The sequence below is a fragment of the Anthonomus grandis genome, chromosome 9, assembly GCF_022605725.1.
Source record: "Anthonomus grandis grandis chromosome 9, icAntGran1.3, whole genome shotgun sequence".
Taxonomy (NCBI): domain Eukaryota; kingdom Metazoa; phylum Arthropoda; class Insecta; order Coleoptera; family Curculionidae; genus Anthonomus; species Anthonomus grandis.
Window position 1 is genome coordinate 9,603,151 of NC_065554.1, and position 72,089 is coordinate 9,675,239.

The window sequence follows — 72,089 nt, forward strand, 5'->3', positions numbered from 1 at the left end:
CACCATGTATACAGCAAGAGATTGAGAGTACCATGAAACAAAAATGTTTACGATTTACTGTACTGACCCATCTAATAATGATTAAGTTTACTCACCGGGGAACCTCGGTCCCCTTGATTCAGTCATGCCAACAACCATCAATATAGTTACTTTATGTTTGCTTATAATTTACATATATATCTTCTTTCTTCGACGACTAGCTAGTGTCCCCTAAAATAGTTAAGGCTACCCCAGACGCTCCACTGCCGCTAAGCAGTAAGCATCTCAACACTCGGAAACTAAGATAACATATACCGAGATCTTCCATGTGTCAGAGAATCCAAATGTGTCAATCGAGAAGACAAGTGAGGGCCCTCTATAACTCACAAGACCAACTCGAAGGAACTGCGCGCTCAGAGGGCATCCCTATCGTTTGCTACACAATCGACCACCTGGTAATACCTCGCTAAACAGCGACAAACTCTGGTATACCATAAAACTCGAGCCATGGACTTATACAACAACAATATAAAATATTACTCACATGTCGACATGATTAACCTGTGCACAAAACAATCACAACCATTCTAATATCCACCTTGTGGACAAACACCACCACACCTGGTCAACTATGACCACTCTATATATATGGCTGTTTATAAGCCGAAGTGCTAGCACTCACTGACTCTTTTACTTCTTTGGGTCTCTCTCAATCTCTGCTTATATTATTATTTATGTTTAGGGTATAGATTTTCAAGGATGTACGATAATTCTCAGGCGGTTGAGACACTTATAGATGAATACAGGGTGTTTATAAAATATACGTTTATTAAATATAATAAATTACTTTAGGATATTTTACACTATGTAAAATATGTCAAATATCTAGTGTAGCTAAACAAAAAACTGAACTGAAATAAGCATCTCAAGATCCAAAGCAGAAAGCTGAAATATCTTTATGCCGTGTGAAGCAAAAATTGGTATAGGTTGGAGAGCTTGAACCCCACAAGATTTGGTAGTTATATGAAGGTCGTCAAGCATTAGTTTGGTTAAAAATAAACGAGAACAAGACTTCAGTAAAAATTCTGAAATATATAGAAGCCCTGATGATCATTTTTAAACTCTCTTCAGATTCTACTTAGCTTCGGAAAAAGCACCTATAGCTGCAATCAGGATAATGGTTGTCGTTAGTAGCATTCTTAATGTCAAGGGATGTGTCGCCAAGATTTATAAGAGGAGAGGTAACGGGATTGAGCATACAATAATTCTATTGACGTCCAATAAAGTTACTACAGGATAACGGGAAAAATAGAAGAGTCTTGGTTCTTGGACAGGGATATAAGTTATATCGATGAATCCAAAATGTACAAAGTTATGGAATTTGAAGACTTAAATAAAATGAGGGTAACACCCATAACCTGAACAAATAGAACACAGTCTTTCAGGCGGAAAAGGCTGCCTTGGATTAGTTCGGAGGATAAATATGGCCCTGCCATTGAAAACTCGATTACCATTAGCGGAACCCTAGTTTAGGAAGCTAAATATACTCTAATACACCAGCATCATTATCATGATCATCATTACTTAGATAAAAAGGTATAATAGAATAAGGGTTATAAGTGTAACGACAAAACCTATCAACTTGCTAAGCAAGAAGCATAATCAAACGTAGAATTAAATGTACAACCAGAAAGGGCGTTAGAATACTGTAGCAAGGAAATTGCAGCGTTTTAATTCAAAGATAGGAAACCATTATGCAAACTAATAAACGGTTCAAGGAGCTACTAAATAGACACATTCAAAATTGAGCTAAGGAGATTATGAACAGACGTCAAGCTTGCTTTGTTCTAGGTCTTCTTACTGGACGTAGTGAATTGAGATGTTACATAAAACGCAGGGTCATAGTAACCTCTGTAGGTGTCACGAGACTCTAAGAGAAAATACCAAATTTTCTCTATAATTATTCAGCTTTAATGGTTGAGGAATACTAGATCTCGAGCATTTCAAGGAGATAGACAGATTTCTGTAAAGCTTCATGAATACCATCTAAAGTCAAAACAGGGGAGATAGATTTAAAGTTAAAACTAAGTTTCCTTGAGCTAAGTAATCAATAATAAAAACTAATTATTAATTCAAGTAGATTAACGCTTATATGTTATTGATTGTATAACTGAGCCGTTTCATTCTAATTGCGAAGGATCGATATCTATAATATAAAACTAGAGAGTGCGACTAGATTGAAATTCGAACGCGTTCAAACAAAAGCTGCAATACGTCAATTGGTATTTTCAGTTGCGCATCTTTTACAATATTTTTTTTTAATACAGGATGTGCCATGAAACAGTAGCCAATAATAACTTTTTTATTTTAAATATACAAGTTAGGTTATAGTTCATTTTTAGGAGAGTACTTTATAACATTGATCATATTTTTTTTTATATAAAACGTTAAATTATTATATTTTTAAAAGGCACATTCAGTAATATATATTTTAATTATTTTTATTGAATAGAACATATCTACATTGATAATCAAATGTAGCTTTTACTTTCAAAAAATAAATTATATTATTGTTAATCGGAAATTGTAACGTAACTAAGTATAGTGAAAGTTCTAAAAACACCGGCAAATATTGTATTATTGTTTTTTCTAGAATAAGAGCTAATTGGCTGATTTACACAAAAGAAAAATACGGGTCAAGTTTATATCTCAGTTCTTGTCAAATATCCTTGATTTAAAAACAATTCACTTATTGTAATAGGTGAGGCAAACAAAAAAATTAATATACTTTAAATAATTAAATAAATAATAGATTTTTTTAAATTAAATTCTAAGATATATACGGGCCTGTATACCCAAACAAAGAAAAATTATAAAACGATTCTTAGTTTATTAATCAGCAATGCAAATTTCTGAGCTGAAAGAATTGAAAATACCTACTAAATAACTTAAAAAGGAGTAAACATCTTTTATACATTTTATTAGTAAAAAAATCATTGATAAACGAGGAATGCATAACTGATCAGAAACATATAGATTATTTCACTAATATTTTCTTTAAAATAAAACAGACATAAAACGGTTAAGTAAAACCATAATGTAGCGAGTCCGCCACTGCCCGGAATATTATATACACAACATACTTTTTTTAAGCTAATAATTCTTCAATCTTTAATTGCCTTAAAAAATTTGACATACTAATACAGGTTGGAGAATTGCAAATTACGCATTGTTCGAAATAATGGCGACATGGCTTCCTCTCGTCGATGAGCGGCCGCCTCTGATCCTCTGAGAGATATTTGCGGCTTTTATTTATTAGAGAATAAAATAACAATAACCGTCTTTCATTCAAAGAACAACAACAAATAGACAAATGTTACAAATAAAAAAATAAAAAAAAGGGCGCAGTCTTGCCTAAGGCTACTCAAACTTAACCCTAATAAATTAATGTCAGTAATCACACATAATAATAATAAGAAAAGTAATGTAAAGATGACATAAAGAAAAAATTGTTGTTGAATAAATTTCTTATAAATTTTCTGCAACAAACTGGCTTAAAATTGAAACCAGTATGCACTGTGCATATTTTATAAAACACCTATAATAAAATTATTTATAGTTCGCATGTGCATAATATAAATATTAGAATTAAAAAATTGTAACACCTCGTCTACATCGAACGTCTATTTATAAATTATTATTATTATTATTATTATTATTATTATTATTATTATTATTATTATTATTTGGTGCATTTTCATGTATATTCTTGCCCATGCTTATTATTATATCAGGTTTATTTTCCTGTATCAATCAGTATGTATCCGTTGGTTGTATAATATAGTGATGTCGTTGGCTGTGGTCACGTCTGATTGTTGGTAATACTAATAATACTAGTTTTCCTTGCATTTTGTAACATAGTTTTTACTTAAGAGCCAGTCGTTTCAGACATTCGTGTACGATCGGCATTTTTAGGGTTTTTGGGAATTGTTGATGTAATGATTTGTTAGTCCACTTATCTTTTAGCCGCTTATTAGACTTTGTTATTATTTTTTGCTTTTGGGATTTTTCGTAATGTTATTCTTATATATGTATATAATATTGATTACTTCATAGCTTAAGAACAAAAATGAACAATGTCAGGATCGAAATAGTATATTTTTAAAGTTTGTATAATCTGGCTATGGGGTACAATATCAAATGCCTTCCTCAATCCAAGCTTATGACATGTTTTTCGCCATAATTTTACAATCGTCTGCTATCAGTTTATTTAGAAGCAGCAGTTCTTTATATCCAAGCAATCCCATGGCGTATCCTTGTTGTTCTTCTGAGTAGACACGACTGGTATCTAAATACTCATATATTAGTTTTGATATTATGGATGATAATTTTATATGTTACGGATAAGTAGGTGATAGGCTTACTTATAATACTTACTTATAATGCTTACTTGGAATTTGTGTCTCCTTATTTTTAGATATTACGTAGGTGATCCCTTCTGTCAGCTATTTAAGAGCTGTCTCAGGAATCTTGATGAATTTCTTAGTTTCATTTGTCAGTATATAGAGTAGCTGTTTAGTTTTATTATTATTATTATTATTATTAACATTCCGTGTTATCGCTCTCTGTTTTTTACCTTTATTAACAAATAATACACTTATACTAAAATTACATGAGCAGTTTTATGTTTTTGATCAGGCTCTTTGGTATTGCTCCTGTTGGTGAAACAATAATTAGAATTGTTTGAACTTCTCCCATTTCCCATTGTATTCTTATCTGGTGTTCTAGATCCCTATACTTAACAATCTTTTCATTATGTTTCGCTCTTAGGTTATTTTTATTAGGAATAGCTACATCAATAAGGGTTGTCTTCCTAGAAATTTTATCCATTAGTATTAGGTCAAGCCTATTGTTACTTACTCATTGTTCTATAAGTGTAGTGCGATCCCAATACAATTTGTGTTGCTCATTTTCAAGAAGTGGTTCTAGTTTATAGTTATAATATTGTACCTTGGCTGCTGATAAGAGGTTTAGTTTTTCTGCGAACTCTTGATGCAGTATTTTTGCAACTAAATCATGCCGTTCTTTATATTCCATTGGTGGAAAAGTTTGACATCCACCGGTGACATGCTGAATGGACTCCGTTATCTCACAACCATACCTACATCTGTCACTTTAAACCGTCGGGTGACCAACAACAAACTTTAAATAATTTCTTGTTGGTATTACTTGATCTTGGATAGCCAAGAAACCCTTCAGTTTTAAGGAAAAGCTGTCCCGAAGTCAACCAGCAGTTCGACGAGGCTATGTCGACATACTCTTGTTGAACCTCATGAACATGCCTTTTATATAGTGGTTTTCCCATCCAAGCTTTCATTTTTTGTTGCTCGGTGTCATCTGGTTGTAGTTTACCCTTAATAATGTACACAGTTCGACACTTATCTAGTTCATTCCAAAGATCATTCCTATATCATTAGAAAATGTTCCCACTATTTTAAGAACAGGAATCATATTAGTTCCACTGCAGTTACCGTTAGACACCTGGAGATTTATTGATGTTCGCTAAGATGCCATAGTGAATTCTGAAAAGAAAATTATGTGGTTATTTATTTTGTACAATTTAAGTACATTGATAAGCCATTTATGTGGAACTAAATCAAAAGCCTTTCGATAGTCAATGTATGCTGCGAAAAGGTTTATCTTGTTGTTAAATGCGAGTCGATAATTATCTGTTCTTTACACCCCATGGCACCCCTGGTACATACTGTCTGTTGAGCCCCTATGATGCTATTCTGGTCACAATGTGACTGGAAATACGTTGTGTAATGCAAGATGTAATTAGTTTATAGAATGTGGGTAAACATGTTGTTAGCCGATATTTAGTCGGATCTTAAGTGTTTTGGCAGTCCTTGGACAAGAGGTAAGTGGTACCTTCTGTTGAAAAATTGGGCATATTCTGAAAATTCATAAGCACGTCATTTAAGGGTTTCACGTCAAGCAGGTCAGTTGTTGATGTGTTGACCACAATTTCTAAATCCCGTAATTTTGGACGTCATCTGCATAACTGGAGCTTTCCAGGTATGTAGTTTTTATGGCGTTAGCCATTTCGTCAACTGAAGATGATAAAAATGGCATTTGACTATATGTTTAACACTTTGCTCGTTCTTCATCCAGCCATTCAGTATCGAGGTTGCATTCACTAGATGTTGCTAATTGAGAAGAAAGAAGAAAGAAAATATGCTATCTTACGTAAGAATAATCTTGTGTACAAGCATCCTACAAGCGAAAAAAACAAAACACAAATACAATTTCAAAAATTGACAAAACAATAAACAAAATTAAACACAAGAAGACAAAACTTTTTGAACATACTTAAATTAAAGATAACTAAATAAAACCATCAATTACTAAATAAAGGTAAACTTGTTGACAAAACTAGAGAAGAAAAAAAAAGGAAAAAAAAGAAAACTTTCCAACATGTCCAAGGTTAAAACCTATCATTAAAAAAGTCATCCAGGTTATAATATGCCTTAGCCAATAAAAGCGACTTTAATTCTCTTTTAAATTTCTTAACATCCGATATATGTCTAACACACAGAGGAACATGATTGTAAATTTTTTTACTTATGTAAATTAATGAGTTTTTGGTAAGGGAAGACGTAGGAATAGGTAGGGGAACATCATTTACACGACGAGTCAAATGGCCAGTGTCAGAGGGTAGTTTGGGAATTTTGTGAATAAGAGCAGCTGTTTCTAAGATAAAGAGTGAAAAAAGAGTTAGGATTTTTTCAGAAATGAAGAGGGGTTTGCAAGAATCTATTAACTTAGCAGAACACAGGTATCTAACTGCTTTTTTTTTGAATAACAAAGATAATGTTAAGTAGCCCCTTATTGGTTAAACCCCAAAAAGGCAAGCCATACCGAATATGAGATTCAATGAGTGAAAAGTACACTGAACGTGCATCCACCCCTCCCAGCTCTTGTTTTACCATTCTTACTGCGAAGCATCCAGAAGATAATTTCCCAGCTAAATGTAAAATATGATCTTCAAACCGAAGGCGACCATCAATGGTAATTCCTAGGAACTTGCAGCACTCTTTATTCTGCAAGAGGGAATTTTCGTTAAACATCAGACCCTGAACGTCGCATTTAAACCCCATAATAGACGTCTTTCTTACATTAAACACGAGCCTGTTGGAAGCACACCGCCCTGATAAAATCTGAAGGTCTTCAAGGATACAAGTCTTAATATAGTCAGAATTTTTATGGCTCCATAGTATGGTGGTATCATCAGCAAACTGAACCACCTTGCCCTGCAGTTTCAATGAACTCAAGTCATCCACATACAGTAAAAATAACAGTGGTCCCAACACTGAACCCTGGAGAACGCCGCATTTTAGGGATCTAGAAGCAGACAAACGCCCAGACACTGAAACCTTCTGAGTACGATTTGATAGATAGGACTCAAGCCATCGCAACGCTACGCCTCTAAAACCATATTTATCGAGCTTAGATAACAGTATTCCATGATCCACACAGTCAAATGCTTTGGATAGATCACAAAACACTGCCACCGATGACTCTCCAGAATTCAAGGACACATAGACGCTCTCCAAAAAGCTAAAAACAGCATCATGAGTCCCTTTACCGGCTTGAAATCCAAACTGATTTGCAGACAAAATGCCATTATGATGTAAAAAGGACAAAATTCTGCTTTTTGCAAGTTTTTCAACTATCTTAGAGAGGGTAGACAAAATAGAAATGGGACGGAAATTACAAGGCTGATCCAAATCTCCACCCTTATGAAGAGGGATAACCACTGCCTCTTTTAAACATGAAGGAAAAATGCCATTATGTAAAGAATTGTTTATGGCAGAAACTAAAGCATTTAAGGCTGAATCAGGCAAAAAGAGTAACAACCTCGAAGATATCCCATCAGCTCCAGATGATTTATGGTTTTTTAGGCGTTTGATTTCATTTTTTACTTCGGTAAGTTCGACAGGATGAAAGAAAAATGAATGCTCAACCGACACTTGTTGAAGATAGTGTAAGGGATCAATGTTACTACGAATGCCCTTGAGCAAGATATTAGGTATATCACAATAATAGTCGTTTAAAATGTCAGGTCTTAACTCCGGTTCTGATACTTTTCTATGGCAATGTCTAAAATCATTAATAATCGACCAACACTCTCTTTGCCTATTTGATGACATATTTAAGCGATCCCTATAATAATTAGATTTTGCTGGTTTAATTGTCTTTCTGTACAGACTATGGTATTTCTGATGATATACAAGGATATTTTTATTTGTGGTATATTTGCACAATTTAGTCAAAAAACGGAGGTTTTTAGCAGAAATTCTAAGGCCTCTTGTAACCCATGGTTTTCGTTTCTTAGTTTTAAGCCTCATTTTAGGAAAGCACTGATTGATCTTATCACACAGAACTTGAAAAAATAAAGTAAGTGGGTCAGAAGCCGTTTCAAGTGCATTCCAATTTACCGAAGCTGTAGCGGCAGAAAAAGCATTGAAATTTCTCCTGCTGAAAATTCTTCCCATATAATGAGATGAAGATGATACAGTATTATATGGCATTTTAGCAAGAATAGCTTCATGGTCGGAAATACCAGATGGGAGTACTGTGCATAAAACGTCATCAAAATTTGTACAGAAATAGTCAATTGTAGTTGCAGATGAAGAAGTTATTCGTGTGGGAGAAAGAACGTGCATTTTCAAGTCTTAAGAATTTAAAATACTTAAAAGAGAAGTACGTGGCAAGGTTTCATCAGTGTAGTTGATATTAAAGTCACCAGCCAATATAACCTTAGAGTGTAGGGACAACTGGGATAAAATAGAATCAAGTTTGTCCAGAAACATAGCAACCTGTAGGTGGCCTATAAACACAAAGAATATATAAATTAAAACGCTTACAAAAAGAAAGAGAGAATTCAAAAACATTCTCTAACAGAAGATTATCATACTTATCAATATTAAAAAAAATCGTTTCAATTGTTTGCCTAGCCAAGATCATGGTTCCTCCATGTATAGATTGTTGACGACAAAAATTTGATATAGGAAGATAATCAGATATTAAAAAACATTCACTAGGCCTCAACCAGTGCTCAGTCAGAAGTACAATATCAGGAAAATTACATGTGTCCAGCAAAAGATGAAGCTCATCCATCTTGTTTCTTAGGCATTGTATATTAAGAATAAAGATACTTAAGTTTTTCGAAGAGCTAATTTCAATTTTACTAGTAGAATATGAACATGAATGAGATTCAACTTTCGTGGACATGTCTATAAAAAAGAAGAATCCAATTCACGATCAGTAACTGGTTCAGACTCATTCATTTGATGATTCAAAGACAATTTATTCGATGAAATATTAATTTTAAAATATTTGAAAATATGTGCATGTAATAATGATGCCAAGTCTGAACCAAAGTTACTGGCGTGATTAGACTCCAAAATCCCACACAGATTAATATTATTCTCATGAAAAGTACGATAAAGGGTCTTATTACTATTATAGATAACATTATGGTTTAAATAAGTATAAGGGCTTGTCATCACTAAAGTGTTTGTATCAACATGATTTTGAATTAAATTTTTTAAAACATCAGATGAAGAACAAATTCCATTTAACATTACTATTAAAAAATCTTATTTCGTAAAATCCTTAACTAAATTTGATGCTGTCCTAATCACGAGGAGTTCCTTAAAACTCCTCGATGTTTTCTTTAGTGCGTTATATTATAACAGTGTTTGTTAGAGCAGTATCGTTGAGCTTTCGATAAAATTGCGTTGAAAAAGTAAATTATCTTGTTTCCTTTTAGTGCTGGATTTATACCTTCTTAAGCGACTTGAAAAAATAGAAAACTTCTGTTTAAGGGTGTCTAAACATTGTGCCGGAGTACAGTTTTCTGGGTCCTGGTGTGTGTTGCTGGATCTGATGCATTATTTCCTTTAATATTTCTTGTACTTTTCTGGTTCTAATAGTTTCGATGTATTCCTTAAACCGGCCAATGTTTTTCCTAATATCTTCAATTTTTTTTAATAGTCTCGTTCCGAGTAGTCAGTCTTTCATTACGTGTAATACTTTGCTGGTTATTTATTATTTTTAATCCCAAAGTTTGAATAACAGCGGTAGCCTCACAGTAGATTAGTAGATGAAGCTATTGAAGCGTCGTAGCTGTAACTCAATCACGTTCATATTTAGATATTTTTTGCAGAATTCAACATGTAGCTGTTGTCTGTAGCCAATCATCTGTATCTTCGGACCTGTTATCTTAAAGAAAATGCGCATTATAGATTCATTCATGGTCACTGTCTATTTTAAGCGCTGAGTTTGCTGCGCAACAGCTTCAACAGGTTGGGTCCTGGTTGTTATTTGATGACCTTGTGCAACTTGGAGTTGTGGTATAGCTGTGGTTTCTTGTATGACAGGATTCCGCCTCCTCAGCACCCTGCCACCGATGGTTCGCATGCTATCATGTCCAGCGCAGGCTCCAGACATGCCCTGGTGATCGTCAGGCAGCAACCTTTCTCCGAGACTTCGGTTATTCTCCATTTTCATGGGTGTGTGTCACCATTTAACCCTGGCGCCTCAGGTTGTCTCTTTAGTCGCCTTTTATGACAGGGGGACTGGGGAACTATTCTTTGACCCCTGTACCTCACGGGGATTATTAATATTATCATTACTAAAAACCAACAAAAAAACAAATCATCAGCAACAAATTAAACTGTGATGCTTAGCCAATTAAACCAAAAAGGTATACAGATAAGATCAACAAATTTTTAAAAACTTATATAAAACAAGTATAAATAAAGATTTTATGCTAATATTTTTTAAATATTTCCTGTTGCTAGTAAGTAAACGATTCCTAATATTTATTTTCAATATCAAAAGGCTTATTATTTTAATACCGTTACTGACACCGACATATCTATAAAGTGAACTTTTTATTTAATCAAGATAATCATGACTCATAAAAATTTCGCGGAATTAGTATGTGATAAAACATTTGCAGTAAATCTAAATATTTGAGAAGGTCAAGTTCATGCAGTATTTAGTATTAAAAGTATAAAATAGTGTGTATATATATTCAATTTAAGAAAGTTTATGTAAAAAGATACGGGTACTAAGGAGGTTATCATTTCTCATGTGGGAGGCCGAAAAAAAAACAAACGTGCGGTCCGGTCCGGTTTTTAGCCTTGAGAACGATGTATACGATTACTTTTGCATAGAAATTTTAGTTTAAACATGTGTTATGAGACAGATGACTTAATTGAAAACTGATACCACAAATTATCTAGTAATTTTTTTTAAAAAAATATTTTTTAATAGATAATGTTATCAGTTTTGGATGCATTTAAACAAACACTTTAATTTACCATATTGACTAGTTCGTGTCGTAATTCGAAAGAAATCAAAGAAGAAACAGATCAAAATTACGGGTTTTTACAAATCACTCTGTAAGTATACCCAGTTAGCAAAGGTTCGTCATATTTGTGAAAGCTGGCTGAGCGATTCTGAGGTATATAACTATATCATATAAGTATATAACTGATACCAATTTTAAACTTTTTATCCCCTGATCATGGACACCGCTGTGTCCGAAACGAAACATGTCGAGAATTATACAGACTGATGTTAAATAAATAAGTGAAGGGAGACTGTAGGATTTTACTTTTACCTTACAAATTATTTGTAAAAAATAATTTGTAAACGTAGTAAAAGTGGGGACGTGGCTGTCTAGTTATGACAGATTTTCTAAAGCTCTTTAGTTTTTGCTGACATTGATTTTTCTGATTATTTAGAGTCTTTATTTAGAGTAGTTTACTTATTAAGGTAAATATAGGCAAATAAATTTTTCTTATTGGAACAGTCTACAGGACACCAAGATCAGATTTAGGGCATTATGTTGAATGTTTTGATGACATATTATCATATTCATGTCCACAGTATGAGAATATTATTATCATGGGTGATGTTAATCTTGAATAATTTTTTCTTGATTATTTTACAGCTTATGATTTGACTCAGTTAAAAAATAGGCCTAATCGTATTACTGGTATTGCACAAACACTAATCGACATTATCTTAATAAACCCTCAAATGTTACAAGTACAGCAGTACTTAATGCTGATTTAATTAGAGACCATAAAACTATATTCTGTAGTTGAAATTGCGGCACAGAATAAGGAGATAAAAACTAAGTTATACCGTAATTTTACACATTTCAATAAAAATAATTTTTCTAACTGAATAAAATTTTTTGGAATAATGGGTACTATATCAATAATCTAGACCAAAAAATTCAGTATCTACAAGTATTATTTCCTCAGTATTTAATAAACATGCACCCTTTAAGACTTCAAAAATTTCTAAGCCCTATACCTCGTAGATAACTGCAAATGTGCAGTTTTTATAAAAGAAAAAATAAAGACATTGTGCGCATTTTATAGATAGATGCGTATATGTTATGGTGGGATTGATTAGGCGAGAAAATAAAAATTATCTGCAATTTCATCAGAACATTAGAGATGGTAAACCGTTATAGAGAGCTATTATGCAATAGATAGAGGTGATTCCACGGTACTTAAAATGCTTGACTTTTTCAAAGCATTTGACATCTTGGATCATCATTTGCTTTTAGGAAAGTTGGCTTGTTATGTTGTTTGGTGATAGTGTTTCTCAAATGTTTTTTAGATCCTACTTATCCAACAGACGGCAAATAGTGATCTCGGAAGATTAGACTTTCTCATATACCAAATATACAATATCTGGAGTACCTCAGGGACCGGTCTTATTTCTAATGTATGTTTCTGATTTGTTTAAAGTTGTAAAATACTGCCAGATCCAGGGGTTGCAAGTGATACGTAAATTTTCCATTCTTTTAAGGCTGAATCTGTGTTAGAGGCATCTATTAAAATAAATGACGATCTTTCTAGAATTTCCTTCTTTTCCTTCTAAAATAATTTAAAACTCAACCCTTCAAATTGTTGCGTTATGTGCTTTACTTCTAAGAACAAAAAAGATTTGCATTGATGGTTTAAAGCTTTTTGTGGGAAGTAATCAGCCAAGTTTGGCTGAATCTGCAAAGAATCTTGAAATATCGTTAAAAAGTCATACTATGCTGAAATCTAATTTATTTTAAATAAGGAAAAACTGTATGAGTCTTTAATATTACTTATTGTGCTATTATGTTACTGCAATATTGTTTATTTTCTACGTTTAGTGGAAATTACAGCGTACCCTTTGCAAAAGCTGCACAATCAATACTGCAGATTTACTTATAGCCTGAAAAAGTATGATAGAGTCCCTGTAAGGATATGTAAATTTGTATAGCTGCACGTAAAAAATCTATTCTCTTTGCAATTGGCGGTTTTTATGCATAGACTGGTAGCTACGTCTTCTCCTCTCTACCTCCGCGAAAAACTTACCTTTTGGAAGAATTTACATGATGCAAAGGTAAGATTTATAAACAAGTTGTTAGTTTCTAAAATAGTCGTCGCGGCGAACAGAGAGAGTTATGAAAGTGCATGAATAAAGGTCGGGACACACATATCTATTTTTTATTTCTCTACGAACAATTACAACATACAAATATATAACCTAGTCGTAATAACACCACACCACGCGCGAGCAGTCACATCGCACGAAGCCCGCACCGTGTGGAAGTAGTTTTGTTTTAATTTTAACGGGCATGGTGCGAACTCCGCAGACATAATATAACCAAAAAATTAATATAAAAAGACTTAGTGAAGAAGTTAGGGACTATCCTGCATTATATAATATAAAAAATGAAAAGTACAGAAATACGGAATTTAAGGGTAGGGTGTAGAAGAAGATTTCTGAGGAGTTTGGAGTAAAATTTAAAAAATAAAATTTGCACACTCTGTAGCTAAAAAGGAATCGTAGTGGTACGCTCTAATGGACAATTATGAAATCAATTTCGAAGTACCCTTTAAAAAAGAAAGGCAATCTCTGAGCAAGCCGCTATGTCTAATCGAAAATATAAGTATGACGATATTTTGGAGTTTTTGATACCCCAAATTATAGAACGGAAGAGTCTTTTTCATGGGGAGAACAGTGAAGTGGAGATCGATATCGAAGATGTTGAGACTCAGGATGATATCCGATAAAGATTACAGATTACACGGCACTACAAAATGTGTAGGATAATTTTTAAGATTATTAGAAGTATTATAAGTACCTAATGTTTAATAGAATTAGTGTTTTCAAAATAAAGACGTTACATACTTTTTTTTTGCTTATTCTTGATAATTCCTATGTTTAAGGTACTTATGCTATAATATGTATAAATAATAATACATATTATACCATAAAGTACCTTAAACATACAGCCAGCCGTTCTTTTAGTGGTATTGATAGCCTCCAAAATGTGTCCTTCCTTAATTTTTTCTGCACTTTCGTCAGCAGTATATGGAATGTAGATCTAGACATTATAAAATATGTATAGAATTTGATTTTATCATCCATTAGATGAGGAAACAATGTTCCCTTCTACTTTTCTTGTGTTCCAAGTACTATGGATCCATGTTCTCGTCCGTTTCTGTGCAATTTTTTCTTTATCTTCTTCATTTAACGCTATAGCTACTAGTGCTAAACTCCTAGTGCTAAACTTTCAGAGCATTCCAGAGCACTTGTGGCTATGGAAAGTGAAAACAAACTGACCACTTTGCGCAATAATAAACGATTGAACACCGCCGAGCCGCATTGAGGGCTTGGCGCGACTATGTGTGTCCCGACCTTGATCCGTATTTCGATCCATCAATTCCTGCCCGGGTTAGGCTAGCGGAGTTTGCTTGTATTTTGATCTGACTAATATACTAAAACAATAAAAATACTAAAACAATACATTTTTACAACATATCTTTTATATATATTTTTTATGAAGCCAGAAAGATAAGTTCATAAATAAAATTAAAGAGTAATAGCGGCAGACAAAACGTTATTGTTAACTTAGAATACCTTTATATTTTCGACGTCAGATAAACAGGTAGTTTTGTTTTAAAATAGAAGGCTCTTGGTAAAGAGTTTTTTCTACATGTGATAGGATGATCTAAGAGTAAAGCCTAACTATTGCTTAATTCCTACCAAGACTTACATTTTGGAATATATTATTTCAAATGCTTAATTTATGCTATTTTAAATACAGGTAGCTAATATAGATTATAAAAATAACCAGAGATGAAAAATTGGTAAACGTAAAAAATCCAGACATATAAAACACATTTACAGCTAAATTTATATTACTATATTGCATAAATTAATTATAAGTACCATAAAAATTAATCACTATCAAAATCAAAAGCTCATTGCATCCATAGTCCACATTCGCTGCCCTTTTCCCATTTTCAGCAATAACATTATTTAAAGCTTCGTCAAATAGGTCTAAGTCTAAGATCAGAAAAATAAAATATAGCATTTTTCCTTCCGACTTCATGTTTTATCTGGGCCCATATCAGCTTTATCGGCTTAAGCTCGCAATGGTAAAGAGGAAATCTTAAAATCTAAACAGTGGATTTTGCATCTTCATCAACCACATAATTGTCGTGTTTGTTCAGCTTTTACCATTTCCTGTTCTTACCGAATGTTTTTGCTATCTAACTAACTTTAAATATCGACCTTCTTGGTAGCACTTGTGTGAATTTTTACAAGCTCTCTGCTGTGGCATGAGGCATTATCTAAAATCTTTCTTCAAAAATATCTCCATTCATTTCGTTATTGTAGGTCTCAGTTTTTTTGATTAAAATTCTATTAAGCCTTGCTGAACAGAATCCTTGTCGAAATTGATATGGAGGACTAAGAGGCCTTGTCCTGATGGGGTTGTCAAGCGAGTAGATAATCCTTTAACAAAGACATTTCTTGAAGTAGTTGCGGTGGTATCTTTCCACACTTGTTCAACCATATTGCAAGGAACATCAGCCATACTATATTTCAAAATAATTCTTCCCAAATCAATAACAATTATCTACAAAATTATGAACTGAAATAATAACCCATTCCGCTCGACTAAGGATTTAAGATTCCCAGGCCAAAAGTTACCGCCATATGCGCATAAAGCGGGCATCAGCGTACAATTTTGTACTATATAGCGCAACGACTATATAGTACAAAATTACAGGCATTTTCAATAATTAATAAGATAAAAAAATGACATTTTATTTCTCGGCAAGCCCTTTCAAAAGATGTATACAAGGGGGGTTCAAGAGGTTGAAGATATAGTGATAGCATTTATGTATAAATAAGCCCCCCTAAAATCAACAGTATATGGATCCATGATTTTAAATTTTTACATTCAAGTTTTTTGTTAGAACATACATGTCTCATCAAAAAAAAATGGGTTTACTTTCCTCCCTTACTTTTCAGTATTTTATGCAAATATTGCTTTCCTCAAAGATCCCAAGCGCCTAAAAAACATAAATGACAGACCCAAACACAGCATCATGTTATTGTTAAAATGAGGATTTAAAATATTTTAAAAAAATGATTACCAAAAATCCAAGAGATTCCCTTCTACACACGCAAGTAATATAGCCCCAAATATTTGAATGAAAATTTATCACATACTAAGTGGTAGAACGTACTAAATAGAATTGAATCCTTGTTCTATATATTCTATTCTTGTATACACGCCCAACCAATTAAGATCTTGAGCGCAGAAATAAATGTTTTACCTTGCAATCAGAATTTAACAAGGGAATATTCCATGTCTCCCATATTCTTTACTAATTAGCGAGTTTGGCCAAATTTGAAAAAACGTGGGTCATACTACTTTTCGTCGTTCAATCTTGACTTGATCCTCAAATCAAGTTGAGGTTTTGCATATGAATTTCTCTTTCCTGTTAATGCATAGGTATTTCGGCATTCAAGAAAGGAATTATCTTAATGTAATCACACTTGCAATTCGATATTTGAAGTACTTCATACACGGGTTTATTAGTAAGAAAGAATAAAAACTGTATCCATCGAATATAGCACTTCCCTCGAAATTAACGTAGGTTTGCAAATATTTTATAAGCAAGATAAAAAACCTTATCAATAACTTTATTTATTCAGCAGCTTAATTAATTTTATCAAATGGTACAAACTTATCAAAAACTCTTTTTTTTAAATTAATTTTCCCAAGAATAGCAATCTTAGTTTGTGAAATTACATACTATTTCAAAGAAATTCTTTTATTTTCAGAAGACGGGCTCTAATATATCTGTCTACAATAGAGCTACATAAAAACAATGACCGATTTATGGTATTCAGTAAGTATTAAAAGCAGTAAAGATAAAGTCTTTCCTATTATTATATATTACTTTTTAAATATAAAATGACTACAGTAATTTACAACATGCATCCGAATAACGAAGTTGCTGGCAAAGGTAGTATTGTTCATTTATTTGCCAAGCATTTGGCATCACCACACAGACTACCAGAGGGTGATATTTCTAATTATACTTTCAATTGTCGCCTCGATTTAAATTCGATTGCTCTTGCTTTGCTTGAAAAATGTAAGTCTATCTTGTTTTCCTATTAGGTCGGATGATCAACCTGTCTGTCTGAAATACTTTGTTTGCAGTTTGAGTCGATCTTTGCATCAGCTTGAACATTGGAACGAGCACCTTTTTTTGTTACAGTTTATTTTCGTCAGATACATAAAGAATAAGAAAATAAAATTAATCTAAAATGTTAGCGAAAGCATAGCTCGATTATAGAACTTTAAGAGGCAATTTCTAAGTTACTCTGGTGCTAAAATTAATAAAATAAACAGTTATCATATTAACATATTATACAGTATTAATTCTATTTTTGATATCAATAATTTTCAACCCTTATGATGAAACTCAAATTATTAATCATAACATTAATTTTTTTAATTGTTTTGATTTCACTAATGTCAGAAGTCATATCCTAGCCAATAAGATCCCAGCTCATTCTCCTATATCCCTACTAAAACCATTTCTGGCGCGAAAATCTTTGACCTCTAGGAGTCTTGAAGAACAAGCCTTTGAAGAAGGTTGTTTCTTGGTATTTTTGCCGATTTTACTCCAATGAAAAGTTGAAAACTCACCTTTTGGGTATTTTAGTTTGTGGATACTAAATGCCATACTGCAATAGTGCAGGATTATAAGTGGTGTAGTTAAATCCCAACTTTTTCAAGGTTCTTTGTTTAAGTTTCCAGTTTTGTGTTCCCGAGAAAAAGCCAATTTCATTGGCTTTTTTTTTTATCCCCCGGTATGGTCTTTATCCACTATTATAAGAGGTAGAAATCTCCACTCATCTACCCCAATAACGTCCACAACATCTACATTGACATTCACTGTTAAACCGATCCACCCAGGTCCCCCATCGCAATCATGCAGCCCTTTTGGAGCCAGGTTTGATCAATGTTTGTGACGTATAGTGAACCATGCAGTCAGTAAAACCACCTAACCAGTAAACCAAAGTCCTATCGACATTCATTAGCTTTACTGTAGTATATTAGACTAAATACTAACCTCAAAATTACATTGTTATCACTCTTATTATTAGATTTTACTACCACACCGTTGTTTTGAATAGTTTCATAATAACTAGGTGCATATTAGTTATTTTATTGAAATAGACCGTATAGATCTTGTAAACTGAATAAATAGGCCTATTTCGAAAGTACTCACGCGAACTTTTAGCCCCAAACAACATAATATAAGATTTTAGTCTTCATATAGACACTATATTTAGGAATTGTCTATTCTTCCTTGTGAGATTTTCTTTCAGGTTTATAGGTATAGTGCTTTTAGTAATTTTCTGTTTTCTTGGTGATCGGGATTTTCTTATTTATCTGGGATAAAACAGGTGGCGCTTATATTTTATTTAACTCTTGTTGAATCCACGCCACTCTACCAAAGTGGTTAGTGCTAGTCGGCTTCCCTTTGAGAAGATCCCCTGAGCTGTCTCTATAGTCTATAGTAAGTCTCTCTCCTTCCATTGGTTCCCTTGTACCTATTTTCTAACCCTCACTTCCCATACCTTTACTCTCCCTTTTTCTTTCCTGTTATTACCCATCCGTCCAATCAAATTTCATTTAATCCAGGTAAATAAGATAAAGTTGTAAAGTGTGAATAAAGTGTTGGATGAAATATAATTAAAGCAATATTAAAGTAATACATTTTTATTGATTAATTATAACTAATAATTCTTTGTTTAATTCTTTATTTTTTTTTTATTTTTTTTTTTTTTATTTAACAAACGCCAAATTTTTAGAAGAATTAGCACACAATCTGTTATTTCTAAAATGTTTCGAAAGTTATTTCTGTCAGGGCTTGCTGAGTAATTGTCATAACTAGTTTGAGCTTTGTTCAGGTGATCCTTAAGGCCGGTGGAACATTGGATATGAATTTGTATCTGATGCTGCTAGTACAAATTAAGCGCGCACACTGAATACGTTTTTTTCGGTCAAATAAGGTAGGGGATAAGCAGTGTTTCGGTGATATTGTGTTCTATAAATCAGTTAATAAACTAAATACTATATTGAACCTATACCTTTAAGATAATTTTCTTTTAATTCTGAGACCGCGGAGACGTCCTCGCTATCGAAGAATCGAGTGGGTGCGTGGAATAGGGTTGAAAAGAGATGAATTCGATGACTTTCATCTTATTATGGAAGACTTATCTAATGACCAATTACTGTTTCATAGTTACACACGTATGAAGAAAGAAACTCTTGAATATATTCTGAATATTATCAGACCTTACGTGACTAAAACTGGCGGTATGTTCCGTAATTAGACATTTTTTTTCAATTGTATTTCAAGCCGTCATAGATGCAAACTACAGATTTATTATTATAGATATGAGAGCCTCTAGCAAAGAAAGGAACAGTGGAATATTCTCTGATTCAAATCTCTCCAGACAATTGAAAAATGGTGCTTATCTCATGCGCCCCTATCCCCAAAGAAATGCAGGACCAGAAGAACGCTTAATAAATGCGACAACTTGCCTCGCAGTGTGCCTTTGATATTCTGAGCTGTAAATGGAGATTATTATTAAAATTAAAGTAAAACTCGATCGTACTGACATCATAAGAAAATGTATATATATTTACTTCATAATATTGTCACTTATAAAGAAGGTATTTATGACCTAACTATGGAAACACCACTGCCACAAAATGAAATTAAAAACAGATTTATGACTGCAGGAGAGAATAGAACTACAGAGCCTACAAAAGCTCAAAACATCATGGATGTACCTCAAAATTATTTTTCTCGTAACACTAATTATAATATAAAAAATTAAACTAATATAATCAATTTGATTATTAATAATGTTAATTTATCTGTTAATCATTAATATCCGTGTTAATAACTTTACTTACCTGATATTTCCATTTCATTGGATATTTCTAGCCACGCGTTGCGCTAAATTTCTCGTAAGTGATAACTTGAATCTTTCTGATCCCACAATCGTTTGTAATTGTAAACCAAGTTCATTAGTTTTTCTACATCCATGTCAATACAGTTTATTTCATTAATTTTATAAACGCACGAAAAATCTCAACCAGTTTTGATTATCTTCTGATCTCGGAGCTAGACGTACGGATACGTACGACTAGTTCGGATCCAGTTTATGCGCTATTATAATACTTGAAAAGTTATCATAATATTAAAGATCGTTCGGGCATGTAAGTACGAGTAATTCGCATGAGTAAACTTCGTACGAAAACGCTTTCAGTGTGCGACCGGCCTAAGAGTCACCGGCCTAGTTAATTTAATCTATTTATTTGAAATTTTAGTCTCCTTTGCACCTGATATAACGATTAGCACGGTCTTAAAGCTAGTTAAATGAGTGGTTAGATCTTCGACCAAGATATTTTTCAGTTCTTTAAAAAGGCGCAATTGCCAAATTAGACGAATATGGGAGGTCGTCCAAAATCAGGCATTATAGCGCATTATCGTGTATTAAACAACAACTTCATTTTTTTCATATTCTTGACGAATGCGACAAACCAAACTCAGAAAAACAATGTTCGAGTCCTCAAAGCAGATCAACATTGTCTTCACTTTTCTCTTTTCCAAACTTGATTTTTAATGGACTTTGTTAAAAATATAAATATGTATTATATTGAAAACATCACCACTCACAATGTTATCAAGAAAAATTTTTGCCATACTTAACCTACTTAATAATTTCTTTTGAATGTTAAGTTCTGAGCAATTTTGGTTCTTCAGTTAGCTTGTGTGTACCAGAACAACAAATCTCACAAAAGTACCCTGAACAAAATGGTAATTCCTGCTATTGAATACTGCAATATTGGTCAATACTTTTAGACACAACCAAATACCATATAGTGGCGAGTCGAATTTCTCCATAGCAACGAGTATACTAATTAGGTGTGATTAGACCGCATAGACATAAGGGATAGGGAAGATGTCGTGTGACGTTGCCAATTTACCGGATACAGATATGATCTTCAAAAACACTTTAAATTATATCCGGTAACAAGCAAATATAGTTATTAAATACAAAATAACTTTAAAAATCATGTTATAATCCTTAATTCTTTATTTTTTATGATTGTACAACATTAAATATTAAACTAAAATAAATTTAGAAAAGTTTAGTAGGGAAAGTCTTTTCTTCACAAATGAAATGCCAATTCCAATCTCAGGAGTGATGCATTTCGGCAAGTGTTGTTGCCATCATCAGACTAAAAAGTTACAAAAAGTTACTAATTGTCTTGACACATTCACAAAATATAAACAACAAATATTTTGATGATGGCAAGAACTTGCCGAAATCCATCACTCCTGACATTGAAATTTACATTTTATTTGTAAAGAAAAGACTTCTCCTACTAAACTTTTCTATTTACATTGACTCCACTTCAGAATAGGTTTTTTCCTTAATATTAAAATAAATGGTTGCAATTGAGTTCTCAGCAGCGTTGAAAATATTTATCAAAATTCATTTCGTAGCCGTAGGTTTGATAGCATTACAATAGTTATACAACACCATAGTAAGATGTAGGTAGTGCTACTACTTAGTAGCGGCTATTTTAAAAAAGTTCTTTTTACTTAACAAATCTGAAACCCTTCTCGTACAAATTTACTAAATTATATCTAGATAGTCAACTTCTTTAGCTTGATTTGGATGGTATAGTGTCAAAGTAATTATTGTCTTTAATTTAACACCAAACTGTAACATGGTATTATAAAATATTTAAATTATTATAAACAGAAGTATTCGTAGCCTGTGTTTTTTAATAAGGAATATTGTTCATCTACACGTATTCATCCTTAAAGTCCTATATTCTGCTTTGGTTCCATTTTCCTTTAAACGTATGGTTGCGTTGATATTATACTAAATACATTAAGGCAGTGCAGAAAATATTTTTCCAACCGATCAACTGTTACTAAATTCTAAATAAGTTATTTTAAAACGTCATTATTCAAAGACTTCAACTTTTTAAAGGATTTTAAATAGTTTATATCATTATACCACCTTTTCCAAGAAAATTATTTTAATGAATCAAAATGTTTTGTGTTCACTTTCATTCTGATAATTACCGATTTTATTTCTCTTTTTACCACTCTCCTAAATGATTATTGTTCGGAGTTGTTTGTCTGCCATAAGCTAAAAAGAATCCGTAATGAAAAGAAAAAGCCGTATTAATGTATGAATATTATACTATATGTAAATAAATATTCTCTATACAAATAAAATGCAGGGTGGGCCAATGAAAAGTTTTCATCCAGTATTTTTACGTAATTTATAAAATAAAAAAAGGCTCTTAACGTCAATGTTTGATTCGAGAGAGACCAATAAATTTATAATTTTCAACACTCCAAATTCATCTCCTTCCCGGAGGTGGGCATCAACCCCAAAATCTAAAATAGGAATAGGGGTCGAGTAGCATTTTATTTCAAAGGTCTTTTTATTCCAATTCTATTCTTCAAATTTAAAAGGTCTACTGTTATTTTTCGTAATGTGACAGCTTGTCAAAATTAAATTTAAGTAAGAATAATGAATACGATAAAAATTTACTTAATTATGCTCATAGTCCTATGGTTAGAACCTTTGGTGTGAAGCTCAAATTACGAGACAGTTTTACCACTAACCAAAACTCTTTATTTTAATTTCGATACGTGTTTCGCTAACGATGTAAGCATCTTCGGGAGAAGATTAAAACAAAACTAAAACTACTTACAGTTGTTGTTGTAGTTTTGTCCTATGTATTTTTTATCACAATCGTTGCAATTAATCTCATAGATCCCAGACTTTTCATTGGTCTTTATTTTAACTTTTGGGTTTCCTAAAAGATTTGTAACTTGGCCGAACTTTGATAGACCATTCTTAGACCTAAATCTTTGAAAACTCTATCAAAGCCTCTTATCATAGGATCAATCTCAAGATAGGATCGTATGGTATTCCAACAAAAGTTTGCTTATTTTTTTATTTATTAATCCTCTTCTCCCGAAGATGCTAACATCGTTAGCGAAACACGTGTCGAAATTTAATTATTCTCACCTACCTTTTCACACTCTATGGAAATCTGCTCTTACAAATCTTGAAGAAAGTAAAGATCCAAGGATTTACTAGGCCATTCGATAGGTCCCCTATATCCAATTCAGCGGTCCCTGAATTCCTCAATAAAAAAATCGTTGAAAATGTGCTGCGTAATGGAGTGGTGCACCGTCTTGTTAAAAAAAAAACCATTTTGTTCGGCTAAATTCTTATTTTCCGCGATTACCTCCCTCATTCTCGGAACAATATTTTCTTGGAGCAAACCAATTCCCCAGTCAGGTTGCATGGTAAAAAAAATGGCCCGATTAATTTTTTGCCCAAGATACCAGTCTAGACATACATTTTTTCAAGATATTGAGTGTGGGCTTCTCACACACATGCAGATTTGAATCGCTCCAATAACTACAGTTGTGTCGATTACATAAATTGGCATGTAAAAAAAATGAGCATTCATCCGAAAAACAAACATTGTACAGAAAAATCCCATTCAGCATAAGTCAGTCCCTTGGACGTCCCAATGACGCAAAAATGAGGTATACAGAATAAATCTCTAGGACGGTTACATCTTATAAAATTTTGGGACGTCCTAGGGACGTGCTTTTGGAACAGTATGGGCTACGAATTAGATCATCCCAAGTTGCTCTCATAGGCGTTCTTTGGATAGTACTATAAACCTACCAGGGACTTATTGGCTGTCCAGTGAATGTATATGGAACAACAATATTAGATGTTTTTCGGATATGTATAGGATGTAAAAGGTATGGTAGAAAAACAAAGAGGTATCAATTACTTTTAATTTAATATTATACAGTGACGATTTTTATTTTTCACGTTTTAGCCTTTAAGGGACGTGGCGCAACCACGACATCTCAATCTTTTTGTGTAACTTGTGTAATTTTTAGGTTAAGCATTTATTCCTTTTAAAACAAAAATGATAACTTGCATGGACGTCAGTTTTTATTTTTGATTATAGTTCTTTTACGGAAAGACTTTGCATCTTTAGGCTTTTTAAATATAATTCAGGTACTAATCTTGTAACCTGGTAACCTACTGTGGCACCTTAAAATGAAGCTGAAGTTGAGGGGGTCCAGTCCCAAAGCCTTCAATTTAAAATCGCTTTTGCTTACCGTCGCGACCACAAAACACCGATATAGGGGCGAAATCAAAACTCGCAAAACAAAAGACAGTTATTTATTACAAGAAATTAGTTGCTTCTAGGGGTCTTCCCAAATCTAAAAAGAACATGGAGGATGCAGAACTTATCAGTCACAACAGCGTGCATTGCAATAATAGAGAGAATCGACGACAACAGCGACCTCTCCATGTCATGGAGTAGAACTAAACGGAAACGGCTTAATAAGGCGCCAAATTTTCATTTTATTCTATACTAGCGTGTGCCTAAAATTAGTTGGGAATGCACTGTTCTTAGGGAAACTAGTCGATAAAGATATGTACCGTCAACCGGGGTTATATCGGACGATATTTTTAATTATCTGTCTGTATTTCTTTTATTATACGAAATTTAAGCTAACTAATGCATTCTATACTGAGAACTTGATCTAGTAAACATATGTATTTACATGAAAAAATATTTTAAAAATTGTCACAGTTATATTTATTTCTTTTTTTAAAGTGCGTCCGATATAACCCCGGCTTTGGGGAAATATCGGACGATTCCGTTTGTACATTGAGAAAGTACGCGTAGAGCCTGGTATCCAGTATTAAGGATACAGGGTGATGTAATAAAAATACAAGTAAAAATGGATAAAATGGTGAAAAATGTGGATAAAAAAAGCGAACGTCCTTATTCATAAAATAAAATCTTGTAGGAACGTCAAAAAATAAAACAGAAAAACTTCAAACCTTAGAGAAGAAACGAAAAATAACATTTTGAAAATGCAAGTACTTGATCCCTTAACTCTGTAAGTGCTGACCTTCAAACACGAAAATATGTGGATTTTAGGCCCACTTAAAACACTGTGGACCTGTTGAAGTTTGATCTTGATCTTGTCTTCAACGTCCAGAAAAACAAAGGTATCTTTGTGACCCTTATAGGATCTAAGGCAATTCACATGAATATAAGTTTTTGAAATCTGTTCAATTTGCGCAATGAATTCTTTGGTCGTTCCTTTCTTGGTCCCTTCATTGTACAAAAACTTAACTATAGGGTATAACTGAGAGGTAGATACAGTTGACGTACCATCATTCACTTCGTATAAGTCTCCAAGACCCACCGATTTGCCAGCGGGGACGTTAATCTTCGACTTAAGTTTGGGTCTCGTCGTGGTTTGATCCAAAGGAACAACAATCGCGTTTATCACTTCTGTAAATGACGTTCTCATTGCATCATCTGTGCCTCCTGCTGGTTGTTTCTGAACCCTTTTCAAAACTTATTCTGGATCGAATGGCGGATGCTTGGAAACCCGATCGATTATTCGACATGCTATCCTTTGATTTTCCCAGAAGCTTCTTCAGCAGCAAAGGAAATACAGATTTTGGCACAACTCCTTTATGGTTCCCTTTCCATTCGGTCAAAATTTCTCGCCACCCCCGTTTTAGAGGTGCAAATACTGCAACGTCCAGGGGCTGACACAGGTGTGTTGAATTCTCCGGCAAAAAAAACAAACCGAATATTATTTTCTGTGCAACTTTTGATAATGCGGTAGGAAAGATGGCTTGCCAGGTTGTGTCGCAAATAAGAAACTACCTGCTCTCCTTTCGTAGTAGATAGGGACGGACTGTTTTGAGGAACCAGTCCTCTAAACATGGAGTATCGAACCTTCCACTTAGTGTTCTGTTATATTGCGTGTTTTCGGGACCACTTTCTATCCAGTCTGGGTAGAGGTTCTTACTTTTGTACACAACGTATGGAGGTAAACAAGTGCCATCTCCAGCCGCAGCAAACATAACAGACGTTGACATTTTCGAAAAATCCATTATCCTTCACGCATGCTTCTCTCCATGAGGAATAAAAACTAGTTTTTTACCGGGATCATCTGTTAGGTTTGTTTCATCCATACTAATAATATTTTTAGGTGAAACCCCCTGGATTGTCTCATTCAAGTACTCAAAGTATTCTTTTGTCGTGTCTTCTGTGATTTCAGCATTCACTCATTCAATATTCTTACAAGTACGGAGTGATGAAGTCCTTGTGTCGCCCCATAAAGTGTTCAGTCCAGTCATCACCAGGTCTATTATCGTTAAAACTTTGTATATTTAGGCCCTTACTGTTTAAATAATGGCGCACGAAGTCTTTGATTGCTTGTCTCTCAAAAGGATATTCGAATTTTTCTGCAATAGTCATGGCATTTACTATCCAACGCTCTTCACTCACTGACAAAACTGGAGGCTTCCCGAGTTTGTGAGAATGCTCACCTCTGTAAATATCGTAAAGGGTGCTTTTTAATACCCCGTGCATTTCTGCTGCTTCCTTGAATGAATATTTACCATCTAATACGACCTTCAATACTCTTTCCATGCTTTCCTGGGAATAATTGCGCCGATAAAGCGTTCCCAGCTTATGAAGGTGTTTTCGTGGCATATCCGATATTACCCCTGAAAAAGATATTTTTTCGATTTTATGCGAAAAGGACGCAAAATAAACTTTGAGGTTATGTGGGTCTTTATAAGATTAGAAACAATTATTATTCCATTTGCAGATATAACCCCTGCCATCCGATATAACCCCGGTTAACCGTATGTTCAGTGTTTCAAATTTTTTTAAATTATTTTAATGTTATTTTAATATTATTTTAATAATTTAAATTTTTTGGTTATTTTAATACAGTATAATGCATTTTTTATATTTTTTTAGAAAGCCCTTTTACTTACCTCTTGTAGTATGACCAGCTGTCACAGTACATTAAACACAGCCGTTTTAGACTTGAGGAATATACTCAGAATAAAAAGACCTTTAAAATAAAGTCCTATTCCTATTTAGAAGTTAGAGCGTTGAAAATTATAAATTTGTTAGACCCCATCGAATCAAAAAATCTCGTATAAGAGCGTATTTTTTAATTTTATAAAATACGTAAAAAAACTGTGCTGGAAAGTTTTTATTGGCTCATCCTGTATAATAGATCAATATTGTAAAATAAACTTATATTTTATTTTAGATGTTTAATAAAAATCCACTAAGAGATGCGTCCATGGAGCTTCAGTTAGATTTTCCAGACGTCATAGAACTAAATAAATTTCTTTCGTCTGGCATCCAGAAAATTTACTTCATAGAAACCTGCGACTCGCGACTGGAAATTTTTCGCTTGTTAAACATATTTAAACGCTTGGAGAATAATGGATTTAACTCAGGTAATACGAAGGAAATAATCAGCGGTTATGTCCTCGAATATTGTGGACGGCCTTCTCCACAAAAGAGCTATATTTTGAATTCTGAATCAATGATTTATATATGTTGAAAACAAATGATTTGTTTAAATGCTCAGAAAAATAATTCAAGCAATTTTTGCTAACTTGTATGCGTGCATATCATGATTATTAAAAATTCCTTGAACAGAGGCATGAGTTAAGCATAAGTACATTTTTGCACTTGGGTAAATGAATGAAATGTAAATGAATGGTAAAACGCATGAAAATAGGAAGCATTTATGATGTTGTCTTCATCAAAAGTTACTGGCCTCTGGAACTGTCTTTCCGATAACATTTTTCAGCTATAATAAATACATTTCTATCGTTCATTGGTTGTTTATCACGAAGCATTTCATTGAGCCTTCTACATGTTCTTGCTATTTATTCACATTGTCCATTAAGAATAAAATACTTTATCAAAACTTTATTTGAGTAATTATTCTTGCCATTGTTATTATATATATGTTTTCAAACGAAGCTTTTTACAACGCTCTCTGATCGAAACATACAAATCATGCATTTTCCAACCTATTATTACCTTAACCCGGAAGCGTATTTCCAGACTCCAACCTTAATCAGCTCAGAATCTTCCGATCTCATCCGATCACGAAAATTCACTTTTCCAAACTCGATTTAACGCAAAATGCTTAATTATGTTGATATCTGGACTAATCTGTTTGCATCAGCGTGCATTCCGCTGTAAATATTTCGGCAGTTTTGTTGTAAACAGTGATGCTCCACAAAAAATGTAAGATTATTAACAACATTATAATTAGTGTGTACTATGAACAGTCTTCGCTCAATAGCTCAATATTACGTTTTTGTGGGATACAACTCTTTACCACCAAAGCGTTAAAATTTGTATGTTTTCTAATTAATAGATAAATTAAAGATGAAATTAAGTAAACAATTGTTAATTTATTGCATGCATGAAATCAAATACACTATTTAGAAAGCTGTAAAAAACTTTTTAATGTCAGTTTAGCATTAAGCCTATTCCCAAGAATGTTGACTCCTAAGTTTCGTTTAATTATCTTAAAATGTCTAACTTTCGCGTAAAATAGATCCTGGTTAAACACTTTTTTTCACTCAAATATTTCTTCTTAACCTTCAACTGCATAACTGGTCTCCTTCTGCAAGGAAAGAGACCAGTTGTGTAGATATTGATATATTGTGAATTTACTTTTCTTATAAGATTAAATTTGTACGTGTTTGTGTCTTTTTTAGCCAAATCAGCTATGTTTTTGAAATAGATCGGCGTACGATTAATCTTAGGCTCATACTTTTCATTAAAGTTATTGGCGGAATGTTGACTACAAGAAGCAATTCCACTTATTTTAAGCTCATTGCTTATGGCAACATTTCCTAGGTAATTTATTTCTGCACGCATTTGTTGTTACGGGGATGAAATACGCGTTGAATTAAAAGTCTGATAAAGCCTTTGTTAACTATCCAAGCGCTAACTGTGCAAAAGTAAGCTTATCATACGCTGATAAAGTATAAAGCTGTGGCCATATTGTTATATGCTTGATGAACACCACATAAATGCATACAACACGCTTCGCTTTGTCCGGCAGGACACTCACACTTAATCAGTTCTGAAAATACCTTTTACTTTTTGTTCGATGAAGATTTAGCTTCATATTCATTCTCCGTAATTTTGTAAACCTAAGTTTCGTAGAAGCTCAATCAGAACAATCTTAGTATACACCAAATCATTTTTTGAATTTTGACTATCTGCAATCTATAAATGCAATCTTTACAATCAATGCTATTTGCAATCTAGCAAACCCAATTTGTAATATTTCTCAAATGTGGTAACTATAACTATAGAATCCATCAAAGCAGACTTATTTAATGCTTTTCAAAAACCCCGTTTTTTAAAATATGTATAAAGGATTCCACGATGTTTTTTGTGTGTCCTCGTATTGTTAATTTTGAGCGATAAGCTAGACGCCATTCTGCTCTTCATTGATCGTTATCTAATTCTTCCAAAACACTTGGAATTGATTTTTTTGAATTTTTAACACACCAAAGACAAACTTTATTACGCTTTATTTGGTCGCAATATGCACTGGATTCTACGAAAACTATGTCCTTACTCCATTGCATGTCCTCACCTCATAATTGGTATCAAGTGCGACAATCATGAGTTTTTTATCACACATCATTTGAATAGATCTTTCTTCGTAAAGTTGTTGCCTTTCCTTTAGGATATTAACTACTTCCTCATTACTTCAAAATTAATTTTCCTTTAAAAGTACACTTTTTAACTTCGTCGAAAAGAGCATAAATTTGCCTTTGCCCAGGGACAATTTAAGAACTTGCTAGTAAAGGAATCTGAGAATTCTGTATCTGTTTTAGTCTCTACAATAATACTCAATTTGTGAAATTTGTGAGCAACAGCTGGACTCATTCCAATGCTAAAATATTCCAAAAATATGGTTCTTATTGTATCAGACATTTTTAAATAGCTAAATAGTTCCCAAGTTTTACTCGATGCTTGTGTTTGAATTAAATCTAAAACGTTTGTAAGTGAATAACATAATATAGCCTACATTATACTTGTACACTCGTTAAAAGATCTAACGAGACTTTTGAATATTATCTTTGACTAGTTACTCTTTTTTATCATGTTGTGTTATAACTCAATATTCTTGTCAGTTACCCAATCAATGATTTCTTCGTGTATTCAGGATGAAATGGAGTTGTCTCTACAGCACCGTGAATGGTAGCTAGCGTTCTCCAATACCACCACCGAATCAGTTGGGAGAAATTTTATCATTTCTCCAAAATAATCCTTAAAAATATCTGCATTCATATCCTCCCATAGTCTCCCATCCGCCACGACTTAAAACTTAGCAAACCTTCTTTTACGAAATCGTCTTCACTGAATATGTGTGACACACTATTAAATATGTGTAATTATGAATCTTTCTCTTTTGAAATAAAAAAAATTACTTTTCTTCTAACTGCATGTTTAATGTCTTCATCAAGGACTCTTGCTAGTGTTATGGTTCTTTAGGGATTCTACTTGTCCTGCCTTTCTTTCCCGCTATAGTTTAAAAATGGTAAATTTTTCTATTCCAATCATTCGGGAACATTTCTGTACAACTTCATCTACAGCAAAACTAGGATGGTCGTGTTTTAAACAATCGTGCACATTTAAAACAATAACTTTTTCATTGACTGGCAATGTAGGAGTAAAAGTAGTAGATGTATTATTAGAACTTCTTTTTGATGGAGTAAACGTCTGATCTATTTTTTATATTGTTATAGATTACCTGGCGGAAGCACAATAAAGTTTACATCACCTGTCAAATTAGTATATTAAATATTATGCTAATCTGTATTACATCTAAAAATCGCACCTACCTGTACCCTGTCTTATAGCGTTCTAGTCCTACCTTTTTTTCTCGCTTTATTTATTAACTAGGCAAAAAGTTTACCTATGCCCATAGATAACCACAAAACTCTCGAAAATGTATACTTTAACACTCTCTGCCTATTTGAAATTTAGTATAATAATATTACGGTTCCTATATGTTTCTGTATGCCTTCTTCAAAGGAATGAACAATTCTATAAAAATTTCTGGAAAACAAGACTTGTTGTTTTATGTTTTAGCTGAAATGGTTTATTTAAGATCCTTGCAAAATTAAGCCCTATTTCTCTTAAAATCGAGCTCATATCTTTTTTCGGTAAATAAACTAGCAAAAGTTTTTTGATCCGTAGGAAATTAGGAATATAGAAAATATAATGTTATTCTTTACTTTACTTTATGCACTTCGAACTTTGGTCCAGCAGTTTAGTAGAGCTACTGAAGAAACTGTTCTTTACAAAATATTGCAATACAGATTGGCCATTTTTATAGCTAACATATCGGCAAATAAACTGTCTAAAAATAATATATAATATAGAAACTTACTTTTATTTCTACGTTTGATCCGCTTTAAGGTATTTATCGTTTTTTATTGTATATTTATTCATCTTCTTAGTTAATATACTGATTAATGCATCACAATTTTAAATTTAGTTGTTGGCACTTACTTGTTTTTGGTTGTTAATATTTAAATAATTTCTTATACCTTAAGTATTGTTTAGGATGTGGAATTGTCTTCCAGACAAACCAATTCGTGCAGCTGACTTTATAAAACTTAGACATCAGACAGCAACAAGTTCAAACAGTTATTGATTTCTATGTTATTTCTATTATCTCCAATAAATTTAGTTTGAACTACGGCGATAAAGTTCTCTGGACTTAACTGAAACGTGCTGATTAAGGTTGAGGTCCGGAAATACACGACCCGCAACAAAACGTCATCAAGCAAATAAAGCATCTGTCAAAGTTTAAAAGCTAAGAAAATCTGTGAATACTTTAAGATTCATCGATTGATAATGTTTCATATTTTTCCATTAGGACTTTTCTATACTATTTTCTTCTACATTTTCTCAATTACGATTTCAGATAAAAACCCTCATGCTGCAAATTAGCAAAATTATAGGTCTTACAATACGAAAAACTAAAAAAAAAAACAATATTTTATTTTCAATTTTTTTCAACATCCACGGCTTCAAGAATCAAATCTCTAAGTCTAAATAATTATTAAATAATCGAAATCGAAATATTAAATAATTTTTAAAAAATTAACAAAAATGAACACTCCGAATAAGAGTTAAAGAATACGAAACTTTACGGAAAATCTATGCAGGTTGGCGAATAGAAGACTATTGATAAGCGGCGCGGCGGATTCCGATCGTGTGATTTGCTATTTTCGACACAGCACAATCAGCAGACCTCATTTTGCTGTATGATTGGATACTGCACTGTTTAGTCTTAAAGCGCCATTTTATTTTTTTTAAATATTTATTATTATGGCTATTTATACCTTTTCCAAAAAAGTTCAATTGATTAAATGGTTTTATGAAGGCAATTCGGCAGTACAATGCAGGGATTTATTCTCGGTAAATTCTGAAAATAGACCGATTCCTTCTGCTAAAACTATTTTAAATGTCGTGTCAAATTTTAAGACATCTTTTTGCCTTCAAGAATGTAGAAATTATCACATCAAAGCTCAAGAACCACCTATTGAAAGGCTCGAGAACGGTGGGAAGAAATTGTTTGTAGTGCTTTAGTTGCTTTAGCAACATTATCGTGCAGAAGTATTGGAGAGAAACTGGGTATACATCATAAAACTGTTACAAGTACTTCGAAAAAACATAGGTACAAATGTTTTAAATATTCCAAAACTCAGGAGGTGTTTTCTGAAGACCAGTTGCGTAGAATGGCATTTAGTGAAACTATGATGGAAAAGGCAAGTGAAAATGAATATTTCTTAGAAAATATTTTATTTTTAGATGAGTACTCTTTTTCATTGAATGGTAAAGATAATCCTTCCATTGTTCCTTACTGGTCCCAGGAAACGAAGCACAGAAATTTTCAGTTCCGTACTCAGTACCCTCAAAAGTTGAATGTTTGGGCTGGTATTTTTAGCGACCATATTATTGGGCCATTTTTCATTGATGATACTTTGAACGCCGAAAAATACCTTAAGTTGCAACAAAACAAGTTCTTCCTGCCTTTCAACTTCTCCCTGATATAGACCTGGGATCAGTCTATTTTCAACAAGATGGCTGTCCTGCTCACAATGCGGTTAGAGTAAAGGAATTTTTAACAAATACTTTTTCTAACCGCCTTATTAGTGGGACTGGCAATTAAATAGCCTCCAATATCTGCCGATTTGTTACCAATTGTCTTTTATTTGTGGAGTTATCGTGGAGACTCTATCATAATAGTAAACCAACGAATTTAGAGGAGTTGAGAAACAAAATTGTGGAATCTGCCAATTCAATTTTACCTCTTTTGGAAGCAAGAGACAGCTTTTACGATAGGCTAACCTTTTGTTTAGCTAAAGACGGAGACTTTTACTAAAAGACCTATTTTTTAGGTTTTTTATTTAGAGTTTTATTTTCTATTTTTTTATAATATTTACATTATATTTTTATTAGTGTTTATATTTTATTTTAATAAGAACAACGCTTTTATTTTCAATATACAATGCACAGCATAAAAAATTATAACTAGGAATCTATGCGGGTTTTTCACATGCCGCGTAATATTTTTTAAATTTTGCTGCAACGGATGCAACCCTTACCAACGAGAGACGCTTACTAAAATAAGATTTAAAATAATCGAGCTCGAGTACCAGCATACTGTCCCGACGGCGGCGTTGCAACATCTCGATTGTTAGAAACTTTATATGTTAATTTGTAGGGAGACTGGGGTCAATTGTAACATGGGTCCATTGAAACAGTAATCAAAACTTTCTTCCGCTACAAGATAGAAACAAATTGCGCGCGTAATATAGACCATAATATCGACAACCATTTTCTGGCAGTACGCCGCGGGCCATTAAACAAAGTATACGTACCTAGTGCGAGATTTTGTGTTTTCACGTATCCATAGTAAGTATTTGCTATATTTCTTATGCATGTGTAAATTAGTCTGTATGTGTATTTGGTTAGTTTGTCGGTTTTCATTAGTAAGGCCATTAACTTAGCTTTATTTTACTTTGCTTTAAATTTGAAATTCATTTTGTTTGTAGTAAATATGGTGTCATTTATTTAAAAAAGTCGTTTGGGGTCAGTTGTAACGGGGACGTTTGTAACGTTTCAACTGACCCCGCCGTTTATTTCTAAAATGAAATAAATTGTAATTGAGTCTGTAGTGTGTTTGTCAGCTTTCATTAGTTAGGACATTAATCTAGTAAATTCATTAGTTTATTTCATTTCAGATGCCCCGTAAAAGAGTCGACCGAAAACTGATCGTTCAAGTCGAGATATATCTTTATATGAATCTGCATATGCAGAGCTCAAAAATAGAAGTTCTCTACGCTTAGCTGCCGACCAATTTGGGATCTCTCATGTGTCTTTGTTGAGATACAAGCGAAAGAAAGAAGCTGCGGGGAATACTGAAGGTCAACCACCTGTTACAATGGGCTATAAACCTGCAAATAAAGTTTTTAATGAACTTCAAGAAACCGAAATGGTAAAGTACATAAAAAAGGTACAGACATTTATCAAGGTCTGTCAACCAAAGATATTCGGAGACTTGCGTTAGAATTAACCATTAAATATGATCTAGATAAACCGGACACTTGGATTAACAACGGCATGGCAGGAGAAGACTGGTTTTACGGTTTTATGTCAAGATACCGTGACTTATCAATAAGAGTACCACAAGCAACCAGCTTAGCCAGAGCAACCAGCTTCAATTGTACTAATGTTTCTTTATTTTTTAATAATCTTGCCAAAGTTTTGGATCGAGACAAATTTGAAGCAAAGGATATTTACAACGTAGACGAAACTGGTATGACAACAGTCCAGAAACCAAATCGAATTTTAGCAAAAATAGGCATGAAACAAGTGGGTGCAATTACCTCACAAGAACGTGGTACACTCGTAAGAGTTACGGTGGCAATAAACGCACTAGGCAATTCGATTCCGCCCATGTTTATTTTTTATCGACTGCGGTTTCAGGATCATTTTATTCGTGATGGTCCACCAGGGTGTATTGGGGCTGGAAACGGGTCAGGATGGATGCAAGAAAAAGAGTTTGTCTTGTTCTTAAAACATTTTCAAAAGCACACAAATTCTTCACAAGCTCATAAGGTTCTACTCACACTGGATAACCACTCATCCCATATTAGTATAGAAGCTCTAGACTATTTTAAAACTCATGGAATAGTAATGCTTTCTTTCCCACCCCACTGCTCGCATAAATGTCAGCCCCTCGATAGAACAGTTTTCGATCCTCTTAAGAAAGCAATAAACTCTGCTTGTGATGGTTGGATTCGTAGTCACCCTGGTAAACCGATGTCTATCTATATATGATTTACCCGGAATTGTCGCAACATCATTGCCCTTAGCTCTTATACAAAGCAATATCCAAGCCGGATTTAAGTGTGCAGGGATATATCCTTTTAACAGAGATATTTTTACGGAGACAGATTTCTCGCCATCTTTTGTCACAGATAGGTTCCCTCCAATCGAACCTTCAGTTTCACCTGCTTTAGATCCAGGCAACAATCTGAATCTGACAGATCCGGTCCATCAGGCGGATCAAAAAGTCTAAAAATCAATTTCTGCTACATCAGAGGCCTAAACACCAATATTAATGCAGTACACCAACACCTGCAATCAAATAAGCCTCACATTCTGGCATTGGCAGAAACAAAGGTGAAACCTTCAACAACAAATGTTCACCTCATTTTTCCTGGATACGATCTACACACCCGATTTTGACTAAACTTTGGATTGGCAGTATTTATCAAGAACGATTTGAGTTGCCAGTGGGAGGAAACGCTTGAACCTGCGGACTTCGACGTCATGTGGTTCAAAGTAATAGCCAGTGGTGCCACCAAATTTATCTGCTGTATCTACAGACCACCAAGCGACACCCAATATAGACGGCTCTTTTTGAACCTGGTTGATTGCATTAACCATCTGCAAATTGACTACCCAAGCGCAGAAATCATCGTCATGGGTGATTTTAACGTTCACAATATCAACTGGCTGCGCTTCTGCAACAAGAACGACGATCAAGGACGAGAAGCTGAGCTATTTGCCACCATATGCGGGCTTACGCAGCTTGTGGAGGAACCTACCAGAATCCCCGATCGAGACGGCGAGTTCGCGAGTCTCCTAGATCTGGTCTTGGCTTCAGACCCTGACTCGTACACAGTATCAGCACATGCCCCCCTAGGAACATCGGACCACAAATTGATAACAGTCTCTTGCCAATTGGAGGTTAAAACGCAGGATCCTCCGATGCCGTGGAAGGTATGGCACTATAAACCAGCAGAGCGGAACCATCTTGGCGAATTTTATCGCTCATTCCCTTGGAAAGAAGTCTGCTTTAGAACCAATAACATCTCAGAATGTGCAAACCAAATTACAGAGACGATCTTGGCAGGAATGGAAGCTTATATCCCTATTTCTACTAAATGCGGATCAAACAACAAGCAATGGTTCAACCTGAATTGCAAAAAGGCAGTAAACACTAAAAACGCAGCATATCGCAAATGGTGTCAACATCCTTCCATCGAAAATCGGAGAAACTTTTTAGCCTCCAGAAATAGCTGCAAGCGAATTATTGATGAATGCAAAGAGAGTCACAATAACAGGATCAAAAACAAACTGCTAAACTGCCCAAATGGAACAAGATCTTTCTGGTCGGTATCGAAAGCCGTTAGTCAAGGATTTGCTAAGTCGGTCTTGCCACCCCTAACAGCAAATGATGGTTCTATCGCGGTAACAGCAAGGGAAAAAGCCCACTTACTGGGTCAACTCTTCGCGTCCAATTCTACTCTGCACTCGCAAGGCAAAACACCGCCATATTTGCCAAGGGTGGATTTATCAAAAAGGGTAAGAAGATGGTCCAATTATCCTCCAATTACCGCCCGATTGCACTGGTTCCAGTAATATCGAAGATTATGGAGAAAGCAGTCAACAAACAATCAGCGATCATCAATACGGCTTCCGAAAGCTTAGATGCACTGGCGATCTTCTGGCCTACGTCACACACTTGTGGACGGAGGCCATGGAGAAGCACGGCGAGTCCCGCTCAGTCGCTCTTGATATTTCCAAGGCATTTGACAGAGTGTGGCACGAGGGACTACTAACCAAGCTCTCCTCAATCGGCATACAAAACTCATTATTGAATTGGATCAAAAGTTTTCTTGAACAACGAACAATCCAAGTAGCCGTCGATGGATACCTCTCCGACAAATTTAACATTAACACTGGAGTCCCTCAAGGATGCATTCTATCCCCCACCCTTTTCTTGGTATATATCAACGATTTGCTAGGAACCACTGTCAATCCAATCTACAGCTTTGCGGACGATAGCACACTTATTTTCACATTTAAGTCCGCCATATCAACGACAGCCGCAAGTGTCAGAATCTTAGAGGCAGCAACAAGTAGCTTCAACCAACAACGATATTAGAGCAATCTTGGAGTGGGGCGATAACAATTTGGTCAATTTTAACGCTAAAAAAACGCAGGCTGCAGTATTTACGATGAAGACTAACCTTGGTGGCCCAGAGCTGGTTATGGCAGGCAAAACATTGCCAATGAAATCATCTTTACATCTTCTAGGAGTCGAGGTCACGAACAGTGTGTCCTGGCATGACCACGTTGCCGAGGTCGCCAGGGCGGCTTCCAAAAAACTCGGAGTGCTTTTCAAAACGAAAAAACTGAATACACCAGAACAGCTGCTGACTCTTTATAAGGCTCAAATACGCCCTTCCCTCGAGTATTGCTCGCATGTCTGGAGCTCTGCACCCAAGCATAGTTTAAACCTGCTGGATTCTATATATTCGTCTTATCGACAAACCAGAACTGACAAAGAGTCTGGATAGTCTGGAGCACAGGAGAAAGGTAACTGATCTCTGTTTATTCTACCGTTATTATCACGGTAAGTGCTCCTCTGAGCTGGCAGGCCTGATTCCACCCAGGGCTGTTCCGGCAAGAAGGACGCGTCTAGCAGTTGCGGCTCATCAACATCGAGTCCTGCCTACCCCAAGGACGTCGCTGTATCGGGACTCTTCTGGAGAACATCTTTGTGGAACGGGCTTCCACCTCACATATTTCCCGACGCATACAACCTACAGCGATTCAAGATAAATGACCACAAATATCTTCGCGCAAGCACCACTCCAAGAGTGATATAGGACCTCTCGCATGAAGCATGCACACCACAAGAGCTCACATATTATGTTTGCCATAATTGCCAAAGTGACTGACCAAAAATTGAAAGTTAAGTGTTACACATCTATATTATAAGAACCACCAGTTGTTGTTTTTTGTTTTTAAACTTTTTCCTAAGTTTTATTTTATGTTCCTATGTTTCTGTTTAATGTTCCTCCTCATAAGCAGAATATTAGCTTCTGTTATTTTTTTGTTGTTGTTATGAATCATTTTTTACAGTTTCTATATGATTTTGAGTCTTTTTTGAATAATAAAAGAAAATAAAAAAATGTGTTTTTTATTTAATCTATATTGCTTTTGTTACAACTATCCCCATAATGTGTTTCAATTGACCCTTGATCGGGGTGGTTTGAAACATTATGCTCCACCACTTATTTTTATTTGCATATTTTTTTTCGCTTATCTATAGTCAAATTTAACTACTAGGTCAAGTATGTCAAGTTCCCAGCTATATGTTACTTATTTTTTGATCATATTGTAGTATTTATCAAGCCAGAAAAAAAATATTTGTACAAAATGGTTCAATTGACGCCAGTCTCCCCTATGTACAGTATCTCTGAATTCGATTTGTCAATAAACTTTTCTCTTAAATAATAAGATTAGTATCATAAGTTAACTTTTTAGATTACTTGGGACCTAACAATGCGGCTCTATTAAACTGGAAGACTTTAAAACGTATACTCGGCTTCGACAAAACTACGCCCCCTATAGAGGAAAACACGAAAAAACAGAATTATGCATATTATTTGGGACCTGGCAATGCTTTCTCGTTTAATTTGGATACCTTAAAACCAATTGTAAAACGTTCTGTTCCCACACTAAAACCGTTAACAATAATCGATGCGCAAGACTTTAAAAAACAAGACGATAACTTTAGGTTTACTTTAAAAAGCCTATTTATGGCCCTATCAAATGACGATTCTAAAAAAGCGATAGTGGTATGCTTTGATCATTTTTGCTTTAAATGTATACATTTTGAGCAAAAGGTGCTATACCATTCAGAATTTTCCGTCAATAAATCTGTGGATGAAATTGGATTTAAAGACTTAACTGAAGATTGTCAACGTTTCTTTTTAGATCTAAAAACAGTTTATTTCCTGGATACACTTCTTTCATTAGAACAATTTATGCTAATCTTTGGTGGAGAGATTGGTAATATTATTTCTGCGCAAGTACTTAAAGATATTACTTTTGATTCAACTATTCCTAATCATTTTATTAAAATTGGTAATGCCAAAAAAAATACTGAGGAAGAAGTAAATTTTTTTGTTCAAATCACTTTTTATAATAAGTTTTTAATTTCAAAACAAATAAAAAGAATACTAGGCAATAATTTGATTTCAGATAGATTTATATTCAGTAATGTGGGATCTGTTAATCAATTGACAAACATTTTAAAACTGAAAAGGAAAAATAAAAAGAAAGTTTTGCAGAATAAACATATTTTCACATTTGAAAACATTGAGGAAGCTAAATGCTTTTATGATAAAGACAAATGTGGCAGTTTGCATGTAATAAACTATGATAATATCTTTGATGAATTTAATTGGATTTCTTCGAAAAACTCTTTAATAAATATACGTAAATTTATTGTCAGAAATCACAAAAATGCTATAACATTGAGCAATTTATTAGACTGCAAAGAGCCGAAAAAATCGGTAATTTTGTATGGACCTTCTGGAAGTGGTAAAACTTATATTTTATCAAAAATTCAATCGCTACTGCCTACTTCTTGGGTTATTTACGTTGATCTAGTCAAACACAAAAGAGACATTTTAAAAATTAAAAACGAAGTTGACCATCATAGTGTCATAGAGTTTTTATCTTCATGCATTGAACCACACTTATTAGCATGTGGCCTATTAAATCAGTATTTGTTTCATAAATCCGAATTATCAGTTTACATTTTATTTGATTCATTTGATCAAGTTGCAAGGCAGTTTCAGCTTGATAAACGCAGTTACAATATTTTGCTTAATTTATTTTCTTTTTTAAAAAATCAGTCTCAAGCACATATTTGGATAGCTTCCTCTTTAGACCAATATACTCAAAACTTAGAAAATATTTTATGTGAATTTAGAACGATATTTGCCACATACCAATTAAATGATTCTATAAAAGAAGTATATCTAAAAAACAAAAAAGCAATTCACCGGTGCTCCCCATTTACGGGTTTACCATTAGCCCTTAACATGCTTTCACATGACTGTATTGAAATATCTGAATATATTAAGAGGAAATTTGACATTTATATGGGGACTTATTTTCTAGACAGTAATTTTAAACAAGATATTGTGAAGTACTTGTATGCAATTCATGGGCTAGCAGCAGCGAAAATTGTGTATCCAAAACTGACTCTTTTACTTGGGTCAAATAAAGACAACTTTCGCATAAACATTTCTACTGTGGGATTTGTATCAGATACAAGTAACTTATACAACGAGAACAACTATCGCTTCGAAAATTTAATTTTTGCCGATTTTTTTATAGCGATCGATATATTTTATAAATGGATGACTAATCCCGAAACATGTTCTCTGGAACCATTTCTAGTCTTCGATATTTTGTTGAAACCAGAGTATAAAAACATAAGATTTTTTCTAAACAGTTATATTAATCACAATCCACTGCCCCCTGCTCCTGAAGTAGTTTCCCAACGACTAGCTCAAATGTGGAATGAATCCAAAAGAAATTTTTTTAATGACTTTGGTAAATGTGCTTTCCACATATTGATTGAGGAACATCTTGAACTTTTGGCAAAATGGTTTTTCGACGGGGATTTTTTTAATTTTTTTTTCCCCATAATTATATCTACTAACAAGCTATATGAAAAGCTTCAAAACTACAATCAGACACCAAATTACAACATCAAACCTTTTAATGACATTATGCTTTTTAATTCTATTAGAAACAATCAAATTTATGAAGTTAAACTTTTAAATGATAGTGGGAATATCCCAAATCCATTTGCTCTTCATTTAGCGGCATCATTGGGTTTTGACGAAATAACAGAATTTTTGACAAACTGTAATATTCCTGTAGATATATTGGATAATAAAGGACAAACTCCTTTATATTACGCATTTAGAAATAACCATATGAATATAATAAATTTGCTAATCGCTAAGGGAGCAGTTCTAACATCTGTCGATAAACTGATTAAAAAATTAATTTGTCACTGCGCCCAGCATAATTATATAGAACAAGCAAAAATCCTGATAAACAACTCATTAGAAAGCATTAATAGTACTGATAAGCGCAGTATGTCCCCTTTGATATACGCAGCAAAGTCCAAGAACTTAGATATGGCTATTTTATTACTAAATAAAGGTGCAGATATTAATCATATAGATGATTATGGTATAAGTGCCCTATGCTGGGCAGTTTTGGTAGGCGACGTTCAAATGGTTGATCTCCTTATGGGTGCCGGAGCAGATTATAATATAAAACTGAATGATGGATCAAACCTCTTACACATAGCAGTAAAAAATAATTCGCTCAATATGGTAAAATATCTATGCTTCTGCAGCATTGACTTCAATATGCCAAATTTTCAAGGAATTACACCACTTGAATACGCAACACGTTTTGAGCTTTGGGATATTGTAAAACATTTAGTCTTAGAAGGAGCTTTAACAATAGGCGGTTTTAACCCCATAACGGCTATAGTAGATAAAACCCAATGGCAGCTAGTATCATTTTTAATATCTAAGGGATGTTCTTTGTCAAAAGAGTCTAAACAAAAACAATTAGAAGTTTTCAAACAACTAAATTGTTCTACACCTATACAATTAATAAAGCTGGGAAATACTGAACTACTGGAGTTGTTCTTAGAGAAAAACAATAATAAAACTTTAGCAGAGATAGACCAGTCTTTATCAGAACCTTATGAGGAATTACGACTAGTAGGCGTTGAGCTATCAGAGAACATGAAATCATTTATAGAAGAAAAATTGGTGGAAATACGTAGTAGCATAGGGCAAATATTTAGGCTTTCTAGTGAAGGAACTAAAAACCGAAAACACTTAGTATTAGAGCAAATAGATATTTTATTAGAACAATATTCTAGTGCAAATGTTGACAATGAATTTATTGCTAGAGCAATGTTTGTAGCTCAAAATATTGAAATACTAAAGCGAGGAAGAAGAAAAAGGATTAAGGAAGAAAAGGAAAATTCAAACATTCCCTGGGAGCAAACTGAGTTTTGCATCATTATATTTATAAACTTTTTTTTAAATACACGGGATGAAGATTTTGAATTTAGATTGGTTTTAGATCAAGACAGGCTACTTATGCACTTACAATGTTTTTCTAAAACGTTACAATCAACAGATATAGAGCTAATACAAGATGACGATTTAATGCGCTTGGAAACTGATTACCGCATTTTAAAAGATATTTATTCTCTACAAAGGATATCAAAATACATTAAGTTGGCAATATCACTTGATACAAATGAAGAGATTAATATATTTGCTCTAATGAGAACTCTCCAAGTGGTAGGAGAATATTTGAAAAATACGAAGGATTCGTTAAATCTGTCACACGAAATTATTGATTATTTGTTACGTTTTGCACCTATTAATATTCAAAATATTCTCACAACCTTAAGAGATGCTATGCTGCATCCTACTAGGTCCAAAAGAGATATTGAAGATTGTTTAAGAAATAATAAAAATTATTTTGACTCTATACTTAATGAACTAAGAAAAGTTAGATTACAAACTGACTTTTTACTTTACAAAAAGAAGAGTGAATCTCTAAAAGTGTTTCATCAAAAATGCGCAGCAGCTAAAGATCTAGAAGTTGTAAAACGGTACCTTCCCCATAATGCAGAATCTGAAATTACGAAAGAAGACTACGAAATAAGAGATCTAATGGATATTAAAGTATTGATTAATACTTTGAAGCAGGCTCTGCCAGAGCGTGATATTAACGGGCTTTTAACGGAACTTTCTAAAGAAATTAAAAAAAATGAAGAAACTGTCTACAAAAAGCTTAATAAAACTAAAGAAAAGTATCTTGATTATAGACAATTCTACAATAATACTGAATCTCTTCCGATTTCTTATATGGAGGAACAACTAAGATTACTAAATATTCGAACTTGCAATGAACAGCGTGAAGGGATATATAATAAAGCATGTAATATAGTCATAGATCTTCAGAAAAAGCTGCAAGCTAACTCAGATGGGTGTAAAGACAATGCTATTAAAATATGTTCTCAATTAATACATATGATGAAATGGGGCTTTCACAAAGCAAATACGATACAAGACATACATGATAATTTATCTAATAATGACGAATTGATAGACAGTAGTTTAGAATACGTTTTTAAACAAATTATTATATTTTTGGATGAGGATCAAGATAAAGAAACTGTAATAAGGCATCTTGCACAAAATAAAGTGTTGCATGAAAATTTATGCGATTTAAAGAAATGCCATGAAGGTGTTTTGAACATAATTAGAAAATTGAGTATAACAAAAGAAGAGACGATTAATCTGGAACGAAATATAATTAATCGAATACAGTTTAACAAATTTTTAGATAAAATTAGATCGACTACAGATTTAAGCACCTTAGAAACAGAATATGCAAACTTCTTAAAAATATATGAAAACTTATGTATAACAAAAACAGAAAGAAAATTTTTTAAAACTTCTTTTAGCGAAGGTGTCGGTAACTTAGATAAATACGCGAAGCTGATCAAGAATTTTAAAAATGATAAATTTTATGACAATTTATTCGAGTTCTGTTCTATTCTTAATAATGAACTTATTAACTTGGCAGTCAGGAACTATATACAAAAAACAAAAGACAGTTTTATAAATGAATGTTTGTATAAACTTGACCTTCTTTCAAATATTGTTATGAGAAACAAGAAAGAGATACTAAGCAGCTCCGTTTACCAAGCAGCTATAGAATCTCTTTTGCTAGATGTTATGACGGGGTTGAAAACGTCGCAGAGCATAATTGAATATGATTTATCTTACGATGAAAACGTACCACTTTTAGTTGGCAACTCGTTAAGAAATTACTTAGCTCATGGAACACCTCTTATTGATATAATGCCATATGACCCGATAAATGCTATTCTATCTACAATAAGAGTCATTCAGAACAATATGTTTAAAAAAGCTCCTGATGCAAAAATGTATAATAATGATTGTTTGATATCACATTTTAAAAAACTTTTAGCTTTTACTAAACTATCAGAACATGGAGAAACATTAAATAGCAGTAAACCTTTATATTTCGAATACTTTGAGTCTGCCGCATTAAATGACCTCAATAACATAAAACATATTAGTAATACTATAATGGGTACTTCATTTAACTACAGTATTTTAATATGGCCAGCATTAATAGTGGCGGTTAAAAATGGTCATCTTAATATCGTTGAAACATTATTTCAAAGTATTAAAAACATAAAAATTTCAAACAATATTAGCTACGAATCATTTCAAAAGGCTGCGAGCTACTTACAAGGTTATTCCGTTAATTTAAACCGGTCACTGTGGGACGAGAATAAAAAGGAAATTTTACCGCGCTGTAGAGAATTTTACCTAAATGTAGCTTTAAGAGAAGCAGTTAAGAGCGGGAACTGTGAAATCGTAGAACTGCTATTACAGGACTGCAACAGTATAAATTTTGTTGACGGTAATAACATAACTCTTCTTCACCTTGCTGCCAAAAAAGGTAACGATAAAATCGTTAAAGCTTTACTTAAACGCAAAATCCATATTGATGCTTTAACAAAATCATTAATAACCCCTCTACATATGGCAGCTATTGAAGGGCATAGTATAATAGTAGAAATATTATTAAATAATGGCGCTAATGTCAATGCACAAAATATAGAGGGAATGAGTGCTCTTCACTATGCGGCTGATAGTGGATACGATCAAGTAACCGAAACTCTTCTCAAGCATAATGCCCTCATAGATTTAGAATCTAAAATTGGCACATCATTACATTTATCAGTTAAAAATAAACATGTAAATACTGCAAAGATATTATTAGAACATGGTGCAGATGTAAACAAAGCTGATTCAAAAGGTAGCACTAGTTTAGAAATAGCAGCGGCAAATGGTTGCCTCAAACTTGTTAAGCTTCTCTTAACTTTTAAAGCGACAATTCAAACGGGAGAGGATAATTTTACACCACTCCTAGCAGCAAGTTTTAACAGCCGACATGAAATTGTTAAGCTAATTTTAGATGAAAGACCAGATCTCAATGTAAATCATTACTTCAGGGGTACGGTTAATGCATTACAGCTTGCTGTCATGGTCGGTAATATCCAAACAATACAAATTTTATTGGACCACGGGGCCAATATAAGTTTGGCTAATAAACAGGGCATAACAGCACTAGATATAGCTTGTTTACAGAACCAAACAAAGATTGTTAAACACTTTCTAAACAGTATTGCAGACCTAAATGAATTCTCCTGTTTAGTAGCAAAGTGCTTATATTTAGCAGCTTCTCATGGTCATCACGAAATCGTTGAAGAATTATTAAAGAGAAAAGCTGAAGTAATAAATTATAAAGAACCTGAAGTGGTACTTACTTCTCTTCATATTGCTGCCTTAAATGGCCATCTAGAGACGGTGAATATATTACTGAAGTATAATGCAAACATTGATGAAAAATCTAATGATGAATCTAGGGCTATCCATTTTGCTGCTTCAACAGGTAATAGTGACATTGTAAAGACCTTAATAGAACATGGGGCTGAAGTAAACGTTCAAACAGAAATACTTTTTACTCCATTGCATTTAGCTGCACAAAATGATCACATAGAAGTAGCAACCATTTTATTATACCATCAAGCTGACGTAAATGCTGTAGCAAATGATAACAGGACAACTCCTCTTGGCATTGCAGTACAACAAGGGCATGCGAAAATGGCAAAAATTCTAATTGAGAAGGGAGCAAATACAAGGTTTCCTGGAAACTCAACTCCTGCCATTCACCAAGCCATTATTCATCATCGCGAAGAAGTTATAAAAATGTTGCTGAATTTAGACTCCACTTATGCTGAAATAACTAGCATAAGAGATGGAAACACACCTCTTTACATAGCTTCAGGTTGTGGTTACCTAGAAGCAGTTGATATTTTATTAAAATACAATGTTAATGTTAATGCCGCAATGAATAATGGCACAACAGCCCTTCACTTTGCTTCTCAAGAAGGGCATGAAAAAATCGTTGCAAAATTGCTTGAACACAAAGCTGACGTTAGAGCACGCTCTAAGCTAAAGTACACGCCTCTTCACATGGCTGCTGATAATGGCCGAAAAAGGGTGGTAATAATGTTGTTAGAAAATAATGCTAATATCGAAGATACATGTTTTAGAGGAGCTACTGCTCTGCATTGTAGTGCTGAGGAAGGCCGTACAGAAGTAGTAAAAATCCTTTTAGATACAAATGCTAAAGTCAACGTTGCTATGAATAATGGCAGTACCCCTCTACATTTAGCATCAGTTAATGGCCATATAGATGTTGTTAAAATATTATTAGATTATAAAGCTGATGTCAATATGGCGAAAGAGGACCAGTCAACTGCGATTCATTTAGCCACTGAAAATAATAGATTAGATATTGTCAAAACGTTACTTGAAAGAGGGGCAAGAGTGAATGATTTCAGGAAAACTACTGAAGCAGTGTGTGAGACACCACTTGATATAGCCGAAAAAAAGAATCTTAAAAGTATTGCAGCAGTTTTGAAAGAAAAGGGGGCACGACGTTATCAACAGCTACAGTTTACACATTTACACCATAAATAAATTTTCTTTGTAAGAAATTATCAAAGTGTAAGTTATTTCACTATTTCAGTGTAATATAAAATTCATCAGACTCTACTTGGTTTGAGAGAGCATTCGGTTATCCCAGACATAATAAAAATTAAGCTCTGCGGGGACTCTTTCTTCGGTAAGGTTTAGTAAGATTTATTTAGGTACATATAACAGTTTCATACAATATAAAAATAAGGTACATATACCTCTTTAACTAAGCAGCTTACATGTGATGTTGCTCAGGAACTAGAATACGTCAGACTTTCCAATGAACTTCGGATCCAACGGACAATACATAATGTGGATAGCTACTATTAATTTGTAGATGTTTTGATTTAATTGAAGTTGTTTTATATTTTCTATCAATTTTTTAGGAATTACCCCTACTTTTCATACACGATCGAAGCAGTGTGCACTTCTTTAAAGTCCCAATATTGAATTAGGTTTTTATTGTATTTCGTTCATAAGGTATTATTGTTCGGAATAGCAACATCAATGAGATTTGTTTTTCTAGGAACTTTATCTATTTAATTAAGTAAGGACTATTATTACTCACTCTCTGATCTGTACGTCCAGTTTCAGTATAATTTGTAGTAGTCATTTTCAAGTATCGGCTGCGGGGTACACTTGTATTATGACACCTTATCTATTGGAAAACGTTTAGTTTTCTGGCTAGTTCTAGATGTAGTACTCTCTCTAATAGATCGTGTTTCTCTTTATATTCTGCTGACGTAAATGTCCGATAACGTCCTGTAATATCCTGTATAAGTATAGTACACTCGAAGATATATCGTTGACCTTTTGACCGCCATAAAACCCTAATTACCTGTGGGGGTCATAAAAAGACCCAAAATTATCATATTTGTGGTCAGAGCTGGATTGGAAATTTAATATTTACCTGCATTGCAAAATAGTAAGTAGGTACGAATAATGGAAAAAATTTAAATATGTGTATATATTTGTCCTGAGTTTAGTCCAAACTCAAACTTGTGATCTTAGATCTGTAAGTATTATATCTACCGTTACCTTTGCCTTTACCTTTACCTACCTACCTAGAGTCTAGTAAAAATAAGAAGAAATCGAGTGACAATTTCAGTTCTAATTAAGTTCTTTACTAGTTATTTTAAATGGCTATTGTTGTAAGCAAGTGATTAAACAAGTTTTTTTGTGGAATTATAGCGCAAACATGTGGCGACCATGGGCTATACTTACATCTGGCATACTCTTGATCACCTACAACAAATTTCATATAGTTTCCGATAGTTCTGTACACATTGTTAAAATTACTTCTTGAATGGCCACTAAAACTCCTCAGTTTCTTGAAAAAGCTGCCCCAAGATTAACTCATTGATCAACGCTGCCGAGTCGACGTACTGCTGCCGAATCTCATTGATGAGCTTTCCATGTAGTGGTTTTCAATCCAACTTTCTATCTTATCTTGCTCGGTACTGTGATGGCTTTGTACCTGAAGCTCCCGAAGTTTAGGTGCTGTTGAGCGGTTCGATTTACGTGTACCGCTCGGTGTATTTCGAATGTTTCAGCCTTTTTATAAAAGAATGATCGCAAGCTAGAAAATTTCTGATCTAATGTTCGCTTAATGGCGTTTTGCGTGTGATGTTTTTTACGCCTTTTTGAATAGTATTCTGGCTTTCTTTTTAAATTATTGATATCCGTCTTAGTCCATCCTACAACACCAAAAGAATATATTCATGTAGTAATGTCATACGTATTTATGAACTTTAACAAGTCTGTGCTACTAAGATGCATTTTTAGAAAACGTCTCGATCTTTGAATGAACTTGTTTGGGCTTGTTTTTTTAGTAAATATTTATAGGTTTCCTATGTGTTCATTGGTGGGGTGATCTGCGCATTCTCCATCGGAAAATTACCTAGCTGCAACTTACCCTCAAAATATTAACGCTGTGGCATTTATCCAATAGAAAGGTCATTTCTATGTCGACAGAAAACTCTTACTCTACTTTTAATATTTTATCTAATTAGCTTCAAATAGCCCATAAGGTCAACAACATAGTCCGATCGTCTGATAAATATTTGCTGTTTTTATTTTTTACAGAATAACAACAATAATATCGGCAGGCCTCATTTTGCGGTGTGACTTCACGCTACAGCACTGTTGAATTTTAAGGCGCTATTATCTTTTTTTTTAGCTTATTATGACAATTTTACTTCTTCCGAAAGAGTTCAAATTATTAAATGGTTTTAAGTCAGTACCAGATTCCTTGCGAAAAACAATTTTGAATGCGGTTTCGAATTTTAAGACGTCATTATGTCTTTAAGAGTATCGTAAATGTCACATTAAAGTGCAAGAACCTTCTATCGAGAAGTTTCAGGAGCAAGAACGAAAAAATGGTTTATCTTGCCCTAGAAGTGGATTCAACATTTGAAAGTGTTGGAGAGGAACAGAGTATGAACTGTGAAACTGCAAGCAGTATTTGGAAAAAACATGAGTACAATTTTGTCAAATATTCCAAAACTCAAGAGATATTTCCCGAAAAGTAATGGCGAAGAATGCAATTTTGTAAAACCATGATTGAAAAGGCAAATGAAAATTTTTTTTTTGTAATGAAATATTTTATTTTCAGATGATTCTTCTTTTACATTACCTGACGGGTTGATTTCATTAAACAAAATCCTTCCGTTGTTCGATATTTGGTATCCGGAAAATGAGCCCAAAAGTTTTAAATTTCGTACTCAGTATCCTCAAAAATTGAATGTTTGCGCTGATATTTTGGGCGATTATATGATAGGGCCATTTTTATTATTGGTACAATAAACGCCCAAAAATACATTGAGTGGCTGCAAAACCAAGTTCATTCCGCCATTCAAATCCTCCCTGATTTAGATCTGGGATTAATAGGATATTACTTAGTTAATTTGGATATTTGTATACTCCTATTTGGGTTGTTTATATATTCTCCAAAAATATACCCTTAATGGACATGTAAAAGTTTTATCGATGTTGTGTTTCATAATTTATAACGAAAGGCCTTAACATATTTCTGGAGTCCTGAAGAAGCTCTAATATAGGCCGAAACATTGACATAAAGAAAAATTTTAAAAGCTTGGAGTTTTATTTGGCCCCATATCCAACTAAACCTAAAAAAATAAAAATAATTAACTGGGTCGTTAAAATACCATATTAAATCAACCAGCTACTTCTTTCCTATTATTTTTAATTAGAAATTAGATATGAATTTGAATGTAGTCGGCCTGAGCTTAGATTAGATAGGCAAGTCTATATAGACAAAACAACCATGATGATGTTCTTTATGGATAAATAAATCGGAGGATAAATGAAACCAATTTTTTTAATTTGTCAAAGTTTCTGTAATTATATAACCATCTTCTTCAGGAGTTCTACATGAGAGAAAAGGAAAAGAAGAAAAATACACTTATTGTGATAATAAAATGATTACAAAAGGCCATTATTCAAGTACTATTACAATATTCAACCTACAAATAAAAGGTAAAAACAGAAGCATTTACACCAATTACAACCAGGTCTACACGCCAAAATCTTAATTGTAATAATCGTTAAAGTACAATTGATAGATCTATTTAGACTTTAAAATAAATATGAACAGAATGTAGCGGACCCATAATAAGAGATAGTGGGAGAAATATTCGTTTTGCGTTAGAATTCGAAAAAGACAACGGAAATAAAGAGCTACCTAAATAAGCAAACTTATATTATGCTCTATTTGGCTTTGTTTGCAGTATATTAAAACATGTTTTAATATCAGATCTTTCAATAACACTTTTATACATGTTTTATCTCCACCATTTCTTTAAAAAGCCATTTTCTTAAATTATTCTGGGAAGGTACCTAAAATCTTAGCCGGTACCTACTCCTAATAATCAGCTTTTCAAAATTGCATTCAAATGTGAAAATACAGCAAAACAACTATACAGTATACAAGAAGCGTCAACATTTAAAAAATTTCAAATTGGTGTTACAAAATCCCATGCTCTGACTGTCAAGTAATGGGACATAGAACAACAGTAGATTCCTTACGTCAAAATAATGTGATTATAATAAAAATAATTTTAAATTAAATTTTAAAAGAAAATAACTTTAATAGTAACTAAAATACAGGGTGTCAAAGTATTATTTTATTTATCGTTTTTTTCTCATAGGTTCTGAACCAATTGATATACTGACATGAAATTTAAGACATACGAGTATTTTAAAAAGAAAAATAAAAATTCGTATACAAATTTCATATTTTTGGTAGAGGGCGCTCGTTGCGTTAGTTTTTACTTTTTTAGAACCCCTAACTTTTTTTCAGTCCCGTATATCGGTTTAAAAAGTATCAAAATAAATTCCTTTTTAAATTTACATAGAAAATGTATACTTTATTAAAGTCGCTAGGAGCAAGCATTTTCGACATAATCGCCATTTTTCAAAAAAAAAATTTTAAATATATTTACTACTTTATTTAAATCGCATCTTTGGCAGTTTGCATTGGAGACAAGTGTTTGTATTATTATTATTTTGTATTATTTATGTCAAACTTTTTGAATTTTATATAAAACATTTAAAACAAGTAAAAAAGTTTTTTTTTTAAGTTTAATCATTTTAAGTAATGCGTAGGCATAATTTGTTTACCAATTTAAAGATGTGTGATATGCTTTGTGTTTACGCGCAAATAAATTTTAATGGACTGCATGCAAGACGCAGGTATCAGGAAATATTTCCAGATAGACAACAACCAAACCAGAAATTATTCCAAAGCATTTATAGCCGACTAGGAGAAATTGGATCATTTCGGCCAAAAATGCGTGTTTTGGGCCGCCCAAAAAATATTTCTCAAGAACAGGAAGAAGAAAAATTTTTTTTAGTCCGCGTAGCAGAAAATCCCGGGTTAAGTACTAGGCGAATAGCGGCAGCTACGAGTGTAAGCAAATCATGTGTTGATAAAGTACTTCAGAAAGAAGGCTTCTATCCATACCGCTTTACACGAGTTCAGTGTTTGATCCCACCAGATTTGCCAGCCAGAATGCAGTTTTGTCGTCAGTTTAAAAATATGCAAAACGCAAATCCAATGCTTATTAGCACAGTGTTATTTACAGACGAGGCTACATTTAGACGCGGCGTATTTAACTTTAGAAATGCTTATATGTGGGATACTGAAAACCCCCATTCAGTGGCCAGTCGTCATTTCTAGCATGAATTTTTAAAGTTAACATTTGGTGTGATATTATTGGAAACCATATAATAGACCCCAATGAACTACCACCTAACTTGAACGGGGTACTTAAATTTCCTACGAAATGAACTTGGAGTTCTTTTAGAAGATATACCATTAAATGTTAGGCAGAACATGTATTTTATGCCTGATGTGGCGCCAGCGCATTTCTCTCGACAGGTACGCAATTACCTTGACGGACAATATCCCAAACGTTGGATTGGCCGTGGAGGACCTTTGCTTTGGCCTGCGCCACCGAACATAAACTAGATATCTTGTTCTTTATACTGTGCCTGCGCCAAGAGTCCAGACTTAAACCCGATGGACTTCTAAATGAACTATAAATAATCTAAATGAACTAAATGTAAAAATTGTAAATTCTGTAAATATGTTAAAAAATAATGAGGATCTTCTTTTTAAAATACGGTAGTCATTTGTTAAACGTATTTCAAAATGCATTGAAGTTAATGGAGGGCATTTTGAATAGTTGTTATAGTACGTTATTTGTATGTTTCTTTGTTTATTATTGTTTTTGGTAAATTTGTTTGAAAATAAAATATAAAAAAAATAAATAAATATCATTTACATTGGTTATGCTATAGGAATTAACAAAAAAAGTCGTAATATTTTTTTTATTTAGTAACTATTCTAATTTTACATAAATATCAATAATCTTAAGTATTAATTTTATTTAGGATTGCATTGCTAAAAATCTAGTAAATTTAAGTCATTCACATATGAAAACCTAAAAGTGCGATTATTTCGTAAATGGTTTCTCCTAGCGACTTTAATAAGGTATACATTTTTTATGTAATATTAAAAAAGGAAATTATTTTGTTACTTTTCAAACCAATATACGGAGCTGCAAAAAAGTTAGGGGATTTAAAAAAGTAAAAGCTAACGCAACGAGCGCCCTCTACGGAAAACACGACAACTGTATACATCATTTAATTTTTCTTTTTAAAAGACTCGTATGTTCTAAATTTCATGTCAGTATGTCATTTGGTTCAGGACCTATGAGAAAAAAGCGATAAATCAAATAATACGTTGACACCCTGTATTTCAGTTACTATTAAAGTTAGGATGAGGCAAGTTGACCTCAATCACATTATTTTGACGTAAGGAATCTACTGTTGTTCTATGTCCCATTACTTTCGGGAGACCCTGTATAGGTCAAACAGGTCGTTGTTTAAAAACTTGGATAACGGAACACAAAAGAATCTTTAGACCTGAAATATTATTGCGGTCAAAAAACAAAGAGCTTTGGCAGAACATGCTGACTCAGAACTACACCAATTTAATTTTGAGAAGGTTCAAATGATATCCAAAATCATTATAAGAAAAGATTAATTTCAGAAATGACAAACATCAAAAAACATAAAAACAACGTAAACAAAAAACAATATACCGACAACTTAAGCACATCTTACACAAATCTTATTAATCTAATAAGACCCAAAAATTTAACTTAAACACTCTTTAAATATCCCCTGTATAACCATTTAACAATATTTAATAACATACATAAATATATTACTTAACTTAAAATATTTATAACGATAATTTAGAAAATGAAAAAAATAGCTTATGTTTTGTTTATATTATTTAAACACCTCAACAATTCAAAACCACAGGTATATACAGTATATTATTCATTTAATCATGTTGCTTGCACACCAGTACTTCGATATATACCCTCAAAAACTAGAATCTAAATGGAATCATCAAAAGATACACCAATGTTCTACTTTATAATGTCAAACGAAAATTGCATTTGCATTCTGTTGTAAGTAGTTTTAAATATTTCCTTTCAATCTTAATTTTAATTGTAACTTTCAACTTTTAATTCTAAGTTTTAACTATGTATGTAAAATTGTAAATAATTGAGGTAGTTATTAAATATCAGAATAGTTTTTTTTTTTTAATTTAGTTTATTATTGTTTTTGACCACTATTTTAAATAAAGGAAAAAAAATTGTATAGCATGAATATTTTTAACTAGGTTTAAAATTGTTTCTAACTATGTTTTTTTTTTTTAATTATAGCGCCCTCAAAAAAGCCTAATATAGGCCGAAACGTTGACAATAAAGAGAAAAAAAGATTTAAAAGGCTTGAGTTTTACTTGACCTTACATCCAACTAATCCTATCCTAGTATCCTAGATACTAACTCCTACTATTTTGATAATAACAGAAGCTATACTGTAGATCATTATAGATGTAAGAATGTACTAAGGTAAATTCATATTAAAAATTTCAAGAAGCACTGCTAATTTACGGGAGGTGTTAACTCTATTGAGTGCCGGTCTTACTGAAGGATTGATTTCATTGAACTCTATTAATACCCTTCTATTTAAATTTTACTACTTTTTCTACTCTTAAATTTCAAACGTTAGCACTTTGCGGTTTTCGCAAATCGTTGCTTTTTTATGAAAGAAATGGAACCGTCAACAGTTTTTTCCTAGCCACTTTTTTAAATATTAAAGATATTTTATCGTAGATTTTAATAATAGAGTTTTTTGCAATTTTTTTTTCGAAAAATATTAAGCATTTTTAAAAATTATAATTTTGTATGTTTCGTCTTTACTTTTTGGCCTTTATTAAACTACACAATAGTAGTATCATCGGCAAACTGAACCAGTTGTCCAGTAGTAAAGCGCTTAGGTCATCGACAAATAAGAAAAACAAAATAGGACCTAACTGCGACTCTCCATACTTAAGGTCAGTAATACCTGAAGAAGATCCACATCTTCTAGGTGCGACCATAATGTTGTGTTGCCTTTGGAAAAGCCTATCCGTCTCAATGTAGGTAACTTTGTACGTAAAATTTGCAAGCAACCAATCGTTTTGAGCGATGGTAAGAACAGAGTTTTTTTATGAGTAATGGAGTCCCGTATCTAGGGGCTGTAATCTGTGTGTGGTGTGAGGAGAATTTGTTAATAGTATAGGGTGTTTTTTTAGAGGCGGAGAACTTTAAATTCAAATTAAACACAAAATATTTTATTGATATGAACGAATTTGCTTTTATATTAAAGAATTTTTGTTGGCATTAATATTTAAAAATGATTTCGGGCATGTGACCCCCACGGCTGGCGCGTACGTGGTGTAATCTAGAGGTCCAATTTTCACAAACTCTTTCCAGTACTGCAGGCTGTATTTCGGCAATCACGCGTCGTATGTTGGCTTCCAAGTGCTCAAGTGTTTCGAGATTATCAGCGTAGACATGCGACTTAACATAGCACCAAAGAAAATAATCTAATGGCGTCAAGTCGCACGAACGAGCTGGCCAGTTTACAGGTCCATTCGTCCATTCCTTGAAATTATTCGTTGCTCGAATGTCTCTTGCAGTAAATTAATTGTTTGGCGCGCTGTATGGCACGTGACACCGTCCTGCTGAAACCACATTTCTGCAACGCCTGCAACGGCTTCCAATTGAGGCACAAAAAAGTTGGTTATCATGTATCTGTATCGCTTTCCGTTTACTGTAACGTTCTGACCATCAGCATTTCTGAAGACATAAGGACCAATGATTCCACCGGCCCATAAAGCGCACCAAACGGTTAATTTTTCTGGATGTAGCGGTTTTTCGCCAATAGCTCATGGATTCTCATCACCCCAAAATTCGGCAATTCTACTTGTTTACATAGCCATTTAACCAAAAGTGTGCTTCATCACTGAACAAAATTTTCATATGAAATCGTGGATCAACAGCAATCTTTCCTTCCGCCCATTCAGCTAATGTACGGCGCAAAAGATGATCCTGGGGTTTCAACTCCTAGACAAGTTGAATTTTATATGCTCGCAATCCGAGATCTTTGCGCAAAATTTTCCACAAAGTGGATGAACATAAGTTCACTTGTTGAGAACGACGACGAATTGACACATTTGGATCATTATCAACACTATGCTGCACAGCAGCTATCGCTTGTTGCGTGCGCACTGTACGGCGTCTTACGGGATGCGTATTGTTGACTAGAGTAAAAGTATTGTGAAAACGATCAACAGTTTCTCGAATTAATCTCTCTGAAGGACGATTATGAGCACCATAAAACTCACGTAATGCCCGATGTGTTTCTCGAATAGAACCATGTCTTTCAAAATAAATTTAAACAATTTGGAAACGTTGCTCCGGCGTGAGTCTGTTCATGTTGAATTGCCAAACCGAACTAATCTAAAAATAACCCAGAACTGTCCGGTCGGCTGTCATAAAAAACAGTGTTGCCAAATGAAAGTTCTCCGCCTCTAAAAATAACACCCTTTACAATTCCTCTCTCACGATAAACTTTTATCAACGTCAGCCGAAATGTGTGATTCGTGATTGTTTATAATAAGAAGAAACTTGTTAACCAAAGAGCATTTTACGCGACTAGCAAAATATTCACGCACTTTGGGAAAAAGTTCTGTCGTCATCCAGCCATTTTTGTATCCAAGAGCTATCGCAGAAGTGGGATATACGTCCCCTCTAAATACTCTAGATTTCTAAGTCGCGGGGAAATAAATACTGGAGGTATAGCAACCCCCGAGGCACTTATGATTCCAACAAATGTGACTAATTCCCCTGTTTTTTGCAATGATGCATGTGCCACCTGTTTTACCATTTTGGAGCAACTATCTTAACTGAATATATAACAGTAATAAAACCCGTTACGTCCAAATTGAAAATTTGGTCAGCTTTAAAGCCACACTTTTCGAATACCGCACCATATCTCTTAAAAAAAGCATTTACAATAGGTTTATTAAAGCCCATTGCCCTACTTTGACTAGTATTTACCTGTTTTCGAAGGCTCAAATCATTGCTATGTCGTTCCAAGCTGCGCATCCAATCAGGTCCTAAAAAAACATAACATAAAAAAGCAAGAAAAAAATAGCCAAATAACTAAGTAAACATTGTAGAATTGTGTCAGAATACCTATTAAATTAGATATTAAAGACAAACCTGCACCTTTGTTATTAGCCCAAGATTTAGGCAGCTTTAAAATCTTAAGGGCATTTGCATATTGATACGCCAGATGTCGAAGTTCAGTTTCCTGTGTCGAAGTGAAGGCTTGGTAAGCAGTATACTTATTAGAGAAACACACAAGGTAAAGAGAAAATATAGGCTAAAAAATCTTACCTTTTTGCTTGTAAAACAAATTGTTTTCACAAATTATTTTCCTTCTCCCATACACCACCAATCTTTAACTGCCGACTTAAGGCAAGTGACAGATTACGCGCAAAACTAGCACCAAATTCAAAACAGTTTATGAAATAATTGGGGCAACCGAATGTGTCCGATAGCTGCCCTCCTTATCGTACTAACGATGGTTCGAAGAAAATAAAAGGTCAAAAACCAATTCAACCCTTTAATTATTTATTTATTTATTTACGGGATGTCCCCATTCTAACAAAATTACAAAATAAATTATATCCTAACCCTAAATGTATATAATTATTCTGCCATCAACAAATATATTAATAAGATATTGTATAATGAACTTAATCTATTAAATATCCAATTTTTTTATAAATCAATAATATATCTATCTAAATGTATATAAATATGTAGCAGCCCAAGATATACAAATAAGATAAAACTTCCAAAAAAAATATAAAGCAACTAAAAACATACCATTAAAAGAATCAAAATAAGAAAAATTAAAAGCAATCAAATTTATTTGATACTTAACACATAGTACTCAACGAGTAAACTCACTCAGACACCTTTTAAGTTTTGAAGGCTTTAAATCCATCAAGTCAAATGCCTGATTAAATCTATTTCCCAACATGTGGAGTCGATTAATTGGAGAAAATTTACCATAGTTTGTATGGTGATATTCAACCAGAAAAGGGGACGTCTCTCTAAGGACTCTGCTATTGCATCTAAAGTTTATCCGCGATAACAATTCAGGGCAATCAATAGCATTATTAATCAACTTGTGAAGAAATATCATATCACACCTAGATCGATAGTCCTCAAGAGGAAGTCATATTTAGCATTGACTTAAGTTCCAATAAAGACTCATCTCGTACATTCAATCGCCAGGCACAAGTCCTGAGAAATTTATCTTGGACCTTATCAAGACTGTAAATATGGTTAGCATAATAAGGGGACCAGACTATGGAAGAATAAGACATGACACTACGAATAAGTGTAAGATATAAAACTCTGAAGGCAGCTACTGAAAAGTCTTGAGTATTTCTAGTTCAAGAGTACGAAGGGCTTTACTAGACAAACTATCTATATGGGGTATGAAAGTCAGGGAACTGTCAAACAACACCCCCAAATCTTTAATTAGCGATACTCTTGAAAGTATATTATCATTTATGTGGTAGTCAAATGGGACAACTTTTCTAGATTTAGTAAAAGAAATAATAAAACACTTATCCTTATTAAGATGTAAGCCATTAGAGACAGACCAATTATATAGAGAATCTACCCCGAATCTGCTGAAATACCATTTAAATGCATAGCATTTGGGATACCATGACTTTTATTAAGGAAGTTAATATGATTTCAAGGTTGTGTGGTGTCAGATTGAATTGACTCATTTAGGGTAGCAATGTAAGATCTATAGCATTGCTCAGTATGAACTTTACATTGAGTACGTAGGTTAGCAAACAGGATATAATCTTTAGCTAAGTTAGTACTTTTGAATTTAGCATGAGCAGTCTTTTTTGATAGAACAAGATTCCTTAACTCTGGGGAAAACCAACGAGGAAACCTGGAAGGTTTATATATTTTTTTTGGTACATAGAGTGAGATTGCATATAAAACTACTTCATAAAAGTTATTCACTGAATTATCGATGTCTGAATCATCAAAAATACTAATCCAGCCCACTAAAGAAAAATAATCATTCAAAGTTACAAAATCAGCATTTTTAAAATCAAAATAAGTTACTTAAAGTACTATAATCCAACCTTTTAATCCTATCACTAACCCAAATATCGCAAATTGTTGCTAAGTGGTGAAAGTTGTTCGGAAGAAGTGTGTCTAAAGCTTGTTGGACAGTTATTTTATGGCACTCGTCAATACTGTTAAAAATCAGATCCAGAAATACACCATGGATTGTTTGAATGTTAGATTCTCGCATATTCAGATAAGAAAATGATTTACAAACTATTTTGGCTGGATAGGTCAGTGCGCACTCAACTAACAGACCCTCTTCAATTGAGTAATTCCAAGTGGCTAAGGGTAAATTGTAATCTCCAAATAGAAATACAGGTATATTGGGAAAATTGTCCTTAATACTTTCTACTGCTGAGCAATCGGCACGGTAGACTTCTTCTGAAGAATTAGGAGGAATGTAAACACAACCCAAAATATTAGATAGCTCACCATAATCCACTTGAACAAAAAACTGCTCCACATTTAAGATATCGGTCTTGAGTTGTTTGGCTTTAAATTTATTGTGTACTAACATTAATACTCCACCACCACGTTATTTAGTACTAGTTAAGGAATTGCGATCTAGCCTAAAAATTTGATATTCAGAATTAGCTAATTCATTGTCTGAGTAATGTTGATTTAGCCAAGTCTCAATCAAAATAATGACATCATAATCATATTGCAATATTGCACCACGAAGTTGATCAAGTTTAGTACCAATGCCACCCAGATTCTGAAAATAAATAGATATGGAGGTTAATGTGTTCGGTTTTTTGGTAGTGGCTTTTTGGTAATTGATGGAGAACCATTTATGAATTTAATAATTAAATCATTAATTAATAATTACGTCATGATAACAGTTTATACAGTGAAACGTGCTTAGGATTTGACAAAAAAAACAGTCCAACTGACTTACTAAACTAATTAACTCTCACTGTCGTGCTGTTACATACGAACTAAGCCGATTGATATTCTTTGGGCGGTGAATCCCTGAAGCACGTATGATCAGAGTTGTCATATTACCGCTGATGCCACATTTTTGGAGTTCACAGATACTAACCCTCCAAGAACCTGAAAATATCTCTAAGCACCTTTAGGTACTTGAAATCTATATTTTATGAATAGGGATATTACATTGTATTAGGAAAAAGAGATTCTTTTTACGAACTTTGGATAAGTAGGATGTTATGACGTTGGGCATAAAGAAGACATTAAAAAATAGGGCGGAACAAGGCTACCACCTTTATGAAAAAGAATAACAATAGAAACGGGACGGAAACTTGCCTCAAAGCCATGATTCATTGATTGCAAAAACCAAACCATTTAAAGCACTGACAGTTAGATATGACAGTAGATTTTATACTAGACATAACAGATTAGACATAAAGAGATGCCGTCGGAATCTAAAAACATATGCTCCTTCAAAGATTGATTTTTTTAAGAAATTGAATGGAATTAACAGTAAATAATAAAGTATTTTTGGTAATAAATATGTTTTTTGGTCAGAAATAAAGAAAATTTTATATCAGCTGTTTTATCCTACGAACCAAATTAATATTTTGTAGTCATGAGGCTTAATAGGTATAATAGTAATTTTCATGTATATTATAATAGACGTTATATAATAATTCGAAAAGGTCATGTCACAACTGATTGACAAAATTTCTTTGGTGCAGCTAAATAGTATTTATAATCAACCAGGTTTGAACGGCCATTTTTAAAGGTATATTGGGAAATCGCTTAAAAACAACAAATGGTCCTTTAATAATTTATAAGCTTTGTAATTTAATAGAATGTAGATAACGTATATTAGAGAAAAAGGCAACAACATTGCAACGCGATCGGATTGCTGATTCCACCGACACAAGTAATATTTACCAGTGACGTCGTCAAAAAATATTCACATGATAAATATTTATTATTAATAGATTATTAATTACTATAAAATATAATTAATTAATTACTTTAATATATAAACAATAGCGTTTATGAACTTTTTATGCGTTTTTTTAACATATTTCATTAGAGTAAAGGTACTTATCTAATAAAAAGCATATTTATGGAAATTAAATATTTTATAATTATTATAGATTTTTTATTATTCTACGTTTATGATGACGGTTGTGCCTTGATATGATGTTATGACAATATTGATATTTACTTTTGAAAAGATCGGCTTAAATCGTCTTTTTCCCATTGGTGCGGCACAAACGGCACAAATTTTTACTAGCTTAACAGTTCACAAAAACATTGAACTGCCTCAATCTTTTTCCTTTTTTAACCAAAAACTAAAGCAAAAATACAGAAGTTTACAAATGCCGAATGTAAACCCAAAGCTGTTTGGCAAGATGACATCAGCTTTTGCGTGCGGTGTTACCATTTCAAATTTTTTGAAAGCGGTTTTAGAAATGAAAATGTTAATAATTATTTTTTGCTTTGAAGATGTTATTTTTGCGCCTAGAATAACATATATCTAATTCTCCTTTTTATTTTTAATCTAAACTCTAACATCAATAAGTTTAATTAACATTATTATGTGTTAATATATATCTGAAAATTTCCTCTTTTGAAAACACGTGTACACTTGATAACAGAGAATCGATAAATATGTTTGTAAACAAAACACTCCTCTTGCCCCTGTGCACATGTTGAACTCAAAGAAAGTTGTTGTTTACTAATTCTAGCCTTTCAATGTTCTAAGGTGACTTTAATTGTCCTAAAGCTATAAATGGACCCATTGATTATCCTCGCTCTACTACTTATATCAACAGTCTCTTACTTATATTAACTCTACTACTTATATTAACAGTCAACAACTATGTACCACTAGCTGAAATTAATAAGATCATTAATATGTTTGAAACTTGTTCGTTGTACAACTTGTTTCAGCTCAATAACATTCCAAATATAAAAAAATATTATCCTTGACTTTCGTCAATCGGAAAGCCATGTCTTCAAACCAGATGTTGGCGAGTATTTGGTTCCCATACATAATAACCATCCTCCACTGCAGTTTGAAATATCATTGCGCAACAGCAACAATTACAATCTACAAGAAACTGACTAATATTATGACTTTAAAGTAGCAGACTTCACTATTATAAATGAACATCTTCGATCTGTATTATGGGACCTCCTATCAACAAAATCATTGAGGAAATGTTAAAAAAAAATTGTAATCTTTATAATATTTTGGATGTTTGAATTATTTAAAGAGATTGCCAGTATAGGAAGTTCCCCTGATGGCTTTCAGAGCATCTTAAGTCTTAAAAAAATGCAAAGAAGATAGATTAACTTCCTTAAATTTCCCCTTGATTCTCAAAATATTTGCCATTTGCGTACATAATATAAAATTTCAACTAGGATTTGTTAAAATGGCTCAAAATCCCCGGGAATTCTGGTCTTATACTAATTGCTCTGTGAGGCTTCCATCTAATTTTTACTCATTGAGAAAGGCTGTAATGGGATCGCAATCTGCTCATTATTTTGGCTCTGTGTACACCAGTCAAGCCATGAACATACCCTCTACAAATAATTTCAATTCTCACAACTTAAGCAGTTTTTCTATTTTAATCTCAGATGTTGACGACCTTAAGTTGTTCAGGAAAATGAAACGCCTTTATGACTGGTCTACACTTCAGATTGAGCAAAATAATCTCACACTTTAGTGCCTCGTCAATCGCATAGATCTCAGCATCTCCAACTGCAAAGTCATAAAATTTTCTAAGGCAAAACATTCTTCTAACTTTATTTATCGTATATCCTTTATAGTGTGTGTACAACAGATCAGAGACGGCTACACGACGCCAACCTAGACGTCACTGCATATATGAATCATATTAATAATAAATCTCTAAAGTTGCTAGGATAAACGTAGTACCAGACAATTTAATTTAATTGCAGTATTTTCATTAAAACACTGTAGTTTGCCTTTGTCAGAATCCACTTGGAGTACGTCTAATCTGTCTGGAAACTATACATTTCATATCCACAGACTGAAAAGAGTTCAGCGTAAATTTTACAGGTACATTCACTACAGGTTTTACAGTGATCAAGGATTTCATGATAGAACTCATTGCTTAATACTTAATCTTGAAACTTTATCAGCTAGAAGAAAGCAGAGACTTAAAAATTCTCTATAGGTAAGTCCATTTAACCATAGATTGTCTAAATCTCATTTCACAAATTACTTTACATGTACCATCCAAACTTTCCACGTGACTTGACAGGATAAACTATGCCAAGAATTCATTCATTCCTCGAAAATAAGACTAAGCAATGAGCTAGATACGCAGCCTTGATGTCTGTCAACCTTTGAAGCCTTTTCTGGGAGCTTTATCTGGCCTCCATTTATAAGCTAATAAGTTGATTCTCAATGAATCTTTGTATCCTTTTTTATTTTTTTGATTTTTGGTACTATTACTTATTTAGTTAGTTACGTAATTTTGTATTGGGCTTGACCCACCGTTAATGCCTTCTCAAGTGAGACGAAGCGGAATATCATCTTCACATTTCGAGGGCAGTCCAATGGGTCAAGCCGGCAGGTAACAATTATAACGTGTCTGTATTTTTCCTTAAAATACATACAGGTAAGAGCGGGATTGAACAAACTAAATATGACGACGCCCTCTTATTTTAGTTAGAGAATCTAAATAAATTTCCAAATCCACAGGAGGATAGTACATTAGGTCCGATTGTCGAAACGCGTCATGACGACAGCCCGCTTTCTTTTTATAGGCTATTAGTTTCTGATGAATTGCTTGACCTTCTCGTAACCGAAACAAATCGGTACGCCCATCAAACTGGAGTGACACAAATCACAAAGAAATGTTAAAATTGATAACCTCGTCTAAAAGATTTTTGGAGCACTAGTTTCATTTATGAAACTGATATATATAAAGTTACACAGATATCACGATGTCGATTTGAAGCTTTGCTGTCTTGTTTACATTTTTCGGATTATGTCCAGAGGGAAACAGATTATTCAAACTGGAAACACTTTTAGGAATATCCAAAAAAAATTCCAGGCAGCTTTGGTGCCAGGAAACTCCGTTTGTATAGATGAATCCATGGTTCCTTTTCGAGGAAGGCTACCATTTTTGCAATATATACCTGGAAAAAGCCATAAGTATGGCATAAAAATTTTTAAGCTGTGTGCTCAAGGTGGTTACACGTACAACTTAAAAGTTTATGCTGGCAAGAAAGTCCGACCCACGGATCATCCACTAGCAACTCAAGTAGTAATGGAGTTAATGCAACCTATTTTGAACAGCGGTAGGACCTTAGTCACCGACAACTATTACACCAGTGTTAGTTTAGCTCACCTACTGAACGACAATGAGACTCATTTAATTGGAACACTGCGAAAAAATAGAAAATACAACCCTAAACGTGTCTTTGAGCAAAAATTAAATCGCGGAGAAATGCTGTGTCAAGCAAGCAACACGAAAGTTGTTGTTGGCAAATGGGTAGACAAACGAGATGTTGCTTTTTTGACAACTAAATCGCCTCCAGTAATGACTGAATTCCAGACAAGAACTGGTATAAAAAATAAGTCATCTACCATAATCGAATATAACGCTAATAAGTCCTACATTGATGTCTCGGACCAAATATCTTTCTATAGTAATATTAAAATATAATTTCTATAGAAAGTGGGGATAGAAGTCATAGCAAGTACTAGCGTTGTCAATGCACTAAAACTGTGTAATAACTTTAGCTTTAGACAAAAAAATGGATATTACGAGTTTTATTAGGGAGAGCCTTGTTGAGAGTTTGTGCAAGGACAATGAAGATGTTCCTCTTCTGCCAGCATTAACTCATCGATTGGAAGAACAAGCAAAGAGAGGAAGATGCGTGGTTTGTTATAACTATTACTCAGAAAAATACGGAAAAGCGCATGCATCCAAAAATTCGAAACAATGTACTATTCGAACAACACTAGATGTTCAGGATGTACAGACAAAAAAATTTTATGTTTAAATTGCTTTTTCAAAACACATAATGTATCCAAAAAAATGTAAATTTAAGTCCAATGTAAGTTTTTCTACTTTTTGAATAAACTTATTATAAAAAAATTGTGTAGGTATTGGTTTTCATACAAGCAGGTTAATATAACCGTAATGAGAAAATGTCAGCTTCTGTGAACTGCGTGTATCAAAAATATACACGCATTCTAAAATCACTACTTTAAAAAAAAAACTGTTAAAATCCTTATTGTCTTGACAAGTAATTTTCAAAATAAATTTATGAAAAAAAATTTTTAGTTCGGATACATAATTTTTGTGAAACCTGGAGCAGGGGTCAAAGTGTTAAAGTGTTTTTCTGCACATTTACTTCACTGACATGTTCTCTAATAAAAAGGGCATTTGAATTATTCATAATAAAATAGTTAAAAATTTTGTTTATTTGGTAACTATACAGTAGAATATATATTTTTTATAATTTGTTTGAAGAAAACTGACAGAAATCCACCGTATTTTATTTCTTAAAAAATATACCTAATAAACCAAATTGTCAGCTTCTATTGATAAAATAATGAATATCTATATACATTTAAACTAAAATACATATATTTTTAAACATTTAAAATAGAATAGCTCAAAATGTCAAATAATTCTAACGAATTATACACTATTATTAAATTTAGGCTAAATATATCTTACAAAAATAAAGGAACAAGATTTACATTATAATAAGCATGCCATGGCTAGTAAAATTCACTTAGGACTGGTTACTCTAGGCACATTTTTCTGAATATAATTGAAAATTAATTATTACAATTATTCAAGCAATCTCAATTCTCTTTCTGTGCTTAGATTTATTTTCGAAGATTTTAAGGAAGAACTTTAAGGAAAATCATCATCAGAGCTAGAGATTAAAATAACACTACTATTTTCGCTTTTAGGGGTTGCTTTTTTACTGTACCCATCATATAAATGTTTATCAGTCTTTATATAAACTACGGAGTCACCCGAATCATCCTCCGAGTCGGTGGACACCCCTTCAATATATTTTTCTAGTTCTTTTAGTTTATCACTTGTTTTAAATTTTTTGTTATTTTTAGTTTTATAAGAAAAACCTAAATATCCATGAGAGCTTTTTGAGATTTCAGTAGCAGCCGAAACAAAATGATTTTTTTTCTTAGGGCTTATTTTTGGCGAAGAGGTTAAAGTCGGAATTACTAACGTTTTACTTTTCTTGTATTTCTGGTTCGAGGCCTTAACTTTAACTGCATACAGACTTTTTTCTATCCTAAAAATAGAAATAAATATGTAACATTAATACAGTTAAAATTATTTTATTTTTTACCTATTATTGGTTGAAACCAAGCCGTTAACCGTTCTTTGAAAAAAGTTAAGATTTGGTTTGAGGCGGGCACTCTCGACTGACTGGTTCAGCCTTCTTCGACTTTCCTTAATTAGTTCCTGTATAACTACGCTAAAAACACAAAGTAAAAGATATTTCTATTAGCTATTTAATATTATTAAACTCTACAGTATAAAGCTTTAAGGTAGACAAGTTTTTTTATTAAAAAATATATAAAAAATATGAATCATCAAATTTAAAAGTCTTATTTTATTTAAAACAATAACACATCGTTGAAAAAATAATTAAACTTTTTATAAAAATAGCTTCTATTAAACAACAAGGAAAGAAGTAGAGAAACTTGAAAAATGTAATTTAACTACTATAAGGCAACTTAAGGTAAATAGATACACTATTTTAATGTTGTCTAATAATAAATAATGTCTGTGTGACTTTTTCATGCATTGATTGATTTCAACCTAGTCTGCAGACCACAGGTTGGATATCAACCAGAGGTTGAAGAAATGTCTAATTGGAAATGCACTTGCATATAGACTTACAAACTTGTATTCTAAGATAAGAAAGCTACCCATGATATCTGCAAAACTGTGAATTTTATATTTTTTATCTACATGTGTCATATTTTTATTTTGTGTTAGCTATATATTGTTATTTTGAGTAAATAGCGGGAATTGGATTTTAACCTTATTTTACTTAATTTAAGAATATATATTGTATTATAAATAATGTTTTGTTTTGTTGCTCTTAGTACTAGTACTAATAGTAAAGCATAAATGCTTTGTTCATAATTAAATTCAAATTTTATTGCCATAGAGCCCAAAGTTTTGACACATAATTTATGCCATTTTTAGAGCCATATTGCATTTCAACTAGCAGAGAGTAATAAAATGTAAATTTCAGTAAATAAATAGTGGTCATCAATGGGCCTAGGTAAACTTAGTACCTAGTTAATGAATAAAGGGAGAAAAAAAGGTAGGGTTTGAATGAACGAAGGGTGCAGGCATGTGTGATTTTAATTGTAACACATATTATTTATTTATTCATATATATACGGGATGTCCCAATTAACGAACTAAATTACAACAAAAATTAATAACCTAACAATAACAACAAAAAAATATAAACAATATTCCTTAATTGATAAAACAAAATTTGCCAAATTTGTAAACAACATACTTATAAGAATAAATAAGAAATAAAAAAGTGTCTTGACTCTATAGAGTTATAGACTATATAACCAATAAATTAAGAATAAATTTGATCCAATTAAAAAACTTTTCAATAAAGTCAGTAAACATAGCAAATGCTTAAACCCAGAAAAACCCTTATCAATTATATAATAACAATAATAATAATAAGTCTTTATTTCCAACAGGCAACTTGCCCAATAACAGGAAACAGTTACAAAACAATGAAAAATATAGTTAAAAAAAAACACACACAAACAAACCTAAAAGAATGAGAAAAGAAAAAAAGTAAAGTAAAGTCACAATCTCAAAAGTTATCCAAAAAATTAGGACAAATAACTATTAATATGATATAAAAACCCAATTATAAAAGATTAACAAGATAATCACATATTCAACAAAATTAAATTAAATTAACTGCAATACTTATACCTACTAACTATAACTTAAACACATGGGTCTTAATCCCAAGAGTAATGATCCACCAAGATATCGACAATCACATGAACCGGAGAGAAATTTATATCGCACATGTGACAGATCCGATTAAATATAGCGCATATTGTATATAGTGGCGATTTTAACAGGATGTTAGTGTAAGGCCTTGGCAGAAAGAATGTTAGGGGATGTCTAGCATTAAGCCTAGGCACCATGAAACATACACCAGAAAGAAGTACAGGACTATCAATGAATCCATTCAGTAACCCATGCAGGAATTTTACAGAGAAGATCACTCTTCTGAGATGTAATGGATGTAGATTGAAGTGTTCCAATAGTTGCCGATGATCAAACCCTCTTACCAGATATATGCCATCCTGCCTGAAGGCCAAAAACTTAGGTATACCATCTACACCAGATGTTAACTTATTTTTGAGTTTTTTACTAGCCAAAATAATCTGAGAAGCATTTATATTATAATGACAGAAGCAAGCAATTATATCATAATGACAATTAAAATCATTTCCCAGCATGTGAAACCTATTAATAGGAGAATATTTACCATAATTATATTGCATCTAAAATTTACAACTCTTAATAATTCAGGACAGTTTGTGATTGAAGACCCATTGTGCTACATACCCACTATGCATTGATAGAAGTAATGACATAATATTCTAGGACCATAAAGCATTCAGTAGGAGCTAATGATGTGTGCCAAATTTCAAATTTTTATATAAATGCATTCAAAAAATAAGAGGAAAAGTTCTAATAATAGATCTACTACTTTTACTCCTGCATTGTCAGTCAGTGATAAAGTTATAATTTTAAATGTGCATGATTGTTTAAAAAATCAACACTGTTCTTTGATAGTTTTGCTGTACATGAAGCTGTACAGGAATGTTCCTGAATGATTGGAATAGGAAAATTAATTTATAGACTATTGTGGGCAAGAAAGGCATGACAATTAGAACCTCCAAAAATAGTAGAAGATAATAAGAAAATAGAAGCATAGCACAAAAAGACCCGCCCGAATCCTTGATGAAGACACTAACCATACAGTTAGAAAAAAAGTTCATTCTTTTTATTTCAAAAAAGAAATACCAACTTTGGACAAAATTTTAATGGAGCTTGACCGAGATGATAGCATTGCTTTAATGAGTAAAAACTCTTCACTTTAAAAGATATGGATTTTGCATGGAAAAAGCGTCATGCAAATCAGTTCTAGTGGTAAGAGATGAAATTGTTTGCTAGAGAAAAAATCCTTAAGCGAAATTTATATCGCACATGTGACAGATCCGATTAAATATAGCGCATATTGTATATAGTGGCGATTTCAACAGGATGTTAGTGTGAGACCTTGGCAGAAAGAATGTTAGGGGATGTCTAGCATTAAGCCTAGGCACCATGAAACATACACCAGAAAGAAGTACAGGACTATCAATGAATCCATTCAGTAACCCATGCAGGAATTTTACAGAGAAGATCATTCTTCTGAGATGTAATGGATGTAGATTGAAGTGTTCCAATAGTTGCCGAAGATCAAACCCTCTTACCAGATATATGCCATCCTGCCTGAAGGCCAAAAACTTCAACTAGGCAAATCTACACTGAACAGATTCAAGGAGACCAACTTGATTCTGATAGAGCATGTTCCATATAATGCAGCGAAACTCCAGTTTTGATCTCACAAAGCAACAGAAAAGCAGTCTTAATGTAGATTCCAAAGTAAAACTCTGAGAACTTCTAATTATGAACCCAAGCCTTCTCAGGGCTGACTTGACTATGTTGTTGAAGTGTTGAACGAATGTAAATTCAGAGTCAAAGGTGATACCAAGATCAGTAATTTGCTCTAATCTACTTAAAATAGTATCATTAATAAAGTAATTAAAATTTAAGGGTGTTTTTGATCTAGAGTAACTGACCACACTACATTTAGCCGCATTCAAGCCTAACCTGTTAACAGCTCACCATACCTCCAATGTATTTAGACAGTTCTGAAGAAAAACACAATCCTCCAAACCATATACATTTAAATATAACTTCAAATCATCGGCAAAAGCCAGCCTATGACAAGTGAGTGACTCAATCAAGTCATTTATAAAAAACTAAACAGGAGCGGACCCGGGTTCGAGCCCTGTGGCACACCCGACGTTACGTTAAAAAGTTTCAATTTAAAGCCCTCCTATTCAACATATTGAGATCTACCAATCAAGTAGGAATGAAATAAAATAAATAATCTCCCTGAAAAACCATACTGAGTTAATTTATGCAGCAAAATATAGTGATCTATCCGATCAAAGGGCTTTTTGGAAGTCGGTATAAATAACAACGACTTGAGTATTAACATCAAGTGATTCACAGATGTGGCCAGACAGACAGGATAAGTTAGTAACACAAGATCGCCCGCTAAAAAATCCATGCTGGTCTACAGAGATGAGTTCTTTTGCATGACTAAATAGCGACCGATTCAGGATAATTTCGAACATTTTTGAGAAATTAGAGTAATGAGATTGGCCTGTAGTTCACGATTTGATCAGAGTCCCCAGCTTTTAAAATAGGTATTATTTTAGCAGTCTTCCAAATTTCAGGAATTTGTTCTGTTGACAGTATTAAGTTGAAAATGTAGGTCAGCGGATCAGCCAGGACACCAATGCAATCTTTAACCAAGAAGCTAGGTACACCATCTACACCAGATGTTAACTTATTTTTGAGTTTTTTACTAGCGAAAATAATCTGGGAAGCATTTATATCATAATGACAGAAGCAAGCAATTATATCATAATGACAATTAAACTCATTTCCCAGCATGTGAAACCTATTAATAGAAAAATATTTATCATAATTATATGGCATCTAAAATTTACAAGTCTTAATAATTCAGGACAGTTTGTGATTGAAGACCCATTGTGCTACATACCCACTATGCATTGATAGAAGTAATGACATAATATTCTAGGACCATAAAGCATTCAGTAGAAGCTAATGATGTGTGACAAATTTCAAATTTTTATATAAATGCATTCAAAAAATAAGAGGAAAAGTTCTAATAATAGATCTACTACTTTTACTCCTGCATTGTCAGTCAGCGATAAAGTTATAATTTTAAATGTGCATGATCGTTTAAAAAATCAACACAGTTCTTTGATAGTTTTGCTGTATGTGAAGCTGTACAGGAATGTTCCTGAATGATTGGAATAGGAAAATTAATTTAAAGACTATTGTGGGCAAGAAAGGCATGACAATTAGAACCTCCGAAAATAGTAGAAGATAATAAGAAAATAGAAGCATAGCACAAAAAGATCAGCCAGAATCCTTGATGAAGACACTAATCATACAGTTAGAAGAAAAGTTCATTCTTTTTATTTTAAAAAAGAAATAGGTACCAACTTTGGACAAAATTTTATTGAGGGCTTGACCGAGATGTTAGCATCCGAGATGAGTAAAAACTCTTCACTTTAAAAGATATGGATTTTGCATGGAAAAAGTGTCATGCAAATCAGTTCTACTGGAAAGTGATGAAATTGTTTGCTAGAGAAAAAATCCTTAAGAACTAAAAGAAATTTTGTCATCTTGATGAAACCTGGCTCAACGAAGGATATATTGTCCAAAA

The 72,089-nt window shown here is 33.2% G+C and overlaps 1 protein-coding gene and 1 long non-coding RNA gene across 6 annotated transcripts in view; one reads left to right on the forward strand and one right to left on the reverse strand.

Annotated features, from left to right (window-relative positions):
- The first annotated feature begins 11,282 nt into the window (after window positions 1-11,282).
- On the forward strand, window positions 11,283-54,636 carry LOC126740776 (uncharacterized). 5 transcript variants are annotated; one of them, XM_050446942.1, is made up of 4 exons: window positions 11,283-11,518; window positions 17,200-17,267; window positions 27,624-27,816; window positions 39,269-54,636. In XM_050446942.1, the coding sequence occupies exons 2-4, from the start codon at window positions 17,247-17,249 to the stop codon at window positions 47,437-47,439; spliced, it is 8,385 nt and encodes a 2,794-aa protein (XP_050302899.1). In that variant the 5' UTR covers window positions 11,283-11,518; window positions 17,200-17,246; the 3' UTR covers window positions 47,440-54,636. The 5 variants fall into 5 exon arrangements, with proteins under 5 accessions (XP_050302899.1, XP_050302898.1, XP_050302901.1 ...); XM_050446941.1 differs by having other exon boundaries at window positions 11,283-11,456; XM_050446944.1 differs by lacking the exon at window positions 27,624-27,816.
- Window positions 54,637-66,076: 11,440 nt separating this feature from the next.
- LOC126740781 (uncharacterized) overlaps window positions 66,077-72,089 on the reverse strand; it is a 6,858-nt gene continuing 845 nt past the window's right edge. Inside the window, exons 2-3 of the long non-coding RNA XR_007661998.1 lie at window positions 66,834-66,962; window positions 66,077-66,776 (exon numbers count right to left, since the gene is read on the reverse strand). This is a non-coding gene — a long non-coding RNA (uncharacterized LOC126740781). The remainder of the gene's footprint in view (window positions 66,777-66,833; window positions 66,963-72,089) is intronic.

Excerpts from the sequence above, each read along its gene's own strand:
- LOC126740776 (XM_050446942.1), top strand. The coding sequence starts at position 17,247 with ATGACCGATTTATGGTATTCA. Across the intron at positions 17,268-27,623 it reads TGACCGATTTATGGTATTCA|ATGTTTAATAAAAATCCACT; the intron begins GTAAGTATTAAA and ends ATTTTATTTTAG. Across the intron at positions 27,817-39,268 it reads GAATAATGGATTTAACTCAG|ATTACTTGGGACCTAACAAT; the intron begins GTAATACGAAGG and ends TTAACTTTTTAG.